At 37.9% G+C, this 59,396-nt stretch overlaps 4 protein-coding genes, 1 long non-coding RNA gene, 1 other non-coding gene and 1 pseudogene across 6 annotated transcripts; 5 read left to right on the top strand and 2 right to left on the bottom strand.

The window, feature by feature from the left end:
* The first annotated feature begins 1,949 nt into the window (after nt 1-1,949).
* On the top strand, nt 1,950-3,575 carry LOC143632331 (putative UPF0481 protein At3g02645; annotated as a pseudogene).
* Nucleotides 3,576-7,481: 3,906 nt separating this feature from the next.
* Nucleotides 7,482-8,954, top strand: LOC143632292 (uncharacterized). The gene is made up of 5 exons (XM_077100848.1): nt 7,482-7,903; nt 8,031-8,086; nt 8,201-8,267; nt 8,615-8,667; nt 8,783-8,954. Exons 1-5 carry the CDS (start codon nt 7,843-7,845, stop codon nt 8,915-8,917), a joined length of 372 nt encoding a protein of 123 aa, XP_076956963.1. The 5' UTR covers nt 7,482-7,842; the 3' UTR covers nt 8,918-8,954.
* A 7,618-nt stretch (nt 8,955-16,572) lies between these two features.
* LOC143632293 (uncharacterized) lies at nt 16,573-22,250 on the top strand. The gene is made up of 4 exons (XM_077100849.1): nt 16,573-16,965; nt 17,275-17,333; nt 17,434-17,470; nt 22,113-22,250. Exons 1-4 carry the CDS (start codon nt 16,839-16,841, stop codon nt 22,226-22,228), a joined length of 339 nt encoding a protein of 112 aa, XP_076956964.1. The 5' UTR covers nt 16,573-16,838; the 3' UTR covers nt 22,229-22,250.
* Nucleotides 22,251-23,003: 753 nt separating this feature from the next.
* TRNAN-GUU (transfer RNA asparagine (anticodon GUU)) lies at nt 23,004-23,077 on the top strand. Its single transcript has one exon. It is a non-coding gene; the product is annotated as a tRNA-Asn (tRNA).
* A 6,363-nt stretch (nt 23,078-29,440) lies between these two features.
* On the bottom strand, nt 29,441-31,998 carry LOC143632372 (putative glycerol-3-phosphate transporter 5). Its single transcript, XM_077100917.1, has 2 exons — nt 30,960-31,998; nt 29,441-30,064 (listed from the first exon to the last, which is right to left on the bottom strand). The coding sequence occupies exons 1-2, from the start codon at nt 31,858-31,860 to the stop codon at nt 29,649-29,651; spliced, it is 1,317 nt and encodes a 438-aa protein (XP_076957032.1). The 5' UTR covers nt 31,861-31,998; the 3' UTR covers nt 29,441-29,648.
* A 2,703-nt stretch (nt 31,999-34,701) lies between these two features.
* On the top strand, nt 34,702-50,799 carry LOC143632373 (uncharacterized). Its single transcript, XR_013153505.1, has 3 exons — nt 34,702-35,110; nt 35,847-35,959; nt 50,318-50,799. It is a non-coding gene; the product is annotated as an uncharacterized LOC143632373 (long non-coding RNA).
* Nucleotides 50,800-52,505: 1,706 nt separating this feature from the next.
* LOC143632374 (uncharacterized) lies at nt 52,506-53,254 on the bottom strand. The gene has a single exon (XM_077100918.1). The coding sequence runs from the start codon at nt 53,197-53,199 to the stop codon at nt 52,651-52,653; it is 549 nt and encodes a 182-aa protein (XP_076957033.1). The 5' UTR covers nt 53,200-53,254; the 3' UTR covers nt 52,506-52,650.
* Between the last annotated feature and the right edge of the window lie 6,142 nt (nt 53,255-59,396).

Here is a 59,396-nt window from a genome sequence, read left to right on the forward strand (position 1 = left end):
GAATAAATTAATAAATTTAACAAGATTATTTATAAAATTTAAGCTTAAAACTCACAAAGTAAGCTCACTTGTTTTAATATGTCTTTCAGGCTAGTTAAGACCTGCTTCTTGGCAAGAGTTTTGAGTTAACAATTATATATACTCTATTATAGCAAGGCCTTATTCAAGTTTATGTTATTACTGTTGGGAAGTTTAAACTTCCGTTGTGTTAGTCGCACCACATTTATGTCGCAATGTGACACTATATGCCATCACGATCATACGCTAGGAAAATTTTTGTCGGAACTTTCTATCAGTTACCTACGAATATGATCTTGTTGCCTGTCGGAAGTTTCCAACAATTTTTCTACGAGACTATAACCTTTTAATCTTTTTCTTGAATTCAATTTTCATAGGAAGTCGCATGTTTTCCTACAAATTTCAAAATGGGTGTAGGAAACATGCCAGTTTTCTACTTTCCGTAGCTTCTCTCACCGTAGCTCTTCATTATGCCCTTTATTTGCCATCATTTTGGCCTTTGTTATAGATGGCATGTTTTTTCTTGTACTTACACTAATTTACGCTTAAGTCTTAGTGCCCGACATCCCTCTCCTCCGATTGTAGAGTAGTATTAGATCAAACGTATTAGTTATTGCTTACCTGACACTTTATTGTAAATCATTTGAATGTTTTTTTAATAATTATTAAGTAAATTGGACAGTTTATTAACAAAAAATAAAAATTCTACACCAGTTTATTAATTATTATCATCATACAAATGATCCGTTCATATAATACTATACTTGCTTTTTATTTTGTTTTTCTAATGAATTAATTAAATTAAATCACCTAGCGTTAATAAAATTAAAAAAATAAGCTCCTTTAGCGGAACTCACAACTTATTATTTTTTTTTATCATGATCTAGAAACTCCATTATGCATGATTAATAAGGGATACAATAATTTAGTAAATGAATATTTTATACTACAATTAACACGAGTCCAAACCTACTTTTATCTGTATATGTGCATATCACATTTACACACTTGAGACACTTTGGGCATGCAAATTAAGTGCTACCAAGTTACTTTGTCATCATGACTCCATAGACAAAATAGCAGACTCAGGAATTATTTTCTTTAAAGGCAATATCGAAACTTAACACTAATTTTAAGGAGGGTGCTCGAGATTTTCACACATATATATATATAGATAACACTAAATAAATTTAAGGTGGACGGCCGTCCTCCAACCTGACACATAGGTCCGCCCCTGTCCATAGACCCATGATTTCAGACTCTGAAGAGAAGAGCAAAATTGGGTTGTTGAAATTAGCAAAATCTTGAATCATTGGTCAGCTCCAATAGATGTTGAAACCCCTTCATTATATTCTTAAACTAAAAGAACATACACATAAAATATCATTATATATACTAAGTTATTTACACATAAACCTATATTATATACTTGAACTAAATTGAACCTACACATAAGGCTAAAGAACATACTATATATGTTGGAAAATTTTCCGGATAACAACTTGGATTATCTGAGAGTAGCATGATTGAAATTATTTGGTGGTTCTCCAAATAAATCACGTAAATATACACACACCACACATAATATATTGTGTCACCTAAACCTCACACACATATGTGTATATGTATATTAAATTCCATATTAAATATAGTGTTAGTATTTCTTATAATGGTTATTAAGTCACTTCACTTACATTTCATTACCTACAAGATGTTATACCTAAAAGTAGAACAAAATATTTACTTAAGTTTTGTATTTATAACTGAATTCTGAATTATAAAGTTCAAAGTTTAAGTTAAGTATAGACAGTAAGACAAGACTCATAAATTTTTTATTTCTTATCTCGAAACACCTAAAGTTTTTACCTTTTCATAAATATAAAATCAATGCATGATTAAGGGAGATATTTTATACTACAATTAGCACGAGTTCATATCTACTTGTATCACTATATAAACACATCACATTCACATAGTTTGTCTAAGCTAATTAAGTGTCACACCAACTGTTACTAAATCATCATCATCATGGCCTCCATTGACCCATCCATGTTTTCATACCCTGAAGGGCAAAATTGGGTTGTTGAAATCAGCAAAATCTTGCACTAACAGCTCCGAATAAACGTCGAAACCCCTTCTGTTTCGCTGTTTCAAGTACCCGAAACCATAGCGAAAACAAAGCCTGAAGCCTATGAACCACAACATATTGGGTTGGGTCCGATTCATCACTTTCAGCCTCGGCTCTACAACAAGATGGAGCAGAAGAAACTTGGTGTCATGCGGAAAGTCTTGCAAGATAACCAAGTTAAGGAACTTGTCCGATTCGTCACTATCTTTAAACAAGTTATGTCACTTGTCCCCATTGTACGTTCATGTTATGACATGTTCCTACAATGTGATGATAACCACCTAGCTTGCCTTTTAGCCATTGATGGTCTATTTTTGCTTAATTTGTTCTATACGTATAACAATCACCCCGAACCACCAGAAGTTGGTCCTAAAAAACGGTCGGTGGCACAAGATATAATGATGGTAGAGAACCAAATTCCTTTTATTGTCTTGAAAGAGATCCATGAGGCTTTGTATTCATCCTCATGTAGTTCATCTCACTCGTCTAATTATCGCCTGACGTGTTCTATATTTCAAACCTTTTGTAAGATCCATTCGCCTCTTAAGTTGTGTTCGGACTCAGAAGGTCCTTCTAGAGCAGACCATCTTCTCCATTATATGTATTACAAAATAGTAAACAATGTGCGGCCGGTTGTAAAACCTCTAGATCAACCTCGACCTCAACCTCAGCCTCAACCTCATTTACAAACTCTAAAAGGAATTGAAACACAAAATCGTATTTTCAACGCAGCTTATCAACTCCTTGAAGCTATTCCAAAGGATGGGATTGTTGAAGACATATGAACACGTTATCTCAATTCTAGAAACTTTTTGCCAGAGTGATCAACATGTCATCCCTTCGACATCTACCCTTCATGATAAAGGTGGATTCAAGTTTCACGGTATGGGAGAAGACTGGGATTAAAAATATATATATTAGTGGGACGTATGTTTACCTGCCAGTTATTACTTTGAACAAAGATTCGGAGGTCATACTACGAAATTTGATTGCGTACGAAGCGTTAACATCAAAGTCCAATAGCTTTCCACTTATAGAATCCATGGTTTTGATGTGTGCACTTGTTGTCAATGTGGATGATGTCAAGAGACTCAAGAATGTTATCGAAGGAGACTTGGAAGCGGAGGAAGTTGTCAAACTCTTCACTGGGATGAGTAGTTGTTTACCGGCCACGAAAATGGAAGAGAAATCTAAAATGAAGGGAGTGATTGATGAAATAAACAAGGTTTATAATAGCGGGTTGAGGATGAGGGCATATTTGCTCTTGAAGAAGTTTGCACAATGGTTGCTAATGGTTTTGAAGGCTATTGGCAGTTTCGTTGGATCTTCATGGAAGATTGTGGCTTTCATACTTAGTCTCGTGACAGTGGTCTTGTTAACGTTGCAAGCTTATTGCGACGTTTATGGTTGCGGCCATAAAAAAAGCTAGGTCACATTAGCTAGATTGACCTTATTATGTTTCCAGTTAAAATAATCTTTGTCATTGTGTGTCAAGTTATATGTTTCAAGTTTTTGCAATAACGTACCTTTATAATTAAGATGTTTTTCTTGTGTTCTTTTTAATAATGATGTGTCATGTTTAGTTGGTTTAATGTAAGTTGTTTTTGTCAATCAAATATTTCATATCTATCTTTCTTTTATTATTATTTTGAATAATTGTAGTTATCTTTGCTTTAAGTTTGGTATATGTGCTTGGAGAACACTAGTACAATGTTAAACGAGTTGTAAGTGCATACAATAATGAAGAAGAACAAAGGCAAACTAAAATGAAGAGTAATGGGCCAATATATAACAAATATAAGAATATATATACCTATACTCTTACTAAAAGAATACAAGTATTTGCTGATGTATAGCTCTCACGTTGATCCTAAACTTTTTAAACCCATATTCACAAAATCGTGTATGGGTTTCTATTCTCATGGGTTTTAGACCCACCCTTTTCCTTAACATGGATCTTAAAAAATACTTTATAACCGAAATTCATAATGTTCTTGATCGGCTTTTACAAATCAATGTTTTTAGACTTGTTTTCGTTCAATTAACTTTAACTAACTTACTTTTCTCAATGTTCTTGACTTTTGGTGATTTGAATGTTTCGTTTAAGAAACATGAAAAATATTGATTATGTATTGTCACAAATATAAATGTACTTGATCATGTAGACTGAATTGAATGAAACAATCCTCTTCAAGGCACCCGAATTTGCAAACGAAGCGGCTGATAGAGCTTTGTTAATTTGTTGTGAAAGATTTAGACGACACCGGTAGGGTTGATACTTGATACTTTAACAACAGAGGTGGAACACAGTAAGGTAATGTTGGTTAGTACTAAAAGCTAATATTTGTTTAATATGTTGTTTAACGAATTGGTGGATACATGTCGAATAATCTGGTTTTAAAAGAATTAGAGAGACAACGAGCTAATGAATCTGAAACAAAGTACGTTAGAGCCTTGGAATCAATGAGTATTGTTTTTTATTTACACAATATCATTTACACATATTTAGTTACACAATTTTAATTTTGCTTAATTGTCATATGTTATATTTTCATCCATTATTCGTGTAATACACGGGTGTCAACCTAGTATATCTATAAAAGAGAAAAAACGTCACTATGTTATAACCGTTCCCCCAAAAGGGGGAGGGACCGGTGATATGTGCAATTAACCAAGCGACACGTAACCATTTTTTGCAAGTCAACACGTAACCAAATCTTGTTCTTCAATACACACTTGAAAATAATTTTCTTTAATGATGCCGAATTTTTGTTTGATGGTTTTAATAAATATTTAGAAACTGCGACGGTAAATGGTGCAACACATATTTAGCTGTAAGCGTACGCAATATCATTCTTCTAGCCCAACCTTCTACGTGTCGTTAAGTGATTAAAAATATTAATGCGAGTTTGATAAAATTTGAAAATTTATAATAGGAAAGACAAACATTGTGTTTGCTTGTTCATGAAAACCCCAACAGAAGGGGTGACTTATCAAGTGCCACGTCCATTGCCTTTAGTCCTCTGACTTCTCCATCCATATGTAACCATAAGAGCACCCACAATGCTTTCAAATCTGTCGATGGTGGTAAATCTATTGACCGGAAACGGTGCTGGAATCGTTGGCCAGGAGTGACGATTTCGGGTTGTGGGAAGGGTGAAAAACAAATCGGTATTGATTAAAAGGAATTTATTTAGTAAATTTTACATATAAGTAATTTACAGAAAGAAACTTGAGACCTCGTCATTTTTATCCGTTGAATAGGTAAAAGACGTAGGATTAAAACACCACTTAAAAGACTACTTAAGTGAGAGAAAGAAAAATATTGATATATTATTGAAACTTTGTTATTATTGTATAAAGTTTTCCCGAATAAAAATGAAAAAGAAAATTGTTATTTGTTATGTGAAAATACGAACCTATAAATTTTGTAATTTTCTATAAAGATTGAAATTGTCCAAGTCGGCTGAATGCAGAACATGTAACATCTTCTGTCGTGGTCACATAAACTCAAATGTCCCCTGCAACGTGCTAATAAGTCCCACACACTTTATTTCACTTCCATTTTGGTGTTCTTTATATACGCATCTATAATTTGTATAGCTTGTAAAACAATAAAAATTAACCAATATACCATGTGATCTTCAAAAATATATAATTAAGATATATATACAATTAAGTAACATTTTAAACATATTAAAATATATAAGTTGACATGTGATAACAAAATAGTCATTGTTAACGCTCAAGCCCCCTATCGATAATCAACACACAAACTAAACGAATAACTCGCGTTTATATTAATCAGAAAATATAACTCTAAAAACTTATTACAACTTTCTCAAACCCTAACTCAGTTTGACTCTTGATGAACCCTAACTCGGTTACACCAAACTCACCCACTCTAATGTCTAACCATAACTCGGTTTATATAAGACTAACCTAACTTACTAGCCAAGACATTACCTATTATAATTATAATACAATCAAGAAACATGCTATAATTATGAAACATAACCAACTATGACCGACTTGTCATCCTTAGCCCCTCAAGTTCACCGACTTGTGACTTGTAGTATGAAATTACTTCCAACAAACGCCAGTGAAAACCTATGAGAAATCATACCAGATATCAATAAAAAATATATATTGATGGAATTTACTGTGGACCATCGATGGTCAATGTTCACTAACAGGTCACCATTGTTAACGCTAATCACTAGCGTATCACCGATGGTGCCCGTTGATGTCTTTTAGCTTGATTACTTTCTCCATATATGTGAATTAAGAAACCTTAAAAGATTTTTCATCTCGCCATTAACAATTTTTATATTAGTCAAACCAATGAAAGTTAATACTTTTTTTTCGAACGGTCAATTTATTAAATAAGAAGGACTAGCAAGTAGCTAGCCCTCAAAAAAGTGAACACCAAGAGTAATCACCACAAAATTTAGGTCTCGCCTAGGTTCAACATTAATCAATATTAAATCTACACCAATCTTCCCATTCGAGCCCTACCATTTCCCCCTATAGGAAAGTTTATACTTGGTTATCTATAATTGTTTATTATTATTAGAATAATTAACTTAAAATATATGAGTAATTAATTTGCATGCAATTACCATGTTAATTTTTGTTTTGATAAAAATGCATGATTTGGCAGCTTAGTCTTTGAAAGATTAGTTATAAGTGATCACATGTGCTAGTCTTTCATTCTATTTGATCGGTGAAAGCAATTGCAATAACCGGTTATATGATATGGGGTAATTGGTGCACGTGAATACGTGAGCTAATCTACTATCAGAAAACTCGAACGCTCAACCTACAAACACCTTATAAAACCATAACTTTGCTATACTGATCTCCTACACATCAACAATATCGCCTGTTTGCTCGACGACGAATTATAGTTTAAACTTATGTTCTTTTTAAACCAACATATTTGGAGGATGCATTTGCAACTTTGTAGAGATGTAAATTAGAGAAGGCAAAGATACAAGCCATGAAGAGAAGTGAAACAAGGAAGCATAAAGCTATGTGAATAAAAGATATTGGCATTGATTGAGAAACTTTCTTTGTAATCTTGTTTTAGGTTTTGTTGTTGTATTAATTGCTCCTCTTGCTATAGCTTCTTGTTAGCAGGGTGGTGGTTTCGGTTTTGGTGTTAATGAAATTTGCCGTTCGAAAATGTATGTGTGGTCAATAAAGAAATTTAATGAGTTTTGAGAAACCTCTAGGGGACATCATACTCTAAAAGGGTAGTGAAGTCATGTGAATGACCCTAGAACATGTTTCTCTCATTGCATATAGACCAATCTATTATAATTGTTTGTCAACAATATAGGGACAACTAGACAAATATATAGCTTCAAGAGAATGGAAACCCAAACTTAATATTGTGTGGACAGTTTTGTCCCCTCCTTCCTCACTTAACTCATTTAATATCATGTTCATAAACATAAGTTGATAATATTACAAAGTTTAAAACTAAAGAAATGGGAAATACAGTGTAGCAACTCTAATGATCAGCAACCGGATCGGATGACGTAGGTCCCCCATCTCATTTTTGTGTATATATAAGTAGCTCGGATAACGCATAGTTTATACACATTCACGATTTCTCTCTTGCATTAGTTGTGATTCTAGAGATAAGAATATAATTTTGTTAATTTGTTACTCAAATTTCTCCACAAGATATGAAGTTTTATCTTATGAACCTTTTTGTCTTGTCAATTTTCCTAACCTATAAAGCTCAAGGTATATGTTAATCATTTTTCTATAAATCTTATGACAATAGAAGTTTAAATTAATTTTTTTGTAAATGTAATGAAAGATGACTATCATGAAGATAATACAAGTACTAATTTATGTTGATTTTATGAAGGTATAAGGCTGGGAAAAGTTGATATATCAACTATCAACCATCAAGACATCTTCAAGGTAGGTAACTTATTCATGAATCATGATTAATCCAGTAGAAAATTAAACATGCATGTATTTCTTGAAATTTAATATTAATTAGCTAATGATAATTTGGTTATGGACTTGTTACAGATTTCAATAGTAAAAGAAAGCATTCAAGATGATCAAATGCTAGTAAAGAGTGCTCAAGTTTCATCAGGTATCACAAATTGGTTTCAAAATTGTTGTATTAACGCTAAAACAAAATATAATTCGATCATCATTTTTTTAATCAATTTTCATTTGACTAAAATATATTTCAAAATCTATGTTAATAACATTCTAAACTAGTAAAAATCTTAGTTATTGAAACAATGATCTATATATGTGGAGAAAGTGAAGTTTTGTATAGTTTCAATTCCTTAATTCTCTAGTTATTAGTTTAGTTAATTTGGTGACTTAAGCTTATTTTATCATTCAACATCCAAAATCCTTCAATATATATATTGGTTCCTTTCTAATAATATTCCTTAATTCTTAAGTTCTTTTAATTACTTTCTCTTGCAGGAATAAATAGAAAACTTATGACAAAAACAACATCTTCTGTTACCATTTCTGAGGTTGGTCTTTTTAACTCATTATTCAGTAGCATGCAAAAATAGTTTTAAGATATTAATATAAACAATCATATTTCTTGTGATTAAATTTCTAATGGTATTAATTTCATGCACACAGAAGAATAAACATGATCTGAAACCAGAGGTCCAACACTGGAAGAAGGATGTCATCAGTGAGCAACATCCGGATGTTATGAATATCGACGATGAGGATTATACTCCAGCTAGGAAAAAGTCTCCGATTCATAACTGATCGAGTTTGAAACAAATTATAAGGAGAAACTGTTTAAATAATGATTAATTTTAGAAAATAGAATTGAATAGCATTATAAAAAATATTGCAAAGACGTTGCATGTATTACAAACAATTGATTATGTAAATGAGATTACTAATTAACTGTTTTCGACGATATCATGTAAGAATACTTTTAACGAGCAAAATATTAATGATCCCATAAGAACGTACATATTGGATGCCTAACATAACCTTGTTTTACAACCGTGAACCTTAACTATATATTTAGTACAACGAGTATAATTAATCTGTGCGCTACTACAAATATATACGAGCTAGGGTGTTAAAACTTGAACATCGAACTTTTAAAAGGTATAGTCCAAATTTAAATATAAAAATTTAAACATATTAAGGAAATAAAAAGGAAACAAAGAAAATAGTTAAAGAAAAAAAGTAAGCTAATTATTTTTATACAAGTCTCGTCCCCCTCGTCGGTATCATCTTCATTGCCCGATTTGATCCTACTAGGGGCCTAGGGGATGGAACTGGCATTAACAGTTGAACTAGAAGTGGAGAAGTGAAGTTAGTCTGAACTTATCAAATGTTATAGTTAGCTTATGTCTCTCTTCTTCATAGACCTATTTTTAGTTACTAAAGATCCAATGAAAGTGTTCTTGTGAAGATCAAGGCATCGATAGTCACGATGATAAGATGGCTAACTAAGGAATACACAAGGAAAAGTTCTAGGGGCAAGTTTATGTAGAGGAAACTGGAAACACGCATAAATAATAGAGGTACTTGAAGATGAAAAGAGTATGTGATTTGTTGAATAAACTGGGAAATGCATATGTGGGAAGAATGTTGAGAAGTTGTAAAGATTTATTTTATGGTTAAATTGAGTTTTAAAATAGACAGTAAAATGAAAACATCTATAGGTATCATTGTAGTGACTTCAAAAACATTGATGTCAAATATATTATTTTGAGAGAAGCATAGTATACAGGCAAACAAACTGGATGAAGCTCACAAGTACTACCACAAGGGATGAAAAGTTGTTGAGTTGTTTAATCCTTTATACATAGCCGATATATCACGAACCAAATATTTGAAGATCGGATTGCTTGATTTGTGGTTTAACGCTTGGGTTTGCTGGCTAGTTATGGACTTCATTGGGCACGGCCTTAGTGGGAAAACGACATGTACATGCCTAGTTGTGCTTACACGATAAACGCATTGTTGGTTGCAAGCTGTTGTCGCTTGCCTGCTGAGTCTAAGGCAAGACAAAACCAGTGGGGCATGACCATAAGCGATAAGGATTGGCAGGCACGGAGTAAAAACTTTACTCCGTGACACTATGGTTTAGAAAGTTGTCTGAAATTAGTGAGATTTTTAATGATGTTTGGGTGACAAGACAAATTAAGCTGAAAAAATTTAATATAATTTCGTTTCATTTTCAAATATAACACCTCAACTAACAAGCATCACTTCGATTGACAAAAGCCAAAGATAATACAATAACGATCCTGCTTATCTATTCTATTACACACCGAGAATAATTCTAGCACGTGCCCTGCTTATCCAACGACTAACTCAAAAAGAGCAAATGACCGAACTATATATAGGCAACGAAACAATCACTGATGAACTAGCAGTGATACTTCAAAGTGTCACTATTAGTTTGGACGACACTTTTTCGTGTCACAAACTAGAAAATAAACAAAGTGACCCGTCGCAATTATTCTAGGCGACTTTTCATAGTGTTGCTATTAATGTCCCTATCAGAAATAAATCATCAAACCTTGTTTTCTTCTTCTCGTTAACGCTCCGACCTTTATAATCACTAATATGTAGCGGCCTAAATGATCGTATACGCTGACACGTTTAACATTTTAACACCAAAACATCTAGTGGTTGAGAAAAAACCATGATCAAATTATATATCCATACATGTCCCCTATTCAGTTTGCCTTATACATGACAGAACATGTTGTCAATCATTCAATAATAAAATCCATCCATTCTGGTCTGGCGGGTCATACGACCAGGTGACCAACGTCCCACGAGTCCCCATTAGACCCCATACATGGTCTCTTAACACAAGACCGCGGTTTCACCTTTACAATATCACCATCTAGGTCATGTATGTTAATAAATGACAAAGCTAGGTTGTAACAACCCATGTGAATATAACAACTCTAGAATGGGACGGATCGATTGACAAGTGAACCTATCAAGTTAGTTTATAGATGATTTATGCTTGGTATTAACTATTAAGTTCAACATTCTAACAAGGTTAATTAGAACTATGTGGAGGTTGTGTAAAAGATGGTAAATACAAACGAAGTATGTGTATATCGCGTTTGCAATGAGTTGTCACTACAAGTAAGGCCGTCTCTAGAGCCAGCGAAATGAAGCTAGCTAGGGCTTTAAGCCCGATCACTTTCTAAGGCCTCCAATTTTCAAAACAAAATTATTAATTATACATTTGTAATTTGAGATTTGGATTAATGTGTTTAAACTGAATTAGGCTTGGGAATGTACATGTGAGGAATTGCATTGCTTATGTATTTGCAAAAAATAATGACAATATCTTGATTTATTTGGAGTGAAAGCAAGATATTGTTTTGCAACAAGACCTTGTTTTTTAAACATCGTTTTAGGCTATCAAAGTGGTTAAGCCGGCTCTAAATGAATCTGACCTGATATGAAAAAATTTCACCCCTTATGTCGAAGCCATAGCCCATAGGTGTCGTCGGCTCGTCGCTTAAGTGTAGGCACTTCGAAGTTGTCGTTAAGGGTTGTTGTATCATATTGAATTTTTGTAGTGTGCTACTTGCTATTGTACATTGAGAGACAAATGGTTCTTCATAGGAAGACCCAAAATTTGTTTAACGGACCCACGTACATCGAACATAAACTTTCAGTCACAACCATCAACGATTAGTTTGTTCGTTTGTAGTCAAGAACGAAGTCAAAAGAATTGTTGAAGTTTTGTTAAGACAACGCTTCGAATCATCCTGTTTACATAAATTTGCAAGTATTAAATTATATATTGTTCGTTTTGCATACGAATTTGTACTGGTCTATTTCTAGTATAATAATAAAAGGTGAATCAACTTTCTACAATTAACAGTACTTATGAAATATGATATATATACTTACTCATCATTAACTAAAGTTCTATCACCCAATTAATTGCATTTAAGAGCACGTTATCAATATGGTTTAAGACGAGACCTTACATGCATGATGTAAGTAGTTAACTATTTTGATGAATTTGATTTCAAAACAAGTTCTTGATGATTTTGCCATATTAATTCGTCTATTTTCTTGTTTCATCATCATCATCATCATCATCATCATCATCATCATCATCGTACTCAGTATATCCCACCAATAGCAAAGCTATGGTAGGGTCTGAGGAGGGTAAGATGTAGACAGCCTTACCTCTACCATAGAGGGATAGAGAGGCTGCTTCCTGTGAGACCCCCGGCTCGATTGTAGTTTTGCATCAAGTCTTGGACATAAGGCAGATAACACTCAATCATCGGGACACCGGCTGATCGGTGCATGTACCCTTGTCTTTCGGCTATCAACGCCATCACATGATGCCTGATTAACCTTCCGCCACTTTTAACGTTATTTTCACGAGATTAGTAAAATAACGTCAAAATTAGTGCAATTTCACTTTTGTCCACCCGAGGGTTCACACATATATACATTATATGTGCGCACCACAAGCAGGGCGCAGTCTATTTTCTTGTTTGTTTACGCTAAATTTCAACTCTTATTTGTACTTATGTTTGGCTATAGAGAAGCATGTATAACCTTCCAACACATATCATTTTGGCTTAATAAGAGGTCACTGGTTCAAGTCATACTAGAAATAACTTTTTGGTTTCCTCGCGTCTGAAGCTGTAGTCTGTAGAGTTAGTTAACCGTATTCAACGGATAATGCATAATAATGTTATTTGTTATTTATACCTTTAGTTTTGCCTAAATGACATGATGTAGCCTAAGTTAATTACAGGAAATATTTAATGGTAAAAATGTTATTCTAACTAGTTGCATTATATGTTTGACTAAGGAGCCGAGTCTATTTTTTATATTATTAATAATAGGTTGTGTAGTATGTAACTATCATTTGTCAACTTCAATGGTTGTAACATTTTGTTTCATAAATGGTTGTCATTATATATAATGTCTTAATAATACTTTTGTCTTAATCTACTAGATTTTAGGATCTCTAAATGTTATGGTTTGGACTCTCATGTCTAAAAACTTCGGATTCACAAATTAATGTCAAAGTTGAAGTCATTTCTGCATATATGTTTTTTAGGATCGAATCACTTCACCCGACAAGATCACAAGACTCAAAAAAATGTGTCCATTTCTACCTTATAATTCCCAAGATATAATATTATTTTCTTGTCGGAAAATGTATTATACATTTCCAATTCTTCTCTTAAGAGAATTTGAGTTTGTTTTCAAAATATCTTAATGTTGGTTGTTGTGGATAGGATTTAAACATCTAGTTAAAGCGTCACGTCACTGTCACATAGACAACATGGCTTTAACTAATACACTTATTTAACAACGCATTGTGGTTTAAAACCTCGTTACCACGTTAAAGCCCCACTAATTTCTTATTAAAGTATTTGGGCCTCACCATTTCCTTGTTAAAGTGGGGCTTTACCACGTTACCATTTCCCCCTTTATCACACGGGTGTTTAAGCCTCAGTGCGGTGTTAAGGCCCCATTATCACACCATGTCACTTTTATAACCCCTGTTGAATCCCCGCAACAACCTATCTAAGGAGATGACTAGAAATACTTACAAGTGAGTTTTGAGAAAAGGGGACCCTTTAATTACTTCCATGTATATATTTTAATAGAGTAGCCTTTAATTATTTCCCATTTACATAAGTGCATGCATATGGTAGAAGAAAGTTAACAATTAATTAGAGACTTGTTGAATTATTAAGTGGAGCACATGACATTGTAGGGCTAGTTACCCATCTATTTGATAAAATTACGCGTCTCTTAAAAGATAAGTCTCAAATTCAAACATACGCAAAAATACCAGGTTTAAATTATTGATGTAGAAGAAAAGTATGAGTCATATTTGTCAGGCCTTGAGCGTCAAACTACTCTTATCTCTCTAAATCGTTCAACTTTTATTGTTCCAATGCTATGAAATTTGAGATATGACATGTTAGGTTCCAACTTTTCTAGTTTTTTTTAATGTTGATGTGGAATAATGAATGTATAATCAGGTTTCTTTCTAAAAAAAGAAAGAAAAACTCTTAATTGATAGGAAAACCTAATTTGTTTGAAAATCTAAGTAGTTGATAATTTCGGAATCAGAATCAGTTGACTTACAAAGACTCGATCAAAACCCAAAAGCGATTTCGAAAACCTACACAAGGGTTGATCAGTGATAAACACCTAATTCTCTTTTGGCAGATGGCTCAACTTCGAATATCATAACTATCACATGTTCAACACAAGTTGTGTTTTACGTGATCTCATCATTACAGTGGTATGACAACCCTAAGAGTGTTCCGGTATCGTGTTATCACGACACTGAAAATGCTCCAGCATTCAGACTAACTTTGAAGGTTATATATTTTGACTTAATACAGAAAATGTCATTATTTTCTATATGGAAAAAAATAACTGAAAGCTGAAGCATTTAGTGTTTGCAAAGGGGGTCCTGCCTTAGAAGATACAAAAACGAATGCCATGAAATATTCCATTAACCAGACAACCTTCAGATCTTACTTGTATATGATTATATTATAGGCCTCATAAGTCATAATATAGTGGTCAACGCAAATAGTGACATATATTGCTAGTGAATTAGAGAAGTGACATTTTTTTTTTACCTTTGTTATGGTGGTGGTTGATTAATGAGGAATTATGTAAACTCCTTTATTTAAATAGTATAATCATAAAGCTAGCCCCACTATATAATAATAACTTTAACCAATAATATATTATAAAACGAATTAATAAAATTTGAACCCTAAGAAGGTTTCTTATTTAACATGCATACGCCCCCCCCCCCCCCCCCCCCCCCACACACACACACACCCACCAACCACACACAAACACAAAAGTTTCTAAATGTTGACTAGACCAAAGATTGAAGAATAAAATTAGGAAAAACATTTTGTAATATGTAGCCAAACTTATGGGTTAATATGTAGCCAGAGTAAAAAGTTTGTTTAATTATAAGTGTATATATTAATTTCAACATGCATGTTCGGTTTATTCTGTTGTATGTGGTTAGAAACTTACTATAGCTCCCCTCATATTAATAGAAAACACTACAACAAAATCGTCTATTAGCATCGGCCACAAAATTATTTCACTATTTGCGTTGACCATAAAATCCTTGAATATAGATTTTATGGAAACAAAATAAATTATTTAATTTCAAAAAATTATTAAAATATAAAAAGTTGTTTTAAATGCAATATTTATTCATTTTTCTTGAATATTATTAAAGATTATCATTTATCAATGTGTATGCAGTTATGCATGCATGTATCAACAAGATTAGCTCACTACTTTTTTTTCCTAGTACTACAAAAACGAAAAATAAACAACATGCATCATCAAAAAGGAGATTAGACTTAGTCCCGTATCTCAAGAAAACCGTGTCATTTCGAAGTGTCCAAATATCCCACCACACAACAAAAATAATTGTGTCCATAATTTCTTTCTTAGCCAAAGTTAATGTTGAGTTAGCAAGTCAGTTCATAAGATCTGAAGGGAATCTCACTATTCAACCAAGTCCTAAATCTTTTGAACCGAATTGCACTCGCCATATACATGAAGATTTTTTTTCTAATGCATTCGAAGATAATTAGTAGTCGAGACATCAATACCCTTAGAAGCCATATTTATATTTGTTAGGAGACGATTTCCTAGAATCCGGTCATACCCTCCATTGACCATACCAACGAATATTGATTTTTTTGAGGTAAGCAAGATAACCAAATCATTTTACTCGAACCATCTAAAAGAGTTAAATCATCAATTCACTTCCTCACTTCCCTAACTGAGAATTCAGACATACCCATACCCTGATCCATAGACCATAACCACTTGTCTCATGCAAAAGAGATACACCTTCAATCAACTTTAGTAATTCAATGAAGTGAGTCATTTCCGCACCCCCTTAGGTTCCCGACGCCACTCCCACATATATATTACCCGGCACCCTTTGAACCACTAAACAAATTATTGTTTTTATGAAACTAAAAATACAGTATTATTTAATGTGTCAACATGATTATCTAACTATAACTTGCAATAGTCTCACCTTTTTTAAAACTAAAAATATGGGCTCATTTACCAATCAAGCACTTACAATAAAGTAACATATAAATGGACAATAAGTTGGGCCACAATCCCTTTTAAATTACATATCCTACTAAAAACAAAGCTCTAAGTCTCTTAGGGGCCGAAAAGTTAATATGCACGATCCTTATTAAGTAACTCTAGTCTCCACATCCTTCAGGGTTGGTAGACCAAATATATCGAAAGCATAAGGAATAAACGTGTGTGAATTCTCTAAACACGTTTTCTTGTGTGTAGCAACTTTGCTTATCTCCGCCTTAAACTCTTAAGTATGTATTCAATGGTTTACATATATACCGTAATCAATACAATAGATCAAATTAATACACACATTATGTCACCATAACTTGTTTAGAAAATGAAACCCATGACTTTTTGTGGGGACACTTTTGTCCCCTATTTCCACAATATTTACCTTTTAATTCAAAACCCCTAAGTCATTTCTTAAATCAAATTAATGGAACACAAAACGTGCAACCCATTAAACAAAATAGGGCAAAACAATAGCTTAATTATCAGCAACATGAGAATGGGCCCCTAAGTTTGTCTCTATAAATAACTTGGAATTATGCTCATCTTAATTACAAACCATTCTAAGTTTATCTCATATATTAAGTTTGCCTCACACATTATGAAGCTTTATATAATCTTTCTTATGTTTCTTATATCAAGCCTTCATAGTTATGAGGCTGAAGGTATGTTTACAGTTACTTGTGATCAAAGAAACTGTTACGATATATTAGTTAAAGTTTATTGCAATTATCATGTACTATCATAAGTAGTAGATACGATTTGATTAGGTTTTATTTTTTTTTTCTGTAACCATATTTGTGTCGTCGTGTCTTTTCTCGTCACATATTGGTTAGTCGTTGGCACTCTTCTTGTCATCATTTAATTTAAACTAAAGTATAAGAGAGCACATAATTATGTTATTAAAATAGATCATAAATATTATTACTCTAGATGTATTTTTATGTATATGTCTTCCTTTTGATATTATTAAGGTATAAGGATGGCTAAAGTGCTCACTTTATCAGCTGGTAGCAATCAAGAAATCATCAAGGTCACTATCTTAAATTGTTAATCATGATTTAAGTTATGTCAAAACATTTACACATTGGCAATGTTATTATATCTCATGATCTTTCGCTCGTATGTTACAGATTTCATCGATGGAAAATACTGATGAACTTATGTCAGGTACCATGTTAAAGAACAAAATACTAATATATCTTAAATTCTAATAGTTACCAAGAACTATAACACAGGATTGAGTTCAAGAGAATGGGTTTGAATTTGTGTGACTAATTTGTAGGAAATATGACATGATGAATACGTACTAATTTGGACACAATATCTATATTATATAAACACAAAATAGCAAATTTTTGGTTGACAACATATATATATATATATATATATATATATATATATATACTTTGGGTGGGAGTTATTCAACTACCAAATAACTACCTACCTATTAACTAACTATAATACTTAGGATATTAATACAATGCAATTAATTAGGTTATAAGTCTTGATTAAATATTTCCAACAAGAACTATCATCTCAAAGATTAATGAAGACGTACTACTACAACGTGCCAAAATATATATATCACACACCTGACATTTAACTTCGTGAACAACATATATGTACTTTCGAAAGTTACATATATTAGTTTTTTCCTTTTTATTTTGGTAAAGATTAATAAAATATAAATATAATGAAAAATAAAAGTTAAAAGTAAAATTGGTTAACCGTCACTACAAGAAATTTGGGTCTTTAATCACACATAGTATGTGTGGGTAAAAACCTATTATGTGTTGGTAGATTTATTTACCTACATAAAAATTAAGTGTCATGATGTGTTGCCTCAGGGCTGTTGAGATAGATCATTACCCACACATCAATTATGTGTGGGTACAAAGAACTCTATACCTACACTTATATGTGTGGCTAAAACCAATAACTATGTGTGGTTAAAAGTATTCTTTGAGTTGCAGCTGACATGACAGATGATGTGGACGATGACATGGATATATAAATGTGTAGATAAAAGGTAAAATTATGTGTGGGTAAAACCAGTCAATATCGACACATTGATTTCAAAATGTGTAGAAAAGATATATAAATGTGTTAGTAAAATTGTGTATATGTATGAACATTTTTCACAATATGTATAGATAAAAATCTTTAAATACATACATACAAAGAAATACAACATATGAAAATGTAAATAGAAAATATGGGACCAAAATTACCATTCATAATTAAAAATCAACACCATCTTTCAAACCACTAAGGAAAGTAGTAGTTATAGACACTAAAATACTTAATCTAACAAAACATAAACTATTCATAAGTATCTACAAGTTTATAGAAAAAACTAAAACTACTTCACTATTCACCACACTTTGATGTATCATCTTAAGATATCCCTCACGTGCTTGGTGGAGAAGACAAAATTTACACTCAATCAGTCTTCGTTCCATAATTGTGCATTTGCTTTTAACTATTTCATGTTCATCCACTAGTTCGATGGAAGAGGCTTTGATTTCCAAGTAGTACTCATGGTGTTACTAATAACAACAAAATCATGTCCCGACCTTTGCAAACAAACAGAACTTCGTCCAAGTACATTCTTAGTAATTGACTCGTCCCTCATTTATCCAAAGAATGTTGCTTTCTCAGTTTCATGATATACTCCTTTAATAACAAAAAGAAGACAATTGCAATACATTAAATATCTATCAAATAATTAATATTTAAAGATAGAAATGAGCAAGTATACTTTCACTTATATTGCCGCTAAACTTACTTATATTGCAGCCACGTCTCTAGATATCTTACACTTTTCTGCATCCTAGTGTGTAAGCGGCCAGCCTCAAGTTAACCCGATGAATAATTCAAACCATAACCTTTATTTACATAACCAAAACAACATTAAATACTAGAGTGAATTCAATAATAATTAATAATACAATAGTTAGAATATTAAAAAAATGTTACCATGCATTTTGTCCCGCACCACATATTCAAAGATTTTCCTGGTTTGCTAACATTAGAAGAGGTTTGGTCTTCACCTTTCTTGGATCTTCCGATCCTCCAATCTCCTTTGAATTAATCATATAGGTTTGCTCAGTGACCTGCCCATACACCTTCTTCTATGTTTGCAAGTATAGGTTGTGCAAAAAAAACCTCTAAAAACAATTTAATTTATTACACGCTTTTTCTCTATAAAAGTGCAATATAAAATATGCAAAAGCTTACGAGTCTAACTGATGGTTTCAGTGCGCAAGCTGGAGTTGTATCAGTTAAGTATCATGTCTGTATAATATATATATATATATATATATATGTATATCATTATGTCAACAATAGAATATCCAGATTCTAGCACTAAACAAACTACATGGATCATTAAAGCACTAAAAGTATTTGCCAATAGTTTATCTTATCACCACTTGGAGCGTGAGAGCACTTGGAAACAAACTCAATAAGATGTGTTTTCTCTTGTGAGATAGTTCTGGCATTTTGCCTATAATAACATCGATAACTGAAATTCTCAAACTCCATTATCATTGGATTCATGCATTCTAATCCCTATTAGCATATCCCCTGGTAACATTTATTCTTACGAAGTAAATACAATTAGGGCACAATAATCAAAGCGCCATCAAGGGTGCAGGCCTAAAGAATTAAAAATTGATCTATTCAATTACTAAAATCATTGCAGCAGAAAACAAACGATAAATAAATTAACCAAACAAATAACCCAAAACAGAACAACAAAAATCAGAACCAGTAACAGTAACAATCTGGTCGAGCGATCGGAATGATGCAAGGTTTCGAGCGAGTGTTGGTGGAACTGCCGGAGAAAGAAAGGTCTACTGCAATATGTCGATGGTAATTGCGGTCGGTGTTGTCTTCTGGTCGATGATTTCAATTGTTTTAGGGTATCCCTTGGGTTAGACAGAGATCGATGATGACTATTGGGGTTATTATTCTAGCGGCTTGTGTTGAAATTTTGAACCACATTTGCAAAAGATTTTTGGCGGCTGTTAAAAATTTCACGAAACTCCATTTCACAATTGCACACACAATTATAATGATAATGGGCATGGCATAATAAAATAAGTCTAACACGAGATTTAACGTGGTTCGATCAAAAGGTTTGACCTATATATTTTCACGCGCTACGTACCAAGGGTTTCTTATTATTTCTATCATATAAGATATTACAAGTACAAATGGGATAAATAATTATATAATACAAATTAGAATTAAACCTCATTTAACTTAATTAACAAGAAATAACTTAAACTAACTGTATTCCATGGTAGGTTAAGACTAGTCAACCCATAACCATCGCCATCACCTAAATTGTGATTATATTTGACCTAAGAACGGGCTTTACCTGCACACGTTGATTTAATAAATAAAAAATTAACTAATTAGTTCAACATAAACGATCCTAACAGACACTAATTCCTTATAAGTGGCCATCATTGGTTCCAATGGACCATGACTCATATCACTTAACCACTAGAGACCTTTATTGACCATCAATGACCCAATTGAATGTCATTTATCTTAGTTAACCAATAACTCTAACCAACCATAATTGATCAATAATGCACAAAGTAATTTAGTCTCCGATCCCGGTTGGTCCGTAAGGCCTTTGGTGGGGGCAAGGTGTCCAAACGGGGTTGGATCGACACGAGGCTCTGTGAGGGTACTCGGGACCATGAGATATGACTGTCCAAGAGAAATGAACCCCCTTTCGTGTCATGAAGGGCCCGCGGGCCAGGGCGTGGCGCCTTTTCTTATGGTGTGTTTATTCAATATCTACACATATTATACATTTTAACTATGTGTAGATATTTAGTTTGCCAAGTTATTTATAAAACATAAATATATAATTATTTACCTAAGTTATATGTACCAATTAACTACGCATATTGTATACATTTTCAAATATGTGTAGCCATTTATTTTTCCACGTCATTTGCATAAAAAAATAAATTTTTACTTTTTTTTAATTTATCTACATATTTACTTACAAATATTATGTGTTGATAAACATAATCAATTATCCACACATATATTAGTTTTTAACGTATGTGTAGATAATTTACCTACACATAATAAAAAAGTTTGGTAATTTAATATAAAATTCATCGTCAATTTCGGAAGGAAAATTTTCCATCAGTGCCAAATTTGGCTAAAAGGTATTACCAACATATATTAAGTGTTACTAGTAATGAAAAAGATATCCTCAACCATTAACTACACATAAGCAAAAATGTGTAGATGTTTACCCACACATTGGCATGTGTAGGTAAATTATGTGTGGATAAACACCCCAATTTCTTGTAGTGCGTATTTTTCACAAGTTTTTAAGTTAAAGTGATTTCGTTAGAACCCTCCCTTGTTTTTGTGTGTGTGTGTTTGTGTGTGTGTATATATATATATAACACGGATTTTATTTATATTTAACATTTTCTCTCGTAGTTGTTATAAGTAACACTTTTTAAACACCGATTAAGCTAGTTCAATAATAAGTTACAAAATAAATATCTCTTTTTTAGTAATTTATAGTTTTTTCTTTAGTTTAGTATGATGACAGGACACAAATATTGTAACAAATGAAACATAAACCCAATACAAACTCAAGCTTAATTTAGTCAAGTATACGTAACTTCCTTAAAACTAAAAAGAGGTGCCCATCATGTTAGCTAGTAACAAGTCTCGACTTAAACGCAATCGCATGATCAAAATTCAAATATAAAACTTGTTCTCTTGTATTTCTCAAGTTGTTTCTTATATCTATTTGCAGGAGTAAACAGGAAACTTATGACAAAAACTAAGGATGTTGTGAACGAGCCCAATGCTAATGACGTAGACGTCGTCGATTACACTCCTGCCAGGAACAAGTCTCCAATACACAACTAAAGATTAAACATATATATAAGAAAATATTGAAATAGTTAAATACTTAAATTGGATACTTATGTAGTAAGGGTATTAAAAATATATATGTAATGAAAATAGGAATCACAAATCCCATGTTGAGGTTTGTGGGATTTCTTTATATATCTATATTTGTATAATATGATTATGTTTAGTTATGAATGTTTGTCTGTTTTTATGAATCGGTATGATTTTATAAACTTGTAGACTTATTTGGTTACGTGTATTGAAGATTATAAATAGTAGAACACCGAAGCTATTTCAGTTAATCATGAATAATCCTTTTACCATCCCGACGGTCGCAAACAACAAACCTTAGTTAAAAATGCAAGAAGAAGAATCTAGTACTTCTTGACAGACTTCATACACTCTCAATATTTAACTCCCCAAACACACGTCTTTTTCCTTTCCATGATGAATATCATACTTAGATGTCTACCGACCCGACAATACAAACTGCTTCTTATAATGTACCTTGGGTACAAGTTTGTGAGCGGACATGGACATATATTGTTATAACGCAGACATGAACATATATTGTTATAACATAACCGTGTCAAACATGTGATTCATTCAATCTTAGTAGCAGAAGACTCAAGACTGTGTTGTAGATTTTGATTAGAAACTATCTTGTTTTAGTTCATAGCAAGTACATTTTCATTTGAAATCAAAATGCTGATACAAATAGTAAGTTTCATGAAGTGTCCTTTGAACCAATAAGTGATGATAAATATATATTAATTAATGCATAAGATCAGCTGGAATAGCTCAATTGGTTAGAGCGTGTGGCTGTTAACCACAAGGTCGGAGGTTCAAGCCCTTCTTCTAGCGATTATTTTATTTTATTTTTGGCTTTTACTTTAAAATTTGAATCCCTAATAATCAATTATAATAATCTAAACATATCTGACTTATATTACATTATTAGTATTATTATCATCTCTAGACATTAAAATTTTCATTGATATGTTAGATAATAAGTCTTTTATATAAATTAATAAAGGATGTATATACATACATACACGAGACTAGCATTTAAACTTGATCTTTAATCCCGCCTCCCCGCACATCTCTCTTCCAAATCGGATCAAGATCTTCACAAACGTCTCAGTTTGAGAAGTTATTTGCTAAAAACTCATCTGCAGGCTCCTTTTAGCTTTTGCTAATTTAAATCGGCTTTTGTTTATCTAAGATTATTTTCTTAAACTTAAGTTTTTCATTTTCAGAAAATATTCCTAGTTCTTCTGAAAAAAAAGGATTTTTAATTTCTTTTGTGTTTTTAGGTTATAAGTGAAGTTGATCTTATTGTAATTGTGAATAATTAATATGACAAAATTGGTATCTACAATCTAAATACATTTATATCTTAAGAATACTCGCTTCGAAAGGTTAACGAATAGTTTGCGGTATCAATTGTTCACAATAGTTCAGGGGGTCAATTGTCAATTGTTAATAGTTCAGGTCCCATTGTAATAGTTTTGTAACGTTTTCGTTATCAAGTCTGTTAATTAAGTTGATTGTCTGTAACTATAATAACGATCAGGTAGCTAATAAACGGTTTAGCTTGTTGATGAATATTCTCTTCTCTCTCTCAGATTCTGTTATTCTAATTCAAGCTATCAATTCGTATCAAAGCTAATGATTCCATCGGTAACCTGTATCCAATTCTATCAAATTTGTTCGTTTCAATTCAATTAATCTGAAATTGATCATTTGTTCGATCAATTTCTGTCCGTTTCGTTTTCAATTCACCTAAAATTGATCAATTGTTCAATCAGTTTCTTTCAATTTCAATTCAATTGGCTCTAAAATTTGCCCTAAAATTCAATGGCGTCTACTCGTAATCAAGAAATGGAGCGTATGGTTAAAGATCATGAGAACTCATTGTCTCGTTTGGAAAAATCGAATGATCAAAATCTGTCAGAGTTAATTGGACTTAAGGCAACTTCAGAGACGATGAAGGCACAAATGGATGCAATTCTCAAGAAATTGGATCAATTATCCAATAATAACAATCACAATCATGAAGGCAGTGGTAATAGGAACAACACTGATGAAGAGCAATTCAATCACAGGGAGAATTTTGATGGAACAAGATGCAGTCACAACAATAATCGGTTCTCGAAAGTCGAATTCCCCAAATTCGATGGAACAGATGTTGAAGGCTGGTTGTATAAGTGTGAACATTTTTTCTCCATTGATGAGACTCCTGAAGCTTACAAGGTCAGATATGCAGCAGCTCATGTTGAAGGAAGAGCCCTGTAATGGCACCAGTCACACATCAAATCTCAAGGCGGAAGATTACTATCACAGATTCCATGGAGTGATTATGAAAGATCAATTACAGCAAGATTTGGTGCAACGTTAATTGAATATGCTATGGGAGCCTTGAAGGCTTTAAGTCAAGATGATGATCTTGAAGAGTATTGTGACAATTTTGACATACTCTTGAACAAGGTAATTTTACCTGAGGAATATTCTTTAAGTCTATTCATGGAGGGCCTCAAACCAGAGATTAAATGTCATATCAAACTGCTTAAACCTAAGACCCTTAAAGACACTTACCTATTAGCCCGTTTACAAAATCAAGCCAACATTACCTTAGCCTCAAATAAACCTATCAGTTATACCAACAAAAACAATCATCCTTTCAAAACTTCTTTCACTTCTAATGCCACCAAATTACCCTTACTTCCTACTCCTCCCAACCCTGCTCCTCTAAATTCTTTTAAACCAAACCCTGCTCGCAAATTATCTCTTTCTAGTAAAGAATTGGAAGAGAAAAGGTCCAAGGGGGAATGTTTTTGGTGTAATGACCGTTATACACTGTAAAGGAAAAAACAACAAGCAATTGTTTTTGTTTGAAATCATTGAAGGGGAAAACAATGTTGAAACTCAAGAACCAACTATTGTTGAACCAATTCAAGAACCAGATCCTCACATCTCTTTCCATGCCCTTACTGGTATTCCCTCTTTTTCCACGATGAAAATCATAGGAGCAATCGGCACTAAACAATTGCAGGTTCTTATTGACAGTGGGTCTACCCACAACTTTGTTAATGAAAAATTAGTTGAAAAGTTGCACTTTCCTAGTTCATGAAGTGGCTAATATGCCAGTTACCATTGCTGATGGTACTAAGCTTCCTTGCATGAAAATTTGTAAAGATTTCAATGGATTATGCAAGGTAGTTGGTTCAAGGCAGACATGATGGTTATTCCATTAAGTAACTATGATATTGTTTTAGGAATTCAATGGTTACAAACTCTAAACGATATCATGTGGAATTTCAAGTCCTTGATTATGAAATTCACAGTGGATAACCATACCTTTGAACTCAAAGGCTCTACTGCAACTAGTGTTAGTCTGTGCTCAATGGAAAAAATGAATTTTTGGCTTCAAGATTCAAACCAGACCATTGAGAGTCAACTTTTTAGCTTACATACAGAAGGCCACACTCATTTCCAACACCAACCTCTTGTTGAGGAAATTCAAAGCAATGATCCCTTAAATGCTTTATTAGCACGATATGGGATATCTTTGAAATCCCTAAAGGTCTTCCCCCCTTCTAGATCTTGTGACCATAAGATCAGACTAAAGGATGAAAACATTATTCTGAACTTGAAACCATATAGGTATCTAGGTACTCAGAAATCCATCATTGAACAAATGACCCAAGAATTAATGGATTCTGGAGTAATTCGTAATAGTACTAGTTCCTTTGCAGCTCCTGTGGTTCTAGTAAAGAAAAAAGATGGGTCGTGTCATATGTGTGTTGACTATAGAAGGTTAAATGATGCTACTATCAAAGATGGATTTCCTATTCCCTTGATTGACGAATTACTAGATGAATTGGGGGGGGGGGGGGGTCTACTGTTTTCTCTAAGCTAGACTTATGATCCGGTTACCATCAAATAAGAATGTTTGAAGATGACATTCACAAAACAGCCTTCAAAACACATCAGGGTCACTATGAATTCCTAGTTTTACCCTTTGGATTGACTAACGCACCAACAACATTTCAGTCACTCATGAATGAGACTTTCAAAACTGTTTTGAGGAAATCTACCTTAGTTTTCTTTGATGACATTCTGATCTATAGTAAAACAATGGATCAGCATATCAAGGACTTACAACAAGTATTACAGTTAATGAGGCAAAACTCACTCAAAGCTAAGAGATCCAAATGTACTTTTGGTGGCCACAAGGTGGAGTACTTAGGACATATCAAAACTGGTGAAGGGGTTGCTACCGATCCTAATAAAATCAAGGCTATACAAGACTGGCCTTACCCTACTACAGTTAAACAATTAAGGGGTTTCCTTGGTTTAGCAGGGTATTATAGGCGTTTTATAAGAGGATTTGGAGCCATTGCTAAACCCTTAACTGAACTTCTTAAGAAAGATGCATTCCAATGGAACAAGGAAGCTCAAAACTCATTTGATTCTTTAAAGCTAGCCTTAAGCACTCCTCCTGTTCTAGCTTTACCAGATATGTCCAAGGTATTTGTTATAGAAACTGACGCATCTTCAAAGGGTTTAGGAGCTGTTTTAATGCAAGATAAACACCCTATAGCTTTTATTAGTAAAGCTTTGTCTATTAGACAACAATCTCTATCGGTATATGAGAAGGAGTTACTGGCCATTTTATTAGCGGTTAAAAGCTGGCATCATTATTTGATAACGAAGCACTTCATTATCAAAACCGATCAACAAAGTTTGAAACATTTGTTAGACCAGAAAATTATAACTCCTTTACAACATACTTGGTTATCCAAACTTCTGGGTTACAGTTATGAAATTTGCTATAAAAAAGGTTGTGACAATACTGCTGCAGATGCCTTATCTAGAGTACAAGGTTTGGGTTTGCTAACATTAACCCTAAACACTATTCAACCTCTTATGTTGGATAGACTTAAAAATGGATGGAATTCAGACAAGATGCTACAGTTGCAGCAAGGTAAAATGATCAAACATTATACATGGGATGATTATCTTCTTAAAAGGAAGCAGAAACTTGTGGTGGCCAATAATTCTCCATTAAAAAATTACATTATTAAATGGTGCCATGACTCTCAATTAGAGGTGCACAAATCGGTTTTTTTAAAAAAACCGGTTCGGTTATTAACCGGACCGGTTTTTTTTGGACCGGAAAAAAACCGAACCGGTTAATAACCGGACCGGTTAATAACCGGTTTTTTCATCTCAAAACCCTAACCGGTCTAACCGGTTAGGACCGGTTTAGAAACCGGTTAGAACCGGTTAATAAACCGGTTTTTTTATTAACCGGTTTTTTAAAAACCGGTTTTTAACCGGTTTTTTTTTTTTTTTTTTTTTTTTTAATAACCATAAAAAACGGCCAAAAAACCAAAAATACGGCTATATGCCCGTTATACAACGGTCAAAACCGGTTTAACCGGTTAACCGGTTATAAAAAAACCGGTTTATAAAAAAACCGGTTAACCGGTTTTTTTATAACCGGTTATTAAAAAAAACCGGTTTTTTTTATAACCGGTTTCAAAACCGGTTTTGGCTCTAAAACTTAAAACCGATATACAAACCGGCGGTTTGTAAACCGGTCAAACCGGTTTTTAAAAAACCGGTTTTTTTAAAAACCGGTTTCCGGTTTAAACCGGTCAAACCGGTTTTTAAAAAACCGGTTTTTTTAAAAACCGGTTTCCGGTTTAAACCGCCAAACCGGCTCGGGAACCGGTTTTTTTGTGCACCTCTACTCTCAATTGGGTGGTCATTCTGGGTTTAAACCTACTTTATCTAAAGTCAAAGAGATGTTCTATTGGAAAGGTTGTAGCAAGGAGGTTCATAGGTTCATTAAAGAATGCACCAAGTGTCAAAGAGCAAAGTATGAAACCTTGGCATACCCAGGTCTACTACATGTGCCCTTATCCATTTTTAGTGACATTTCAATGGATTTTATATCCGGGCTACCTAAGGTTCAAGGTAAAGATACTATTTTAGTAGTGGTAGACAGATTGACTAAATTTGGGCATTTTATTCCATTGTCTCATCCCTACATAGCAGCTACTATTGCACAATTATTCCTAGATAACATCTTCAAATTGTGACTGATAGAGATCCCATTTTTATAAGTCAATTCTGGAGGGATTTTTTGAAATTGCAAGGGATTACACAAGCTTTATCTAGTGCCTATCACCCCCAATCCGATGGGCAGACTGAGGTGTTAAACAGATGTTTGGAATCGTATCTAAGATGTATGTTTATGGATACCCCCTTGCAGTGGGTTAAATGGTTGCCATTAGCTCAGTGGTGGTATAATATTTCTTGGCATTCAGCCATAGGTATGACACCTTACCAGGCTTTGTATGGATTTAAGCCCTCAATTCATATACCCTACATACCAGGAGATACTCAGATTGCAACCGTGGAAGAACTTCACAGGGATAGAGAACATATGATCAACCAGTTGAAACGCAATTTGGAACAAACAAGAAATCGTATGAAACAATTGGGAGACAAGAAACGAACAGATCGACAATTTAAAGTAGGGGACTGGGTTTACCTCAAACTAAGACCATATGTGCAATCCTCGTTAAAGATCCAACATAACAAAAGGCTGAATCCACGATATTACGGTCCTTTTTTAATTTTGGAACGAATTGGCGTTGTTGCTTATCGGCCAGACATTCCAAAAGACTCAGATATTCATCCCACTTTTCACGTGTCTTTACTGAAACTGGCTCATGGAGATCATCAGTTAATTCATCCCCTTTCATCAGGACCGCGATTTCATTTGTAACCAAGGGCAATCCTGGATAGGCGAGTCGTTAGGCGTGGAAATAAGTCCGTTATGCAATTGTTAGTTCACTGGTCAGAATTACCAATTTCTGAAGCAACTTGGGAGTTCTCTGATTAATTTCAGCTCAGGTCTCCTTCATTTTCTTTTTGAGGTCAAAAAGTTCAAAAACAGGGGAGTATTGATACATTCACAATAGTTCAGGGGGTCAATTGTCAATTGTTAATAGTTCATGTCCCATTGTAATAGTTTTGTAACGTTTTAGTTATCAAGTCTGTTAATTGAGTTGATCGTCTGTAACTATAATAACGATCAGATAGCTAATAAACGGTTTAGCTTGTTGATGAATATTCTCTTCTCTCTCTCTCTCTCTCTCTCTCTCAGATTCTGTTATTCTAATTCAAGCTATCAGAAGTATATATCTTCAAATGTATAGTATTTTACATGATACAAATATATTTTAAATCTATGCATAAAGAATACACAAAAACAACAATCACTCAACCTCAATTTGCAATCCCACTAAACCAAAGCCATTTTCCCTCATTAACCTTCCCTCTAATCTCACTTCTCACAACCCGAACCAATAACAACCCCGCAATAGCTAAAGACAATATAAGCATCAAAAACACACTATTCCACCCTCGTGTAGATATATACCCGGCCAAAAGCGGGCCCAGGGCTGCACCAACCGAACCAGTACCATCGATAATCGCACTGACGGTAGCCAAGGCTCAAGAATTCCCCTTGATCGAGCTTTGTACCAAGATCGGCTGCAACTGCTGTTGTGATAAGTGCATATGGCCCGTTTACCAGTAGGCCCGAAAGGAACATTAACAGAATGTTGCTAAACATTGAAATGCTTCCGTAAAAACGGTATAGAACGAGAGCGGGAATTGATAGTGTTAGGAATGTGACTGAAGTGACTGCACGCGCGTCGATTAAGTCGGATATGTATCCTGCTAAGATCCCGCCGATAACACCTCCGATATCGAATATTGTTGAAAGTATTCCAGCTGTTTTTTGAGATAAATTCACTCCCGCCACAGCTTCATACACAAATGAAAGCTTGATTAGTCTATATTCGTCAGACATATTATACATATTCGTCTATCAAGAACTTTTAACAACCAATCATTTTAACTGTTTCGTTTCTATATTACATATAATTTGAGGGTAATTATGTCATTTTTTATATTTAACTTTGTGATTACATATAATCAAATATATGTAATCACAAGTTTACATATTGTGTAAAAACAGACATACATAAATCATAAAATCATGTAAAAAATGGCAAAACTACCCTCAAATAAATATAAATACATAAAATGATTGGTTCTTAAGAATTCTAAAAGTTCTTAAATTATTTGAAAGTTATGAAATGACACTGATCCTATACATATAAAAATCAAATTGCTATATCCCTAAAAACTTTGTAAGTATCATATGCTGATATGCATATCCAAACCTAATTCTGCATATCATATATATCATCTTTAATCACTAGATATCCATTTTAATATATTTTATTAAGCTTAAGGGCTTCGTGCGGCTGGTTTAAGCCAGCTGGTGGTGGCCTTTTGCTATTGGGCTCTGTTTGTTGGTCGTTCAAAAAAAATCACAATATGACAATTTTACCCTTATTTATCTCAAAACTTTAAAAATTCATATGTACTCATTTTATAACTCAAACTTTTTACTGCATTTTTCGTTGGCATTACAGAAATTAACCTCGATGTTCGACAACTTATTGCTGCGTTTTTTATTGTTTTGTCTGCAATTTACAGCAAATATACAAGACGCATGAACATTCAATATGTAAGTGTATTTCGTCTATTCATCCACAACTATGCATACTTAATACTATCAAATTGCAAAAGATAATTTTAAGATATCTTGAACTTAACATATTCATGTAAAAATCAAAACTTTAAAGCATACCTGTGTGCTTTATGTAAAAGGGCAACCAATACAAGAACGTATACGCCACGAGCTTCGAAAAAAACAAGCAAAACGCAAACGGAACCACCCCCGGCAACTTCCACGCTTCTAAAAACCCGATCGCAGTCTTCCCATCATCACCGTCATCTTCGGTTCCCACATTCCGCATTTCCACCAAAGCCGTACCCTCGGTTTCCATTCCCATTACACCGTCGTCATCGTCATCACCACCGGGCAACTCAAGCCCGTTACTTTCCGGACTCACAACAAGAAACGAGTAAACAAACCCCGACATTACAATAATAATCACCCCGGGCACGACAAACGCCCACCCCCACCCGAACCCCAAAACCGACGACGCGACAACCGACCCGACAATATTCCCGACGGAAGTATGCGAGTTCCAAACCCCCATGATCAACCCGCGTTTCGACTTCCCGAACCAATTCCCCATCACCGCAACCACACACGGCCACCCGACCGACTGAAACACCCCACAACATATTTGAATTACAATAAAGAACCCTAATTTATGAATATTAAGCCAAAACCCTAACCCGAAGAGAACAGTGAATAGCCCACTACCCATCATTCCAATCGTGAGGAATATTCTGAGGTCGATTCGGTCGCCGACGTGGCCGGAGAAGAACATGGCGACGGCGTAAGTGGATAAGAAGGATAAGTCGAGTTCGCCGAGACGGGCGGCGGTGAACGGCGGCTGCCATTGGGATTGGAGGGTGGATTTGACGATGGATGGGGGTTTACGGGAGGCGTGGAAGGTGGTGTAGGATAAGAAGGTTATTATTATGGTGGAGAGTTGGTGGGAGGTGAATGATGGTGGTGGTGGTGGGTTTGGGGGGTTATTATTATTATTGTTAATATTATTATAAAGGGGTTTCATTGGATCGATTGGTGGATTGGAAATGGAATCATTAAGTTGCAGGTTTGATGAAGATGAAGAGTGTGATTTGTGGATCTTGCAGGTTACTTAGAATGTAAGGTTTGACTTTTGGTTAGTCATTAATTTTGACTTTTCCTTACATTCTTGACCCGGGATTAATCACGAGCTTAAGGAAAACCGTCACTGTGAAAAAACTCATTGACTCTGGTGGTCTTTTATCGAATTGGTAATTGACTATTTGGTTCGGATTATTCAAATTTGAATTTAGGGTTATTCTGATCTGAATCTATTGGAATTTAATTTGAATCGGATACAAAAATTATACGAAGGCATAACAAAATTTTTGTAATTTTTGATTCATGGCATTTTACTGTTTTAGAATCACAATAAACATACAAAATCGGAAACTAAAAATTAGTCAACTCGAAATAAACATACAAAACCAGAAAATAAAATCAAGTTATTTTTTCGTATACGGATATCCGAATAACCCGTACAATTCGAATTTTTTACATTTTGTACCTGAACCCCAAATTAGTTATACGGAAATTTGGATATTCGGATCAGACTAATTCGGTTTGGATCGATTCAATCAGAATAAGAATTCGGATCAGTTTGGATTTCAGTTTTTTTCATATTACAGTTTTTAAGTTGAGTCGGGATATGAACACGAGAAAAGTTTTTTTCTTTTTAAATAGATAAATAAATACTTCAAACATAAAGTAAACTCAATCAAGACGGAACATTAACTTTCAACAAGTCATGTTAAGCTTATAGTTAGAGTATGCTTGGGATTGAGTTTGCAAATAACTTATTGGCTTATTGACTTTTTCAAAAAGCTATTTTGAAAAGTCATTATTTAATGCTTTTAAAAAATTATTTTTTGACCATTTTTAAAAACTAAAATAAAAGAGATTTTTATAATGAACACATTTTTTAACTTATTAGCTTTTTAAAAAAAACCAGTAAGTCAATCAAGTGTTTTCAAATTAAATCCTAAACATGCTTGTAGATGAACGTGTGTTGGATCTTTTGATCCATATAATATTTAGGGCCACGGCCACTAGTCTTGTCACTTGTGTGCCAAATAATAGGCTTCTACAAACGGCCCACTAGTCTCATCAAGTTAATACTAACTTGGTTTTGTGTACATCGGTTCTCTTAAGCATATATCCCAACACGCCTCCATGTGAGTTATTCACTAACCGTTAGACTGGTTAAATTGATGAACCGGATCAGACGTGTGTACCAGACTTTAAAATCCTTTTAGAGACTATAAATTTTCTTTATTCTAAAATATATTTTATCGGTTTATTACTTCTCAAAGCTCAATATTTGTTTATTTTAGGCCAACATTGGCAATGAAATGGGTGAGACGGGTATTAGTAATCTCAGTCTCATATCCGATTGTAAAATCATGTCACATACACGCCAAATACCCTGTTACTTGTCATCCGCTAGTATGGGTTATGGTAATCACATACGCTATTGCTCCCAAGGAAAAATGAAATTAAATAAAAACTAATCATTCATGGGTATGTATGTTTTATCGAGATTGATATCGCCTAATACATACTCATAAAAGTAACCTAACCCGCAAACAATCGTCTGAAAACTCCATACCTAGATACTCGTCCCAAATATTTCAGATTTTTACATCGGGTTCGAGCTACATAACATTTTATTGACATTATAAATCCCTACAAAATATATAAATTACATATTATAAAAATCTTTTTGGCACAATGGCACAGACTATGAAGCTTCCTGGATGGTCACCACTCACAACCAAACAAGACACATTTTACATTTCATTTTCTCTTATCCAATTTTCTTGTTATAATCATCATCATACAATTTATTTAACCATTAAACATATGTCTCGTTACCGGTTAAGATATACTCATCCGGTTGGTAACTGTCTTACGATGTTCACGTGTCTTGTCTTGGAGCACTAAATCCTTAACTTTGTCTTGTTCCACATTCGGTAATTCCTATGCTTCTTATCCTATGATTGCAACAACTCGTCTACATACACAACTTTGTTCTTATTGCTCCCTTCAACTTGCCTTTTTATTTATTTTATTACTCTAGTGGAATCTGATTAATCGGCATAAATAAATAATGGAACCATCACATATAGTTAATAACTATAGAGGTGCTCGCACGACGTAGTAGGTCGTAAAAGTGCAGCAATATGATACTTAAATTAATTAGAATAATAAATGCTCATTTTATGGTGTATTTTTTGAAGGAAAAATATTAACAATTGAAAAAATTATTGTTGTTTAAAAATCATGGAGAGAGTTGGTTTAAGACCCGAATATATAATAATCAGTTAGTTATTTATTAGCAAAATGATTTAGGCTCAAATTCATTATTTTGGGTCATTTTAGTTTCGACCCAAAATTTATAAACTAAAATGGCAAACCGAAACGAATCAAACCCTAACCGAAAAACTGAATCAAACCGTCTTTGTGAATTCAATAATTGAACTTCCGGTTTTTATTAGTTTTAGCCCAAAACCAACCAAATTGAGCCGTGCACGGTTTATAATAAATATGAAACTTAAATGTTTTAGCCAAAATGTATAATATTCATTAATTATTTACTAACAAAACGATTTACGTCCAAATTCGTTATTTCAATTTTTTATCAGTTCAAAATTTTCAAACTCAAATCGCAAAACCAAAAACCTAGAACGAACCGAAATCAAACCAAAATCCGAAACGAACCAAACCCAAACCGACCAAAAAAACCCAAAACAAACGGTTTTCAAAAATTCAGAAACCGATGTCTCGGTTTTCTTTTGATTTTAGCCTACCACTAACCAAACCCGAACCATGCGCACCCATATTTCAATTCAAACAAAACTGGTTTCCAAATAGTGGGTCTTACTTTTGTCCACTAGTAATCAATCACACATCACATATCACATATTATAAAGACTCCATAACAAGAGCTTCAATTGAAGTTTTCTTTCCTAATTATCTTCTGATCAAATGAAATCCATACATCAAATAAGGATAGTCTTAACCATATTGATAAGATTCTTATAACAAAAGTTCAAATTTTCTTTGAAGCATTTTGTTGAATGGCTGGTAAGCTACCCGGAATCGAGTGTGCTCGAAGAAGGCGGTTCCCGGGGAATAACGGGTGGTCCGATTCTTCGATTATTATCAATTCGGCTTTCGGGTCGACTAGAATTCGGAGATTGTATGATACCCATTTCACAACCACTTCGTTTTCGGTAAATTGTTTCATGCATAAAAATAATCTTTGTTGTGTTTGGACATATGGTGTTCATGGGTCGGATTTGGGCTTGAATCGATTTTCAGTTTGAGTTTGGTTGAGTTTCGGTTTTACTATTTGGGCTTTAAATTTAAAACTGGCCCAAAATAATGATTTTGAGTATACAAATTTAACTCTAAATCTTTTTGTTACCTGATGATTAAATATTTATTATGCATCTCGATTGAGGTATTTGAGTTACACTATTTACTAAAATATTATACATAACATTCAAAATAATTCAAAATAAAAAGTGAAAATATATAAATTCATTTCGGTTTGGGTTTAAAAACATGAAAACCCGAAACACAACTAAAATTTTGGTTTTTACTAAAACATAAATCAAACTATCGGTATTTGTTTGGGTTCGAAGTTATTAGTTTTCACAGTTACAGATCGGTTTTTTTCATTTTCGGTTTTACAATCTAATTATTCTGTTGGATTTAATTACCAGACCGTCCTTTAATTACATGTGGCTTGTAGTACAAAAAAAGAGTCTTGGAATACAAGAAAAGATTAGTTATCTTAATTGCTTTTATTATTTGTATTCCAGTTCTAGTTACAGTCTAGAAGGGTTTATGTTTAGCTATATATATCGTGTCATAATAAGGCTGTAATCTAGTTTTGAGTTATTTTCTTGGTTATTCCAAAATAATCGTTTTTACTCAAATACGTTTATATCAATTCACCAAAAGAGAAGCATGATAAACCAGGCAGACCAAGATGAGAAGCTTGGTGGTGTAGCAAGAAAAGCTAAAGAAAGATTGGATGGGAGGCTCAGGAGCCACTGGAAATCTGAAATCAACAGGTATAATTTTATTAACTGATAACATGTGAATGTGATATGTATAAAATATTTATGTTCGCGTAATCCTAGGTCTGTCGATTTTATCCGTACCTTATTAACCTGATCCGACCCAATTTTATTTGTACCTGACCTGACTTAAACAAACTCGTTGGAAAATGCCCAATAATTGATTAAACCGGTTGTTGTTAGGGAATGAAGAGGTAGGTCCCAGCAGAACCCAGTTGGTCCCGCAAGACTCACCTTAAACAGGGACGTCTGCGCAAAGACCATCTGCTCCCGCAGGACCCACCATGCTCATAGAACCTTACGCGCAGTACGCAAGCTGTACACGCAGGGAAAGCCTCCCAATGGTGAAGTACCCCGCCTGTTCCCGCAGTTGCGGATACAAGCCATCAGGGAAGGCTACCCGCGGACAGCAGGGCTACACGCACAAGACAATAGATACTTCAGTAGTCACATGAAGGAATGAGCAAGGCGGGAACAATCCCGCCTAAATGAGCCTGTCTGTACGATTCTGAAAGATCTTCTGTACTATACCTACCAAGGTATGGATAGGACAGACGATCTGACCAGAACAACCCATGAGCCAATCACAGGGTGACAGCTCACCGACAACAGTGCGAGGAGGAGCACCCTCTAGTACTGTTTGTCACTATTAGCCGATGCCTACTCACCAACCCTTACTGTAGGGCGTGCGCAGCCTACAGTTGGTGAAATAGTGTTACTGTTGGCCGTAACCTATTCACCAACCAGCATGGCCTGCGTATAATCCACAGTAGGTAGGACGTGCATAATCTACAGTTGGAGGAATAGTGCAGCCGACATAGTTACTGTTGGCCGTAATCTATCCACCAACCAGTATGGCCTGTGTATAGTCCACTGTTGGTAGAACAGGAATACTATTCAGCCGGCTGTACCTTCTAGGAAACCTACCTTCGGCTATAAATACTCCAACATCTTGGAATGGTAAGATCATCTGCTATCCAGTTATCTAGCAATCTCTTAATATACACTTATATTCAGAGCAACCTAGTCTGATTCTCACGCCGGAGGGTGGTCACAAGGAGGAACCCCCCCCCTTCTCAGTGACGAGCTTACGGTGTTTGTTTTGCAGGTCTCCTGAAGAACAGCCTTCTCAGCTAGACCTCATCCGTGGGAAACATTACTTAACCCCCAGATTATCTATAATCTGTACAGGGTCACTTAGTGTTTCTTCATTGGCGCCATCCGTGTATAAAAGCTAGAACTACTTTAGTTTTTTCACAATTTCTGAAGAAATGGTTAACGTTACTCCGGTTCAAAGGCCAGTAACCGACCAAGAAACCCCGGTAACAACCCCAGCAACTGGGGGGAACACCGGCGGTTATACAATCCTTACGAACACTACCCCGACTACCCAAGCCGGGGCAAGTGGAGTAAATATTCCGTTGGGGTTCTCCGATACCCAACTGGAAAAACGAACGAAGGTTCCTCGCCAAACACTAGATCAAGTGAAGGCGTGGGCCGAAGCACGGCAAAGAGAATTCCAAGCCGAATTGGACGAACGCTTGCGTTCAGTTCAACAGGCTGATGAATTCGCCAGTACTCGCCAACACCTCAATATGAGCAGTGACTGCGAGTACTCAGACGACGAGTTGGAGTCCGACACCGACGCGAACCCTCGCCATAAGGCGAAAGGGAAGCGTAAGGAAACGAACGTCCAACCAAAAAGGAATTTTGGGGAAGCCTTTAAACCAATCGTGGAGAGAAACCCGCGTGACTTTTTCAAAACCTTTAGACCAACTGCTACAAATGCAGGGAAGTCAAAGTTCGCAAGGGACATTGCGGAAGCAATCGCCCCGAGAAGTGCCAAACAAATGTCCAACATTGGCACTTACGATGGTCTATCCGACCCAGACGACCATTTGAACAGGTTCATTGCGGGGGCTACCGTCAGCAACTGGACGGAACCCACGTGGTGCTACATGTTCCAGATGACTCTGGTCGGAGCGGCCAGGGCATGGTTCGATCGTTTACCGATCCACCACATATATGACTGGGCGGACTTTCAGAACAAGTTCAGTCAGCATTTCAGCCAACAGAGGAAGTACACTGAAGAGCAGTGGACGATCCTTAACTGCGTGAGAGAGGAGGATGAATCTCTACTAGACTTCATCACTCGCTTCAACTCCAAAAAGCTTAGTCTCGGCAACATAAGTGAAGATCTGGTTCGCGCCGCCTTCATCCAAGGCGCCGAATACCCAGAACTTATCCGCACATTGACGGGTAAGGATGGCATGCCATCAACTTGGGATGCCATCATGACGGCGGCAAAGCGCTTTGCCGAGACGGAAAAGCAACTGGGAAGAGATCTTCCCCAGAGTACACACCTCTACACGCAGAGGACCAGAGAGAACAATGTCCGGATCGCCCGGCAGAACAAAAAGAGGAGGCTAGGTATTTGGCAGTCAAGGGTAAACTTTGACACCTCATCCAGCTCTCGCCCTCTTGTTGGCGGAAGGGACAACACACACCCTTCAAACCGAAAACACCGGTGGACGCCACTCACGAAGAGCGTCACGGAGATATTTGCCACCGAAAAATTGCCATGGCCTAAAGCCCCATTGATCCGGCAGAAACCTAATGCGGATCAAAGCAAATCCTGTGATTTCCACGGGACAAAGGGTCATGGTACTGAAGAGTGCACATCCTTGAAGGATATTATTGAGACATTTGTCAAGGACGGAAGGCTTGCACATCTTGTGGCATCGATCAGGAAGGGAGGAAGGAATGACAACCGGTACAGAGGTAACGGACGAAAGCCCGTCGATATCAGCATCAACATGGTTCATGGCAAGGTCAGAGGAAGAAAAAGACGGGTGGCAGAACCATGCGCGTGGAAGGAAGCTGAGGTGCGCTTCCCGCGAGTGCCAGGAGGCCCCAGCAAAGAAGGCCCCATCGTCATCAGAAGCCAGCTGGGGCACTACATCACTTCACGCACTCTTGCTGACAACGGCGCTTCGTCGACAGTGATGTACAGACAGTTCTTTGATAAGCTGGATGATGAAGACAAAGAACGCTTGGAAACGGTCTACGCTTCAATGGAAGGGTTTGACGGAAGTACAGAAACACCCCTGGGTATCCTATCTTTCCCCGTTACTCTTACTGATGGGAATCATTCACGCACAGAAGACGTGGATTTTGTCGTAATGAAAAAGCCACATCATACGTACGACATCCTATTCGGAAGAGACGGGATGGCAAGATTCAACGCCGTGGTATCTTCAGTCCATGGCATGATGGGATGGCCAACAGCTGAGGGTGTAGCAATGATCTCTGGCATTCCCCAGGTATGCATTGCATCTGTTTCATCTAAACCCAAACCGAAAAAGGCTAAACCAACCATCACTGAACCAGAAAAATGGGCCTTCAATGGCAAATACCCCGACCAGGCCATTACCATTGGACCAACAATCGTTGATCCCACCCGCACCTTACTCAAACGCTTACTGCAGAAAAACGCTGACATCTTTGCGTGGGCACCAGCTGACATGACTGGTGTACCCCGAAGTAAGGCGGAGCATAAGCTCAAATGCGATCCGGCTGTTACGCCAATCGTACAAAAGCGCAGAGTAATGGGGCCTGAACAAACTAACGCGTGTAGAACCCAAGTCAAGGAACTCCTTGACGCAGGCATCGTACGCGTTAGTAGATATCAAACATGGGTTGCAAATCCCGTAATGGTACCGAAGAATGACAAACAATGGCGCATGTGCATAGATTTCAAAGATTTGAACAAAGCATGCCCCAAAGATTGTTATCCGTTACCAGAAATTGATCTCAAAGTGGATTCGTTGGCACCATTCCGCCTTAAATGCTTCTTGGATGCGTATAAGGGGTACCACCAAATCCACATGGCCATTGATGACCAGGACAAAACCGCATTTCGGACGCCCGATGGTACATTTTGTTATAAAATGATGCCATTCGGACTTAAGAATGCAGGGTCCACGTACCAACGACTAATGGACAAAGAGTTTCATGCCCAAATCGGGAGAAACTTGGAAGTCTATATGGATGATTTGGTCATCAAAAGCCTCGAGCCTGAGGCGATGTTGAAAGACATTGAAGAAACTTTCAACACGCTCCGAAAGATAAACATGAAGCTCAACCCGAGCAAGTGTTCATTTGGGATGGAAGAAGGGAAGTTCTTGGGAGTCATTGTTACTAAAGATGGCTTTAGAGCGAACCCTGAAAAGGTCGAAGCCATTGTTAAAATGGAATCACCTACCACCATCAAACAGGCTCAGACACTGAATGGACGACTAGTCGCACTTAATCGCTTCTTGGGAAACCATGCAGATAAGTCGTTTCCTTTCGTGTCAACATTGAGAAACTGCTTGAAGAAAACGCACTTCCGCTGGACACCAGAAGCGGAAGCAGCTTTTCAGGAGATTCGGTCACGCCTGATCGAACTCCCAACACTTACAGCACCACAAGCGGGAGAGGAGTTAATCCTATACCTTTCCGCAACAGATAGAGCAACCGGGGCAGTCCTGCTAGTAGAACGAAAGGGCATCCAGATGCCAATCTATTATGTTAGCCGTGTACTAACAGACGTAGAAACCCGGTACTCTACCCTCGAAAAATTAGTCTTAGCACTTATACATGCTTCACGCAGGTTAAGACGATATTTCCAGGGCCACCCAATCACCATTCTCACCAACTTCAAACTCTCAAACGTTCTAGGCAAACCCGAATTATCGGGACGTCTAGCCAAATAGGCAATTGAATTGGGAGAATATGCAATTAAGTACAAGCCAAGACCAGCCATAAAAGGCCAGGTCCTGGCCGATTTTATTGCAGAAGTCCCCGCTTCGCGGGAGAAAGAGTGCCAGGAGGAGGCTCAACCCTCCCCAGCACAGGACGTCAATGATGTCTGGCGACTCTATACTGATGGAGCAGCCAGTAACGAGGGTTCAGGCGCAGGGTTAAAATTAACCAACCCAGCGGGCCAAGAATATACTTACGCTATTCGGCTGGACTTTCCAAGTACGAATAACGAAGCCGAATATGAAGCATTCTTGGCCGGTTTGAGAATTGCGCGTAAGATGGGAGTGAAAAACTTGGAAGCCCACGTGGATTCCATGCTGGTAGCCAACCAAATAAATGGAACATACACGGCTGTGAACGACACCATGGCCCTGTACCTCGCCCAGGCAAAAACCCTTATGCGTGATTTTAGTGATTGTAAAGTCATACATGTCAAGCGCAGCGAAAACAAATCTGCGGATGCGTTAAGCAAGCTTGCATCACTAGCCTTCACCCACCTGGGAAAGGACATCCGCATTGAACTCCTCGAAGCGCCATCAGTCCCGCACAAGGAAATTTGTGTCATCCAAACCAGTACAGAAACGTGGATGACACCAATAATAAATTACCTTGCAGCAGGAATACTACCAGAGTCAAAAACACAGGCAAGAAAACTACGCTGTAAAGCACTGAATTATCAACTCGTCAATGACATCCTTTACAGACGTAACTTTCTTGGCCCACTCTTGAGATGCGTGGACAACCAAGATGCCAACTACCTCCTAAGGGAAGTACACGAAGGCATCTGTGGGGTACACGCAGGTCCCCGCGCTGTTGTAGCCAAGCTAAACAACGCGGGATACTTTTGGCCGGGGATGCATACGGATGCACTGGCATACATCAGAAAATGCAGGTCTTGCCAGCTTTACGCACCTAACACGCATCGCCCGAAAAACGAACTGGTTCCAGTCACTTCTTCGTGGCCATTTCAGAAGTGGGCCATCGATGTGACAGGCCTATTTCCTACAGCAGCAGGAAATGTTCAGTTCCTAGTGATAGCCATCGACTACTTCACCAAGTGGATAGAAGCAAAACCTTTAGCCCAAACAACCGCAAAGCATATCAAAAAATTTATTTGGGAATTTATAATTTGTCGTTTTGGACTTCCACAGAATTTGGTGAGCGATAACGGCACCAACTTTGCTGACAAAAAGCTACAACAGTGGCTAAAAGAACTTCAAATCACCCACACCTTTACCTCAGTGGCACACCCGCAAGGAAATGGTGAGGTGGAAAGAGCAAATAAAAGCATCGTCGAAGGCATAAAGAAAAGACTCTTGAAACACAGATCCGGCTGGGTGGACGAGCTTCCGCACGTCCTTTGGGCAAACAGAACGTTGAAGAAGGCCAGTACGGGAGAAACCCCGTTCAGCCTCACTTATGGCACTGAAGCCATGGTCCCGGTCGAAATTGGTCTACCCTCACCAAGGGTCTTGAGTCAGCCAGAAGACAATGATGCGGAAAGACGGTTGGATCTTATGCTAACCGAGGAACGCAGAGACTTAGCCGCAGTGCGTGAAGAGAACTACAAACGACAAATGCAAAAGTACTACAACACGCGGGTAAAACTCTGCAACTTCAAGGAAGGAGACTACATACTGCGTAACAACGAGGCTTCGAACCAAGAACGCCCAGGAAAGTTGGCCCCGATCTGGGAAGGGCCATACGTTATCAAACAGGTTCTGGGAAAGGGCGCATACCGGCTCGAAAGGCTCGATGGCACTCCCACCCCAAGAACATGGAATGGAGCTCAATTACGCAAATGTTATATGTAGATCAATTCCAAAACTTGTAAAGAAAAGGCCAAGAGCCACTTCTAATGGAAATGATTCTCCTTTCATAATGTGTTTACCTTTATCCTTATGAACTCCCCACTGGTGCCGGTATTTACCGCATAAATGAGGAGAAGTAAGTCGTTGCGTGTGGAAGGCGGCAAAACCCGCATAAACACAACGTTAAAAATAAGGGAAACCTACACGCAGGTATGATGTAAGTAAAGTTTAGCCATCTTTGTAAGTGCAAGTGACGGTCTTATCCGCACAATCACAAATAAGGAAGCAAAACTTCAAACTATCATCTACCACGTTCAAAGGTTATCCTAAAAAAAAAAAAAAAAAAAAAAAAAAAAAAAATACTTAGAAATAAGGATAAGGAAAACCTACACGCAGGTCAGGTATGGGTAAAGTTTAGCCATCCTACCAAGTGCAAGTGACGGTTCAACCCGCACAATCACGAAAGAGGAAGCAAAACTTTAACCCACTATCAACCACGTTCAAAGGTTAACTTATCCTAAATACTTAGAAATTTCGAGGAAAAATGAGGAAAACCTACACGCAGGTCAGATGAAGGTTAAAGTTTAGCCATCCTACCAAGTGCAAGTGACGGTTCTACCCGCACAATCACGAAGGAGGAAGCGAAACTTTAACCCATCATCAACCACGATCAACAGGTTAACTTATTCTAAAAAACTTGGAAAATTGCTAACTTAAACTAAGTCATGAGCTTATAAAGCAAGGAATCCAAAGAAGGAAATAACAATCTTATCCGCAAAAAGATTTATATTTCAATGATATATTACAAGAATGGCCGGGTTACTACCCGCCTGAAAGAGTAAATCTATACAAGTCTATCTTAGCAATGGAAAGGGATCTTCAGGATCAAGCTTCAGGGCCGCTTCCACTTGGACCCGCTCCGTCAGAAGAACGGGGTGGTTCGAGGAACGCTTTGAGGACAGCTAACCCATCATCAGCAGCAGCTACTTCGTCCACCTTTTCCACCACTGGATGCGGGAAGGCGGCGTATTGGTTCAATGCTTGGTCATAAATGGCTTCGGTATCCACATCGAACAAAGGGAAGTTGGAAGGCGGGACGCCTTTCTCAACAAACCCTAGACCAAGCAGGAAGCCGGCCTTTTCCCCATCCTCATGAGAAGCGTTGAGGGCTGCGGTCATAGCATCATCGTAAGAGGTCTCTGAAAAGACCCGACGCACAACCTACAAAGAAAAAATACAAGTATTAGAACCTTTTCTTACAAAAGAAAAGCGAGAAGATAAAGCTAAACATACCTGAGGCAACGCTTCTCGAAGAAGCCATTGGAGGGCAGCTTGAGCTTCGTTATGGGCGCGTTCGGCTTCGCTCTTGTTAAGGTTGGCAAGTAAAACTTCCTTTGCGGCAGCCTCTTCGACGCCCTTAAGCTTCCGCTCGGTGTGGTCAAGCACCCCTCTTTGGTCCAAGATTTCCTGGAGTTTCTTGGCATCTTCCATTGCCAAGGCATCATGAGCGCGTTGGAGAGCCTCTAATTTGGCCTTGAGCTCCTCATTCTCCACACGCAAAGGCTCAGCAACGGCTTCAGCCTTGGCAGCCCTCTCGGTTGCGTTTCGCGCAGTCTCCCTGGCCAGCCGAAGCTGTTCATTCACAGCTTGGGCAGCCTTGGAGCGGGCCTCGAGTCGCGCCTGAACTTCAACCTCGAGGGCCTTGAAGGCCTTCTCCTTGTCGGCGGCAGCTGCCGCCAGCTGTTGGTTCTCCTCCCGGAGAGCACGCGCCTCAGATACGTCCTTGGCGCGAGCTGCTTTCAACTTGTCGTTTTCACGACAAAGCAGCTCGACGCGCGGCTGCATCCGGGCTTGGAGAACCCGAAGCTCATTGGTTAGCCTACCCTCCTGGTAGCTAGCCATGGCTTCCCCCAACGCACCATGAGGAGCAGCGTGGCGAGCCCAGTCCACGCACTCCACAGGGGTACGAAGGATTGTTCCTCGGCGTATGTTCCATCGCGGAACATACACTTCATTGGAATCCGACACTGCAAAAGAAACAAAGGCAGTAAGGAAAAGATGATAAAAAACATAAGGGAAAAAGAAAGGAACCCTACGCACCTGTAGGGTCAATGACAGGCCGATAGCCGCCAAACCCATCACCTGAACCTAAAGGAAATCCATCCAACAGGTCAGGCAGACGGGAAGGGGGCAAAGATCGGCGGGAAGCCCTGCGCGTACCTGATGGTCCGGCCGTAGGTGCCGGTGGCGCGGGCATGGTGGCAGCCGCCGTGGTCGCCGTTGTGGTCGCCGCCGCGGTCGCCGCCTCCTCAGCAGCAGCAGTAACCGCCGGCTCCGTGAAGGATGCTGTAAAAATCGCACTCACGGCCGGCGGTGACGTCATCTCGGCCGGAACAGTTGGCTCAAAGGAACGAGCAACTGGACCAGCGGATGCAGGCGCAGGCGCCTGGGTCGACGCCTCAGGAAGGCTGACCGAGCCTACCGTCATTGGCGGGGAGGTACTCCCCTGCGCTTCACCCCGGAATGCGTCAACATCCACGCCTGCACAAAGAAGAAAGTGTTAGATAAATTTAAGAAGTAATAAATCTGCAAAGACATTATGATTGTACTTACGGGTTTTCTTGACCCTGAACGTACGGACGGGCGGGGAGGAACCCGATGGAGCCGGCCTCTTGGTACCGGTCACCGTCGTCTTCGTTGGTTCTCCGGAGGTAACGGTCGTAGCCTCCGGAACAGTGGTCTTCTCACCACCGGGCTTCCCCGCCACCTCTTCACTATCTGACTCCGAGTCAGATAGAACCACCGGACCAGCCGTGGAGGCCTTCTCCTTCCCTTTCCCGCCGGCAGCAGCTTTCTTCTTCCGCACCAATGGAGGAGCATCTGAGGATTCCTCAGAAGAAGACAGGTCAAGAATTCCAACAGCGGGTACAGCATTGAGAGATTGAGGAAAGAATATCGCCTTACCTGGCCGCCGGTGGCTCAGGATCTCGTGGCCCAGCGGATAGACCTCCACAAAACGATCCGCCGTTTGCTCCAGGATGGGCAACTCGCCCTCGTCCAGAGCACGAGTACCCATCCGCGCGGAACCGTCGGTTTCCCGCGGGAACAGAAGCGACTCCAAATTATTTCCCTCTGAAAGAAAAGAAACAGTTAGAAGACAAACTTGTATCAAAAAGAAAGACAAGACATACCATAGGGAATATAGTTCAAACCGTATTCGAGAAGGATGGGAACCTGAGACGCATCCTTCCACACCCGGCTCATCCCTAACATGACCATCCCGGACTCCGCAAACCGGTAAACCGGAGATTGGATCCGGGATATCTTCGAAAACCATTCCGCCTCCTGGTAGTTGGGGGCGTGAAGGCTCGGTATCGCTTGGCCATTTTTAAACTTCATGGCAAGGGGGATGGCGCGGGCAGAAATGTAGAAGAATTCCTGCTTCCACGCGCGAAGACTGCGCTCGGTGTCGCAAATCTTCAGACCCTTAATACGGGTCGTCAAGGTGTACCACCCCTGGATGCACCTCCAGGTATAGAAGGTCATCAGGCGGTCCACATGGGGCTCGATGCCCAAAATCCGGCACACCCACTCAAAATGGCGAATCTTGGCGATCGCCATGGGGTGCAGCTCGGTCAAATGAACACCGTGCCTCTCAAGGACACGGTAAACAAATTTTGTCAACGGGAATCTAAGATTCCCATAGACAAAAAATGCAGCATAAACCCCGATCTTGCCTCTGGGGGCATCATACACGGTCTGGTGGGATTCAGGAAACTCAGGCTCGAGATGATCGAGCATGAACTTCCTGACAACATACCGGTACTGATCGCCGGGCAGAGCACACTGGCACTCGCCAGCAGTACCCCTGTCGTCAGCTATAGCTTCAGCATCACGAGAAGACATCTTGCAGAGAAAGAAGAGAACGATTTCGAGAGAATGCTCGATTGAATAAAGGAGTATTCGCCGGAAATCGCCTTAAAGATGAAGAGAAGAGTGAAAAGTGTGAATTGCAAAGTAACCCTCTCCCCCTTTATATAGTAATCGCAATTAATGCGGTGAAATTAATGCGGAGGAGAGAGAAATCGAATGTGCAATAAAACTATGACACGTGGCAAAAAGCAAGCTGGCAACAGCTATTGACAGGACGCGTGCCAGTAATTTCGCGGCCACGTGCCCGAAAAATCGTGCCCACGCGCCTGAAAAAGCGACTGGAATGACCATGTTCTGTCACGTCACCATAACTTCCTGCACGTCCTGACACAGTCAGAAGAAACCGTCGCACGACGTTTCAGATGTCTGGACTGTTCTTATCCTTACCAACCTTTCGAATTTCAAAATTCAAAAATTCAAAAAGATTCAAAAGTAAGCGGGAAAATACCCCTTACCTTGGCAACCAAGTAACCATAAGACGGATGCGGGTACAGTGTTAAGGCAAAACCCTTCACATACCTAGCACCCGCAGGGAATTGACGCCAGAGGTACCTTGAAAGTAAAGTAACTGTAAGACGAGCGCGGGTACAGTGTCAAGGCAAAACCCTTCACATACCTAGCGCTCCGCAGGGAATTGAAACCAAGAAGGATCTTTTGGGCAATGCTTGTGGAAACGGAAATAACATCCCCGCATAGCGGGAACGTCGAGAAATACATTGTTTTGAGGCTCCATGATGGAATTGGTGGTTTAAACATAATTGATCACTATGTTCAAAACCACTAAAACCTCAAGGAGAATCCACACAAGTGAGACTCAACGCTCCTGACTTGCGAGAAGGTTACATACCTACCCGCATCATACCCAAAGATCAAGCAAAAAAATCGGGAATTTTTGCAAGTGACATTAGGAAATCCGCGGGAAGAATCCCCACGGAGAACCTTAAAACTAAAAACCTTTTCAAAACCCCTTGCTTAAAGTCCAAAAGTTCACCTCACTTTATTGAACATTCATGAGAAGAACATTGGACTGGGGGGACTTGAAGAGGTAGGTCCCAGCAGAACCCAGTTGGTCCCGCAAGACTCACCTTAAACAGGGACGTCTGCGCAAAGACCATCTGCTCCCGCAGGACCCACCATGCTCATAGAACCTTACGCGCAGTACGCAAGCTGTACACGCAGGGAAAGCCTCCCAATGGTGAAGTACCCCGCCTGTTCCCGCAGTTGCGGATACAAGCCATCAGGGAAGGCTACCCGCGGACAGCAGGGCTACACGCACAAGACAATAGATACTTCAGTAGTCACATGAAGGAATGAGCAAGGCGGGAACAATCCCGCCTAAATGAGCCTGTCTGTACGATTCTGAAAGATCTTCTGTACTATACCTACCAAGGTATGGATAGGACAGACGATCTGACCAGAACAACCCATGAGCCAATCACAGGGTGACAGCTCACCGACAACAGTGCGAGGAGGAGCACCCTCTAGTACTGTTTGTCACTATTAGCCGATGCCTACTCACCAACCCTTACTGTAGGGCGTGCGCAGCCTACAGTTGGTGAAATAGTGTTACTGTTGGCCGTAACCTATTCACCAACCAGCATGGCCTGCGTATAATCCACAGTAGGTAGGACGTGCATAATCTACAGTTGGAGGAATAGTGCAGCCGACATAGTTACTGTTGGCCGTAATCTATCCACCAACCAGTATGGCCTGTGTATAGTCCACTGTTGGTAGAACAGGAATACTATTCAGCCGGCTGTACCTTCTAGGAAACCTACCTTCGGCTATAAATACTCCAACATCTTGGAATGGTAAGATCATCTGCTATCCAGTTATCTAGCAATCTCTTAATATACACTTATATTCAGAGCAACCTAGTCTGATTCTCACGCCGGAGGGTGGTCACAAGGAGGAACCCCCCCCCCCTTCTCAGTGACGAGCTTACGGTGTTTGTTTTGCAGGTCTCCTGAAGAACAGCCTTCTCAGCTAGACCTCATCCGTGGGAAACATTACTTAACCCCCAGATTATCTATAATCTGTACAGGGTCACTTAGTGTTTCTTCAGGGAAACTTTTGAGCGTTATCAAGAATTGGTGAATGCACATTAACTTTCCAAAAAGTTTGAGTTATGTTTTTGTTCGTTTATTTGATAAATGAACGAACATGAACAAAAATTTGTGTTCAATTAATTAAACAAACGAACATGAACACGTGCATGTTTCGCTCATTTATGTTTGTTTATTTATTTCATTTATGATTTATTTATGTTTGTTTACATATTAATAGAAAATTATTAAATATTATCTTGTAGACTCATCTAGTTATAATTTTATATTTGTTCATGCAAGTGTGTAACTTATGTCCGTTTATGTTTGTTTGTGTTCATTTACATTTGTTTATATATGTCCTTTTTGTCTGTTATCTTTGTTCAGTGGTGTTCATATTTATCTTCGTTATGCTCTTGAACTGTTCGTTTAGAAGTTAAACAAAGAACATAAACGAACATGTTCATTTTTTAAATAAACGACATGAACACAAAATATGTTTTTGGTTAAGTGTACGTGTTCATGTTCGTTTAAAGTAAAATGAACGAACACGAACATGCCCTTTTCGTGTTTGTTCAGTTAGTTTACAGGTCTACTTAGAATCTTTCAAACTAGAAGTGTAGCATGTAAACCTAATTATTTTTTTAATTAGCAAATATGTGCAAACCCAAACTACCCGACCAATACAAAAACAATCACACCCGGTAAATCCTACCTATAGCGAAGCTTGAAACTCGAATAATAAACCCTAACATTTTGAATTAGGTAAGTGTCAAGGCGCATTTTATCATAACTACACATCACACATTAACATGTCATGTGACATCCACCGTACTAAAATCATGTTTGCCTAATCCTAACTGATAAGTCGCATTTTAGCACGAAACTCAGCATGGTAACATGCTTAATCCAAGTTGTCATAGGGCATTTTAGCACAAACACGCATCGCGTGTTAACATACGCATGTGGCATCAACAAAATTGAAATCACCGTTTGCCTAATCCCAAGCACAAAAAAACATCTTGTTAACGTACACATGTTACACCCACAAAACTTAAAAGTGAACAAAGAAGTTGTCATTAGGACTGTCATCCTGTCACTTTTACCCGAAACATGAAACCCGGCCCGAGAAAACATGAACCCAAACTAACCTAACCCAAAAAACCCGAACCCGAGAAAAGGCCAACATGAACCCGAACCGAGGTAATTCGGGTTGGTTCTTGGGACTGATTTCTAGGTGAATTCGGGTCAACCCGAATACACTATTTATTTAAACATATGATATTATTTTAGGAATGCACATCATGTACAGAACACTCTACACATTCCTCATGTTCATATTCCACCGATTATGGTTGATCGATTATTTATTGTTTATATTTTTTTTCTATTTATGGCTAATAACAACCGTAATCAAAGAATATGTTGCTTTACCGTGTTATTTTATTTATTATTTGGTTATTTACGTAACAAATAAAGAAGAATATGTTGCTTTAGTTTTCACGTTATAGCTTTTCTTTACCTGTTTTATTTTCCTATTGTTTTCTTAGATACCCGAAGCCCAATTAACCCAATCTGAAAAAAACCCAAATACACCCTGGGAGATTTTGGGTTGGGTTTTGGGTCTAAAATTAAAGCTTTAAAGCCCGAAGAACCCGACCCGAAAAACCCAAAACCCGAAGAACACCCCTAGTTTTCATCTGTAGTTACAATTTTCCATTTTCTGATACGGGTTTCCATCTTTGTCCTTAAAATAGCCAAGAAAGATCTAGGGGTACAAGTCTAGTAGAAGAAACCCCGAGAAAGCCGAATACTTCCATGGCAACAGGGGATTTGCAACCGGGGGGTCTTGGTTCGAAAAAAAGTGGATCAAAGATGTTTAGTTGGGGGAAAATGGGATTTAACCATAAATCGTCGGATCAAGAAGAGTGTGTCGTTTGTTTGGAGAAGTTTAAGACCGGCGAGAAGCTAGACCGTTTGCCTTGCACGCACCGGTTCCATTCGATGTGTTTGTTACCCTGGCTAAAGAACCATGCACACTGCCCTTGTTGTAGAATGAGTGTGTTTTAGGTTTGACTTGACTAGTATGTTTTTAACTACGAAGGATGTAGTTTAATCTAGTATTTAGTAATAAATGTTGTAATGCTACTTTGTGACAAATGTGTTTCATGTTAATGTTGACAAAAGAAACGAATGTAATATAAGTAAAAACAATAATATAATGGTATCATGATGAAAATTTATGAAGGTTGTGTTGGATTTAATTCTTGAGTCAATGAGGCGGGTTGGACCGATTATAACTAATGGGGCGGTTCAAGTTGCGCCTGTTTCGAGTTATGGAATTGGGTTATTTAATTAAGCATGTGAGTTTTATTTATCATTTAATTACGAGTTCGAGGCCATTTTGACTGATTGTACTGAGCCATACCAAAGTCATGGTCAATATATAACCTAATCAAGTTGTGATTACGGTTAAATGAGTTTGTAATCATTTTTAAAGTCATATATTTCTGGCTATAAGATTGAGAGAGATTGAATTCAAATTTATAATTTACATTTTGATTAGTTGTATCAATTCGTTTTTGAATTGCACTTCTTACAAAAATTGTCATGTTGTTGCGTTTTTTTATTCGCTTGTTTCCAACAAGCTGTAGTTATTCTTGTATTTAGTAATAATCTTGTAGTGTTTGTGACATAAAATCCTTTTCATGACAATTTTCAATATGGTTAGTTATATAATTTGAAGAAAGTCACTTGGTTTAAGTCATTTGAACCCTCTTCATCTCAAGATTAAAAGAGAAAAATATATAGTAATTAATTTTCTCTACTATTGTAGAGTGTTTAATAGACTAAAAAGGATAATAACTTGAATCACATGACACACTTTACTTTTTTCTTAAATCTTTCAATCTCATTCAATCACACAATACATGTCACATCAATCAACCCACCAGACTTGTTCCCGTGAACGTATCTAAGTCTATGCGTAATGAGGGCGTTGGGTGGGTTTTTGGGCGATTTTAGAACAAACCACATAGACATTTGCAAGTCCATTTGAATAATGGTTGATTTTAATGCTTTAATAGTGCCACAATGTGTCCATCAAACATTAATTTTTCTAAAAACTAGAACAAACTTTGAGAAATTTGGACACAATATTCGTAAATATATATTGCGTGACTAAATAATAAGATTTTTTTTCTGTGTAAAAATTATCATATACCATATTAATGCATGCTAACAAGTTTATAGGATCTGTGGTAAAGTTTGACCAGAAACATGAGGAAGAGGGCACGACAGGCCACCAATAAGCTTTGGGCCTGATCCTGACTAGGGTCAATGGTTTTAAGAAAAATAAGTCAATGATGTTGGTGGTGATCTAAGATTTAATAACTTATAGATAGTAAAAGAATCGTGTGGAGCATGTTCAATATTCCTCTACAATGGATTGGAATTGAATTTGATCGATAGGGAATTACGATCATATTGTTGAATGCTAACAATCAGTGTTGTTCACGACTCAATATCCATAGTAATATTGATCTTGATTCATCGTTGTTAAATGTTAGATCAAAAGTAAGACATTGTATTCTTTTGTTATCTTCTACTCCCAGTTTTTATCGATCATTGTCGTAGTGATTGTTAGAATAACAATTTTTTTCCTACTAATTTAACAAAGTTTTTCAATTATCTCTTAAAATCAGTAAGCTTTAATTTGGAACGAAAGTTTCATAACTGAAATTTTTTAAAGACCTAAATAAAATATATGTAAATCTTAGTTACTTATTTAGTGATTATCTTTTTGCAATCCAACAAAAAAATAAATAATGAAATGTTTTCTTAATTATTACCTGTAGATCCAATTTAATCACCCAAAAAAATTACTAATTTTATGTAAATTTCTATCTTTTCTTATTTCAAGATTTTGATGGAATGTGACATAAATAAACCAAATTGATATTTCATTGGTAACAACTTTGATTATTGATAAGATGGTACAACATAAGGGAAATTCCACAATAAAGATTACCACATCATTGCCATATATCATATCACATGAAAGCTTCAATATTTAATGCAAAACACTTACTCAAACCTCCTTAACTTGGGTCTCCTTAGCCACATCAACTTGTGGTGCAATAGCATCCTTCTTCACTTCCTCAACCACTTTACCATCCTTAGCCAAATCCGCACTTCCAACATCCTTCTTAACATCCTCAAGTTGAAAAGCCGACACAGGAAAAGTCCTATAAAGACCAGAAGTGGCAGTAAAAGTGATCTTTCCAGTAGGCGGATCATCAACAGTGATATCACTGAGTGTGATCCACATCAAAAGCTCCTTAGTTTTAACACCCGTGAGTTTCTTGATCTTGAACTTCTCTATGATCGCGGTCACCTCGGTCGCATACGACACGAGTTTACCGATTTTTTCAAACTTGTGCACCTTTGATTTCTTTTGTTTAAGCCACACAAAGCCAGTGTCTTTGACATACCCACATTCCTCAATGTCCTCTAGTGGCAAAAGACCATTGGGTAGTCCCATTTCTGTTAGCAAAAACTTTGACTTTTCTTGTCCAAGTGCATCACCATGGTAAATTTCTGATGCACTTGCCTTGATTTGTTCTGTGACAACAGACATTTTGGTTTGATTTGAGTTGGAATTTAGAATTTATAATTTATAGCTCTTGGTATGCTTTTTTTGTGTAGTGAGCTTATTGGTTGTGTTATGTTGCTTATATAATTCATTAGATACATGATTGGTCTAGTTTCATGTGGGATTTACAAAAATGCCATTTCCAAAATTTTAATATTATGAGTGTTTTAATTTTTAAATTATAGTTGGTGTAACATGTACATCTGTTTTAAATGTTTTGATGGATTGACTTTCCCAATATGATCACAATAAATTGGGATTGGTCTCGGTCTCGGTCTCTGAATCAGACCGAGGCACCGGATCGGCAGTGGAGGCCTTCGCCTTTCCCTTCCCGCCGGCAGCCTTCTTCTTCCGCGCCAACGGAGGACCATCTACGGATTCCTCATCAGAACACAAGATTAGAGGAATTCCAGCAGAGGTTTCAGCATTGAGGGGTCGAGGGTTGAATAACGCCTTACCTGGCCGCCTGGCGCTCAGGATCTCGTGACCTGGCGGATAGACCTCCACGAACCGACCCGCCGTCTGTTCAAGGATGGGCAACTCGTCCTCGTCTAGAGCACGAGTACCCATCCGAGCGGGACTATCAGCCTCCCGCGGATACAAGAGCGACTGCAAGTCGTTCCCCTCTGAAATAAAAGAAAAACAGTTAGAAGACAAACTTATACAAATAAGGAAGACAGAGCATACCGTAAGGAACAGAGTTCAAACCGTATTCAAGGAGGATGGGAACCTGTGACGCCTCCTTCCACACCCGGCTCATACCAAGCATCACCATCCCAGACTCCGCAAAGCGGTACACCGGAGTCTGGATCCGGGAGATCTTGGCGAACCATTCCGCCTCCTGGTAGTTTGGGGCGTGAAGGGCGGGGAGCGCTATCCCATTCTTGAACGTCATCGCTATCGGGATGACGCGTGCGGAGATGTAGAAAAACTCCCTCTTCCACGACCGAAGACTGCGCTCGGTTGCGCAGATCTTCAGCCCCTTGATCCGGTTGACCAAGGTGTACCATCCCTGGATGCACCTCCAAGAATAGAAGGTCATCAACCGGTCAACGTGGGGCTCCACACCCTGAATGAGGCACACCCACTCGAAGTGGCGGATCTTGGCGATCGCCATCGGGTGTACCTCTGTCAGGTGCACACCGTGCCTCTCCAGGACACGGTACACAAACTTTGTCAAGGGGAACCTAAGATTCCCATAGACAAAGAATGCAGCATATACCCCGATCTTGCCATTCGGGGCATCATACACCGTCTGGTGTGGCTCCGGAAACTCAGGCTCGAACGGCTCGAGCATGAACTTCCGGACCACGTACCGGTAAAGATCGGCAGGAAGAGCACACTGGCACTCGCCAGCAGTGCTCTTGTCGTCCTTTTCGGAAGTGGACGACAGGTTCTCGGCATACACCACAGCCTCCTCGGCTGTAGAATCAAGATCGTGAGAAGACATCGTGCAGGTATGAAAGAAAACGATTTCAAGAGAATGCTCGACTGAAAATGTGAGTATTCGCCGGAAATCGTCTTGAAGATGAAGAGAAAAGTGAAGGTGTGAATTACAAAGGACCCTCTCCCCCTTTATATACTAATCGCAATTAATGCGATGAATTTAATGCGGAAGAGAGAGAAATCGTAGGTGCAATGAAACTATGACACGTGGCAAAGAGCAAGCTGGCAACAGCTGTTGAAAGGACGCGTGCCAGTAATTTCGCGGCCACGCGCCCGAAAATTCGCTCCCACGCGCTTGAAAAAGCGTCTGGAATGACCATGTACTGTCACGTCACCATAACTTCCTGCACGTCCTGACACAGTCAGAAGAAACCGTCGCACGACGTTTCAGAAGTTTGGACTGTTCTTATCCTTTCACCAACTCTTCGAATTACAAAAATTCAAAAAGATTCAAAAGCGGGAAAATACCCCTTACCTTGGCAACCAAGTAACTGTAAGACGGGTGCGGGTACAGTGTCAAGGCAAAACCCTTCACATACTTAGCACCCGCAGGGAATTGAAGCTAAGAATACCTTGGCAACCAAGTAACCGTAAGACGGGTGCGGGTACAGTGTTAAGGCAAAACCCTTCACATACCTAGCACCTGCAGGGAATTGACGCCAGGAATACCTTGGAAGTAAAGTAACTATAAGACGAGTGCGGGTACAGTGTCAAGGCAAAACCCTTCACATACCTAGCACTCCGCAGGGAATCGAAACCAAGAAGGATCTTCTGGGCAATGCTTGCGGAAACGGGAATAACATCCCCGCATAGCGGGAACGTCGAGAACTACATTGTTTGAAGCTCCAGGATGGAATTGGTGGTTTTAACATAATTGATCACTATGTTCAAAAATACCAAAACCTCATGGAGAATCCACACAAGTGGGACTCAACGCTCCTGACTTGCGAGGAGGTTACAGACCTACCCGCATCATACCCAAAGATCAAGCAGGAAAGTCGGGAATTTCTGCAAGTGACATAAGGACTTCCGCGGGAAGAATCCCCATGGAAAACCTTAAAACTAAACCCTTTTCAAAACCCTTTGCTTAAGTCCAAAAGTTCACCTCACTTTATTAAACATTCATGAGAAGAACATTGGACTGGGGGGACTTGAAGAGGTAGGTCCCAGCAGAGCCCGGTTGGACCCGCAAGACTCACCTTGAAGAGAGACGTCTGCGCAGAAACCAACTGGATACGCAGGACCCACCATGCTCAGAGACGTGACGTCCTTACGCGCAGTACGCAAGCTGTTCCCGCAGGAAATGCCTCCTAATGGTGAAGTACTCTGCCTGTTCCCGCAGCTGCGGATACAAGCCATCAGGGAAGGCCACCCGCGCAGCAAGGCTACACGCACAAGGCACTTAGCTCTCAATAATTCAGTTGTCACCTGAAGGAATGAGCAAAGCCGGGAACAATCCCGCACAAAGGCGGGAGGGGGAATACTCCCGCCCAACTAAGCCAGTCCGTACGATACGGGAAGATCTTCTGTACTGTACCTGACGAGGTATGGGCAAAAGATCTGACCAAAGATACGACAGCTCATTGACAACAGTATGGCAAGCAGCATGCTCTTGTAATGTATCACTATTAGCCGCTGCCTACTCACCAACTCCTGTCATACCACGTGCATAGCCGGCAGTTTGTGGAAAAGGAATAGTACACAGCAGGCCTGGTCACTATCAGCCGCTGCCTACCCACCAACTACCAGCAGGGCACGTGCGTAGGCCACAGTTGGTAGAACAGGAATACTATTCAGCCGGCCACACCTTCTTGGAAACCTACATTCGGCTATAAATACCCCAAATGGTATGATCTTATCATCTCATCATCATATACTATCTCGTATTATATATTATACCTGATATCTGCTCTAGCAATCTCTTAATATACATTTATATTCAAGAGCAATCTAGTCTGATTCTCACGCCGGAGGGTGGTCATAAGGAGGAACCCCTCCCTTCTCAGTGACGAGCTCACGGTGTCTGTTTTGCAGGTTATCAGAAGAACCATCTTTGCCGGGTCTAACCCCTCGTGGGAAACATCTATCTAACCCCCAGGTTACCCGTAATCTGCCCGGGGTCCGATTAGTGTTTCTTCAACCATCTCACCTACAAACGTTGTGTCATGCTAATAAAAGAAGGGTGTCAAAGTGGGGAGCGTCGTCCCCATAACACCTTATAGAGAGATAAGGGACCATATACAGTTATATGCAACCAATCACTAATTTTCTTGATCCTTTTATTTTCTTTTGTTTATCATTTTAGTTATTTTAATCTTATAAAAAAATACACTAGCTAAAGCCTCACTGCTTTTTGTGATACAGGTCGTTTAATAAAATCAAAATTTAAAATACTCTTATTTGCTAAATATGGTGAGGTGTATTTCAGTTCAATGACATTTTACTCTGCCCAATAGAGAGAGGGATTTTGTGTGTGTGTGAGAGAGAGAGAGAGAGAGAGAGAGAGAGAGATCATGTGTATGAATTTGGCAAAGAAAGGGTAGATAAGCAATAAATAATTAAATGACAATATAGTTGGGGCCATAAAGTCATATATTTATGGTCAAGTAGGTGTGTAAGGCAACCAATAACCGCCCTTATCTTTCAATATAGTTGGGAGGTTCATCAATTTATTGGTCTTTTATATTTCAATATTATTATTGATTTAAACATATCATATCTAACTTAAGGGGATGATGAAAACAACCATTACTATTATGCATATAGTTTCTAACCTAAATTATATTGTCCACCCATGAGTGTTGCCACAAAGGTAATGTAACTATGACAACCACTCTTTACTATTTTTGGTACATTAAATGATAAAATTGTAGGCGTGTAATCGAGCCAAGTGAAGCCTGAATTCAACTCCGGTTTGAGCTAGGCTTGTTTTGACTTACGAGAGCTCGAGTTTTTTTGTTTATTATTTGTTAATTAGCTTATGTATGTTGTTTAATATTTTATATATTTCAAGAAAAAACTTAAATGACCTAAGTTCAGCTCAAGTTCGTGTTGTACCTCAAGTCAAAGCTCAGCTCGAGCTCGAGCGTGCAGTGTGAAATTGATACATAGAAATTCAAAAGAGGTCAAACTAGAGAGTTGAAAATACACAAGACTTGTTAAGGCTCGACGGGCCTAAACAATGTTGCGATACAAGGCTCAGGCTCAAGCTTGATTAAACGAGCTTTATTCGAGGCTTGAGGTCAGCTTAATTCAAGTTTTTTATTGATTCAGACTCAAATAACTCGCAAGCAACTTGACTTATTTGCAACTAATTAATGTTGTATTCCAACTCTTATGATTACTTGAGTTTACACTAAATCTGTAGCGTAATATAGTACATGAAACATTTTAAGGAACACAGCATTGAAAAAGGTTCATCTACCTTGTTCAAAACCTAATCTAATCAAAGCTAGAGGGAATGGTAGTTTTGCACACTTATGTGTGTTGGGAAAAAGTAGGTGACTACCACCTCATAGGGGGCGAAGCCAATTTATACATTTTATTATATGTTAACTTACAAAATTACAAAATATGCATTTCATATATGTATATAAAACTTAATTTAACACCATGGGTAGTGGTTTAATAAGAAAAGTAATAAATGAAATTGGTACCTCACTACTACGTAAGCATGAAGGCTCTTACTATTTTTACATAAACACGTGAAATGTTTTAACTAACAATAAAATTATTGTTTAATGTTTTTTTAATATAAAAATATGATAAGATAATGAATGCTATTGGTTGGAAAATTTATGGTCCCACACCCTTGCGCTTGTTATCTAGTTAGCGCCCAAAGGAGCTGAAGTCCTCCTTAATGCCTCTCTTAACGCGCTTGTAATGGTTTGACTATTGAAAAGTGACCGAGGTGACAGGGGCACCAGTCCACTATGGTTATCTAACAGTGTATCACTACATTTTTGTTGTTTATATGCCATCTTACTGATTATATAAGTAGACTTCAACTCGTTTAACTTAGGCCAACTCATAAGTACGGGTTGTGAATAACTTTTTAAGCTTAAACTTGGTTGAGACTCAGCTCTCTGTTATTCAGTAAGTAATTTATATAAATTTATAGATTGATTAAGTTCGGCTTTATTAGACTTTTTAGCGAGCCGATCTCAAGCAATTCAGATGCGGCTTGATCTTGTTTAAACCCCATAATGTAATACACATCCTTAAACAAGATGCACTCTCATTCTTTTACAATGTACTTGTCCCATTGTTCGACAAAATGAGACAATGTTTTGTTATTGATTTATGTGCTACCAAAATCTAGTTGCTCATCGAAAGTTTGGCAATAAGATGACACTGACGTTTATGAATTCATGAAACTTGTATGTGAAAACTGGAAGACCACTTTCTCCTTGTATCAAACCAGGTAAATAACCCGTCGCGCTGCGGCGGCGTAGCAACTCGAATGCAATCAGTATCGGTTAAGTTTGTTATGACACCGGCACTAATAGATAAATAAAATATAAACGTCGAAACTAGTATCAGCACACGTACAACTTATAATCAAAATGACACGAATGGCTACGATAATGGCACTCATATAGCTTATGATACAAGTAACATATTTAAAAAATGTTTACTCGATCGTTAAAATCCAGGCATTACGCCGGTGAATCGATGTGAATTCGGCCGGTATCGGATACGTTCATTATGGTTCCAAAAATAAACCCAAATAATAA

This window comes from Bidens hawaiensis, unplaced genomic scaffold, assembly GCF_021521415.1.
Source record: "Bidens hawaiensis isolate Kalapana, Puna unplaced genomic scaffold, B.hawaiensis_p1.1 tig00006387_1, whole genome shotgun sequence".
Classification (NCBI taxonomy): Eukaryota; Viridiplantae; Streptophyta; class Magnoliopsida; order Asterales; family Asteraceae; genus Bidens; species Bidens hawaiensis.

Excerpts from the sequence above, each read along its gene's own strand:
- LOC143632292 (XM_077100848.1), top strand. The coding sequence starts at position 7,843 with ATGAAGTTTTATCTTATGAACCTTTTTGTCTTGTCAATTTTCCTAACC. Across the intron at positions 8,268-8,614 it reads GAGTGCTCAAGTTTCATCAG|GAATAAATAGAAAACTTATG; the intron begins GTATCACAAATT and ends TTTCTCTTGCAG. Across the intron at positions 8,668-8,782 it reads CTTCTGTTACCATTTCTGAG|AAGAATAAACATGATCTGAA; the intron begins GTTGGTCTTTTT and ends TCATGCACACAG.
- LOC143632293 (XM_077100849.1), top strand. The coding sequence starts at position 16,839 with ATGCTCATCTTAATTACAAACCATTCTAAGTTTATCTCATATATTAAG. Across the intron at positions 16,966-17,274 it reads TCATAGTTATGAGGCTGAAG|GTATAAGGATGGCTAAAGTG; the intron begins GTATGTTTACAG and ends GATATTATTAAG. Across the intron at positions 17,471-22,112 it reads TACTGATGAACTTATGTCAG|GAGTAAACAGGAAACTTATG; the intron begins GTACCATGTTAA and ends ATCTATTTGCAG.
- LOC143632372 (XM_077100917.1), bottom strand. The coding sequence starts at position 31,860 with ATGAAACCCCTTTATAATAATATTAACAATAATAATAATAACCCCCCA. Across the intron at positions 30,065-30,959 it reads CTTTTACATAAAGCACACAG|CTGTGGCGGGAGTGAATTTA; the intron begins GTATGCTTTAAA and ends TTGTGTATGAAG.
- LOC143632374 (XM_077100918.1), bottom strand. The coding sequence starts at position 53,199 with ATGTCTGTTGTCACAGAACAAATCAAGGCAAGTGCATCAGAAATTTAC.